The sequence below is a fragment of the Acomys minous genome (genome assembly GCF_964271855.1).
Source record: "Acomys minous genome assembly, chromosome: 12".
NCBI classification, from domain to species: Eukaryota; Metazoa; Chordata; class Mammalia; order Rodentia; family Muridae; genus Acomys; species Acomys minous.
In genome coordinates this window covers 1612971-1670993 of record NC_140493.1, presented here as the reverse complement: position 1 = coordinate 1670993, position 58023 = coordinate 1612971, and the positions used below count along the sequence as shown (strand labels likewise).

At 52.7% G+C, this 58023-nt stretch overlaps 3 protein-coding genes across 4 annotated transcripts in view; all 3 read right to left on the bottom strand.

Annotated features, from left to right (window-relative positions):
• Positions 1-25328: 25328 nt before the first annotated feature.
• Positions 25329-35454, bottom strand: KRT4 (keratin 4). Of its 2 annotated transcripts, XM_084749608.1 has the most exons (11): positions 35439-35454; positions 31867-31974; positions 30833-31351; positions 29486-29700; positions 28524-28584; positions 28036-28131; positions 27299-27463; positions 27043-27168; positions 26272-26492; positions 26040-26074; positions 25329-25943 (listed from the first exon to the last, which is right to left on the bottom strand). In XM_084749608.1, the coding sequence occupies exons 3-11, from the start codon at positions 31328-31330 to the stop codon at positions 25765-25767; spliced, it is 1596 nt and encodes a 531-aa protein (XP_084605734.1). In that variant the 5' UTR covers positions 31331-31351; positions 31867-31974; positions 35439-35454; the 3' UTR covers positions 25329-25764. The 2 variants fall into 2 exon arrangements, with proteins under 2 accessions (XP_084605734.1, XP_084605735.1); XM_084749609.1 differs by lacking the exon at positions 35439-35454 and having other exon boundaries at positions 30833-31332; positions 31867-31968.
• A 641-nt stretch (positions 35455-36095) lies between these two features.
• Positions 36096-45695, bottom strand: KRT79 (keratin 79). The gene is made up of 9 exons (XM_084749628.1): positions 45151-45695; positions 43203-43420; positions 41486-41546; positions 41256-41351; positions 38602-38766; positions 38270-38395; positions 37441-37661; positions 36967-37001; positions 36096-36670 (listed from the first exon to the last, which is right to left on the bottom strand). The coding sequence occupies exons 1-9, from the start codon at positions 45628-45630 to the stop codon at positions 36489-36491; spliced, it is 1584 nt and encodes a 527-aa protein (XP_084605754.1). The 5' UTR covers positions 45631-45695; the 3' UTR covers positions 36096-36488.
• A 10971-nt stretch (positions 45696-56666) lies between these two features.
• Positions 56667-58023, bottom strand: part of LOC311579236 (uncharacterized protein) — a 10475-nt gene continuing 9118 nt past the window's right edge. Inside the window, exon 9 of the mRNA XM_084749593.1 lies at positions 56667-58023. This exon is cut by the window's right edge and continues 246 nt beyond it. Coding sequence (XP_084605719.1) covers positions 56819-58023 — 1205 coding nt within the window. The 3' untranslated portion in view covers positions 56667-56818.

The following is a 58023-nucleotide window of genomic DNA, read 5'->3' as shown; positions in this document are numbered from 1 at the left end:
GTATGAGGCTGAGGAACTTGGAAGGTCTCAGAGCAGGCCCCGCCCCCACCCACCTAGACCAATAGCAGGGCAGGACAGAATGCAGACACTGCTCAGCTGGGTAGTAGAGTCAGCTCCAGGGCCTCGATCATCCTGGGATGTGCACACTACAGTGACAATTTTGGCATTTTGTTTTCCTTAAAAAAAAAAAAAGACACCGAAATAATATTCGTTTTAACACTAGGTGTTGGATATGAGGCTGCCTCAGACCGCCCAACAGCAGCTGACTATGATTTGCCTCATGCTCTAGCAGCGGCGTAATTTTGCCAGAGGCAGATAGTTTCTGCAATTGTATGACACTGAGAATTCTGGAGACTTCTCAAGAGGGTATATAAATGCCAGGGCCCTAAGAGGCGAGTTGTTGGTTAGTTGCTTTTGGTCACTGTTAAGTAGTCGTGCGCAGAGAAACAAGAAGAAATTAGATATCCTGATAGCGAAGATCAAAGTCGCCCCCTAAGAACTTGACGCCCCTAGCCAGGGGGAAATAGTCTAACGATAACGTCGCCCCCCCCCATCCTTCTAGTATTTAGGGGTTGGAGGGGACAGGAAAGGGGTGGAAGAGAAAAGAACCCACACAGTAGCAAGAGACCAGCTACCTCAGTTGCAGGGACGAGCCGGGTGTTGGCATCTCCTGCCCGCTCTGCCGACTGGTCTAGTCAGCATCCCTTCTGCTCCAGTGCCAGCACCCCGGAGGCTCCGGGCTCTTCTGTGGAAGGACTCGGCTGCTGCCGCTCGGCCTGTGCAGCTTCTTGCACACCAGAGTAACACGTCACAAAGGTAACACTGACTTGAATACTTAGACCCACTCCCACAGCAGTCTTCCATTGAAAATGTACAGAGGAAGAGTTTGGGTGTCTGTCTGTATAACAAGCACCCTGGGAACCCTTCAGGTCCGGGTGGTTTAGCCCTAGTCTGGGCTGGAATGTCTTGAACCTCTTCTACTTGGAGGCTCTTTTGTGCTGCAGACATTTTTACATGACCCAATTGTATAAAAGTAGATAAAGCAGAAACACAAATCAAACCTTTACCAATAAATCAGGAAAGCGTTTATTTGCTTGGTTGGTTTGGTTTTATGAGACAGGGTTTCTCTCTGTAGCCTTGGCTGTCGGGACTCACTTTGTAGACCAGGCTGGTCTTGAGCTCACAGCGATCCTCCTGCCTCTGCCTCCTAAGTGCTGGGATTAAAGGGACAAACTCATTTGATATGTGCATACTAAGGAACGGCGGAGGGGAAACATTTAAAGTCTGTTTTCCGTAATTTAACACTTATGTTCCAATAAAGGCGGAAAGCCTTGTTTGTAAAGTAACAGCCTTGAATCTGAACCAAAGTGCTTTGGGCTGCATCCGTTGGAGTTACATGCTGTGACAGCATGCACAGTGCAACACTCTCATGATGTGTGTTCGGAAGTGAGGCTGCAGTGAAGACCACAACACGGGCGAACGCTGCCAGACACAGCTCGGATTCATTCAGCGTTTGGTTTTTAGCTACATTTTTCTGTCTTTGTGCTCCCAGAAAAACTTCTATTGCCAAATTTTCATGACCCTCCCCATATTCAGTCACTGAACCCAGCTTAAAGTCTAGATGCAGGGCCAGGGGTAGGGGACAGCGGACCCCCTGATGGTGGAACAGGCGCATAGATGAATGGCTATTTTAACTTCCCCACACACATCCCAGCCCACCTTCATGCCCAACCACCACACACATGGTGCAGCAAGGCTTTCCAGGAGTTACCCCATACAGGACTTAAAAGGCACAACAGCAGCAGGGGAGTCGGACTCCAGATTCACCACAAAAGAGCTGTCTGGATGACCCGCAGGCACCCAGCTGCCTGCAATGGGATGGCTTGAAAACTAGCAGGAGATCGACAGAAGGACAGAAGGACGGAAGTCAAGGGCCCTGCCAGCGACCCTCTCTCCAGTGTCCGCAAATCACATGCAGCCGTCTTCCTGGTTGGGTCCCAGCTTCACCTCTGGTTGGCTCCTTCATCTAAGGAAACTTACTTTCGTGTGTCCAGTTCCGTTACTTCACAGGGCCGCTGCGAGCGTTAAACAAGTTAAACATAAAGTGCCTGGCGTGAAGACCAGCAAGGTGGCTCAGTAGGTAAAGCCGCTTGCTGCCAAGCTTGATGATCCGAGTTCAAGCCCCAGGCGAACCAGCTTCCACAAGTGCCCCTCCCCCACCCCCCAGACATCCCTACCTGCTTGCATGCACACAAACTCTAAGTGAATACATGTAATAATTTTTAAATGCTTTGTGTAGAGGCAGGATATACATAGTATATATATATACATACATACATACATACAGTATATACATAGTAAATACTGTAGGATTAGCTACTGTCAGTGTCTTCCAGGGGCGCAGAAGGAATTTGTTATGTCCTACCCTGGCTGTTAAGAGAACCCTGTGCCCTAACAAAGCTATCTCAGCAAGGGGTGGTAATGAGGTAGAAGATCAAGAATGGGCAGAAAGCCCACAGGAATGGAGGAAACCCTCCACCCCCGAGGTACAGCTGGCTTGGGTGACCCTGGACTGCCATCCAACACCATAAATGCGTTCTAGTCTGTCAAACGCTTGCCGCCTGCCTCATTGATCAGTGGTGAGTCCCACAGCATGGAACAAAACTGAAATACTCTGGAAATGATAAAATGCCACCCAAGCAGTCCGACAGAAACAGAAGCCTGCCTGATTTCATAGAATTTGGAAGAGTCGGGTTCAAATCCTGTCCTTACCTCTCGCCATGTAATGACCTTGGACAGGATACTTGACATTTCTTTCCTTATTTATAAAAGAAACGTCTACCCCACCTGTGACACTGTTCTACCCTGTCTGGGATGAAAACTGAGCTAGGCTCCCCTGAAGCCACAGGACAGCATCTCAGGAGACACGGTCAGACCTCGATGTCTTCCTGGCGGATCCAGCACTTGAGGGAATGGTGTCAGCCTCCTAAGTGTGGCCATTGCTGCCACCGTGGTGCGTGCAAAGGAGCGATGGCGGAGCCGATGGGCAGATCACAGGAGCCTGGGTTGAACCAGGATCTCCCAGATCGTGCCTCACGAGCTGCCAGCACACCATCGCCTTGCCTGGCAGGTTAGGATTGTTTTTCCAACAGCTCGGTGAAGTTGCCAAGACAATCCAGAGGCGCCAGGCTTGGCACTGCCTTCCTTATTTGCTGTGGGATCTGGTGGGGGAGTGTCCAGATGGCTTGACTACTCCGGCCGGCAGCCTGAGTTCTAATCCCTCACATGCCAGCGTCTTCTGTAAGACGAGATCGTCATGAAACTCAGCACTCTGGAGTCTTTACTCCCCACCCACAAAGCAGGGACAAATAATTCCAGGGTAGTTATTGTCTCTAAGCAAATTGGTCTCTGCTATTCCCCTCCAGTGAGGAGGCTTAAGAGGTGTCAGGATAATTGTGGGTGGAGAAAATGAGCGAAAGACAGTTGTCATCGCCTCCAGGGCAAGGTGAGCAGGCAGACTTCTCTGCGCAGGGCCTGCTGGGCAGGGGTCTGGGGGTTGGGGGGACAGCGTTGTCTTTTTATATGTGTAGAGCCATTGGATCCACTTCAGAAGAGTAGGAGAAGAAAATGGGCTGGGGAAGGGAGGGAGGGAGGGAGGGAGAGAGGGAGGGAGGGAGGGAGGGAGAGAGGGAGGGAGGGAAGGAGGAAAGGAGGGAGGGAGAGAGAGGGAGACAGAAAGGAAGGGAGGGAAGGAACTGCTATTCTGGAAATACTACCTCTGAATAAAAATTTATATATTTTTTCTCCTCAACACCACGTTGAAATAAAAACCTATCCCTACTGAAACTATTTAACCAGTGACTAGAAAAACTATGCTAACACAGAGCAAACTGACGTTACAGCTGGAGCTTAGTGACACACTTGCCAACGCACAATTAATCCCCTTGTTACTAAGTCTAAGCTGGTAGCACTTATAATTTATATCAATTACAGCCTTGTACTTGAACTCACCCGGAATCTTTGTCTCCCGGGACTTATCCAGGACAGAACTGATTCCCTATGAAGGCCTTTGTTAAGAGGTTCTGTGGTCAAACAAATTTGGGAAATGAAAACCACATAGCTTCCTGGACCTACAGTAACACCCATAAGCTCATCCACCTACTGAAACGCCCTTAGACGCCTCCTGACCTTTATTTAATCAGCGCTTCCCAAACAAGCCCAGTCACAAGTCACATCAGTGCGGTATTGGACGGGCTTAGAGAAACACCAGCCGGCCACCCATATGCGATGGATGAGACCGGCAGACCAGTGTCAGGCAAGGGGACGATGTCAGGGACATTGACTGTGTCCCAGGAGAGAAGGGCATGCTTCGAGACAGGGCAGGAAGCTTGAAGAAGCAGACGGAAAGACACTGGGCGTGGAAAATGGACGCCGTCTCTAAGGACTGGCTCTAGTGCTCCTGAACCTCTCCCAGCCATACATCTTGTGGAGTCTTTCCAAAAGCCATCGGCGCACCGAGCTTGCTGGAACTCAGCCGACTGCCTGGCCTCCAACTCTCCTACTGTATCTCAAGGGAATGAGAGACACAGAAGTCTTATGAGTAGAGAAGTCTGGGTTCAGGTCCCAGCCTTGCTCGTCTCAGATTGTACCGCGTATAGCAAGTTGTTTTGCCCTCTGGATCTCAATTTTCCATTTACCAAGTTAGAGTTGGCACAACATCCTCAAAGACTACAGTGCACAAGTCAAAGGCGATGGTAGAAAACCTTTACACGGGGCAGATGCTCAGAACATGGCAGGCCCCTGACTATAATCACAGTAGGAAGCCCTTCCAGAAACTATCAGTTCTCAGCCCAGTGAAGGAGGAAGGAAAAGTTCTGAGGGCAGCCCCGCTTAGGGTCAAGGAAACATTGAAATCTATGAAATGGACATGGTGGAATGTGCCTGTAATCCCAACACTGGAAAGACAGAGGCCCAAGAGTCAGGGGTTCAAAGTCAGCCTGGGCTACAAAGTGCTCTGGGAAAGCCTAGGGCTATACAGCAATGCCTGGATACCTACATACCTGTCTGAGAGAGGGGGGGGGGGCAGAGGGAGGGAGGGAGGGAGGAAGGGAGGGAGGGAGGGGGAGAGACAGACAGACAGGCAGGCAGGCAGGCAGACAGACAGAAACAAACAGACAGCAAAGAGAGAGAGAGAGAGAGCGGGAGAGAGAGAGAGAGAGATTCAACTCCATGATGATTTTTGCAATAAGTTACAAGGAATCGTAGGTTCTTTAGTGGGGGGACATTCCTCCAGCCAGCTGGAAGCTGGATTCCCATCACAACCTCCTGAGTAATCCACTGATCAGGGAAAACTCATTGATCACAGCACACTTCCCAGAGGTAAGAGAATAATGTTTTAGCAAAAGTAATTTTCCATTTCAAACCTTCACTCCTGAAGCTGGTAGGTAGAAACTTGCCTGAGATGAATCCCAGCACTGTCTAAAACCAGTTACACCACCACACGCCTGTGAGCACTCTGCCACACGCCTGTGAGCACTCCGCCACACGCCTGTGAGCACTCTACCACACGCCTGTGAGCACTCCACCACACGCCTGTGAGCACTCCAACACACGCCTGTGAGCACTCCACCACACGCCTGTGAGCACTCCGCCACACGCCTGTGAGCACTCCAACACACGCCTGTGAGCACTCTACCACATGCCTGTGAGCACTCCGCCACACGCCTGTGAGCACTCCAACACACGCCTGTGAGCACTCCACCACACGCCTGAGAGCACTCCGCCACACGCCTATGAGCACTCCACCACACGCCTGTGAGCACTCCACCACACGCCTGTGAGCACTCCGCCACACGCCTGTGAGCACTCCGCCACACGCCTGAGAGCACTCCGCCACACGCCTATGAGCACTCCACCACACGCCTGTGAGCACTCTACCACATGCCTGTGAGCACTCCACCACACGCCTGTGAGCACTCCAACACACTGTGAGCACTCCAACACACGCCTGTGAGCACTCCACCACACGCCTGTGAGCACTCCGCCACACGCCTGTGAGCACTCCGCCACACGCCTGTGAGCACTCCGCCACACGCCTGTGAGCACTCCGCCACACGGCTGAGAGCACTCCGCCACACGCCTGTGAGCACTCCGCCACACGCCTGTGAGCACTCCACCACACGCCTGTGAGCACTCCACCACACGCCTGTGAGCACTCCGCCACACGCCTGTGAGCACTGGGGAGATGGGGAGGCAAAGATGCACAGTTGTAGCCACGCTCAGGTATGTGGTGACTGACACTGTCCCAAAAGGAAAAGGAAAATAAAGTCTTTATACCTATCATGTATCTGTGAGAAAAATATTAAAATGGTGGCTGGAGAGAGGCCTTGCAGTTAAGAGCACTTATTCTCACAGAGGATCCTGGTTTAGTTCCCAGCACCCAGCGCCCACATGGTGGCTCACCACCATCTCTGACTCCACATCCAAGGGATCCAATGGCCTCATCTGGCCTCCAAGAGCTCCAGACGCACATGATGTATTTACATATATGAAGGCAAAAAGAATCACTCATAAACACAAAATAAAAACCATTCAAATACACAAAATAAAAAATACTCAAACACAAAATAAAAAACACTCATACACGCAAAATAAAAATATGCATTCACACAAAATAAAAATAAACCATTTTTTAAATATATATATAAATGGCTAGCATGGATTGAATACCTGCTGTGTATAAATTATTACTTTAGGTTATTTATAAGGATCATTTCTACTTATCACAAAACTCTGCAAGGTCAGAATTTCAATCTCATTATACAGAAAAAGACATGAGGTTAATTAGCTTGCTCAAGCCACTTAGCTTCCTAACCCAAGATATTAATCAAATTATCCAGTTCAAAGGCCAGGCGTAAATTCACGGAACCTTTTTATGTTTTAAGTCCAAATACATCAATTGGGTGAAAAAAAAATCCACGTTGACATCTAAAGAATGCAGCCATAAAATGTGACAGCTAGATTTGTCTAGAAGCATCAACCTGCGTTAATTAAAATGGTTTTAAACCTCATGGATGCCTCTGTGGTAACAAAGAAAGCCGTCCATCATTATCAAGGTAATACGCATGCATGTGCACATGCCTATTTCTCACCCCCAATGCCTGTGTTAATCTCTCCTGCTAGGGATCAGGTCTCTCTGAAGCTGGCGGTACCTGCCTCTTCTATGGACAGATGAACCTCGGGCTTGATTTATGGCTCCTCACTGCTCCAAAGACATGTTAGCCCCACATTCCAGAGTGACAGAATACACCCGGTGACCCCATAAGGATCCAGCCAGCCTGTTTGGCAGCATAGCACAGTGGTTACAAGTGTAGGATTTAAGGCCCAGACCTGCCAATTCTCGTCAGGCATGTTGCTCTGTCTCCCTGAGCCACAGTGTAGAAATGAGGGTGATTATCACCTGCCTCCTACAGCACTTGAAGGATTAAGTGGGGTGACAGACAAAAGGAATGTCCGCTACACACCTACACTACACATTCATTAAATGTCAGGGCAACGCTGCCTTCACGAGTCCACCCAGCCTTTCCGACACCTCACTGGCCAGATGAACCCACAGGGCTTGCTGCCGTGGCAGCCAGTGAAAATCGTCAGGAAAGTCAGGTCCCTTCAGGTACCCTCCACTCTGGTGTGGGGAGCAGACATGGGGGGTCGTGCAGCACAGGACAGGAAGGGGTAACAACCTGCTGAGACAGAGCAGACAGCACTCGGCCCCACGCAGGGTGGACGCGGGGTGGGGCTACGCGAGGGGCTCTCTCCAAGGACACGGAAATGACGGAGGGTAGAGAGAAAATTCCTGGTAATAGGGTGGTGGCATCAAAGTGTGGGTTGTACCAGTGCAAGGCCTCCCAGCTCACTGGGACCAGCCTCAGTGTCCCCAGATAAGGAGGCTGGAGAGTTGGCTCTGGGCTGAGAGTACCAGATTCATAGCCAGCACCCACATCAGCTACCTGTAACCACAGTTACAGGCAACCCCGTCTGTGCCTTCCTCTGGACTCTGTGGGCACACACACACACACACACACACACACACACACACACACACACACACACACATACTCCACACCACATATACACAATATACACAGACACACACACAATGCACACAACACCACATATACACACACATAACACACAACATACACAACACAACACCACTATACACACACCACACAATACACAATATACACACAACACACACATACACAAAACATACACCACACACACATACACATGGCATAAACTCACAGGCACATGTGTGTACATAAATTTAAAAAAAAAATACAACTTTAAAGGGGAAAAGTCCTCACATAAGGCCATGCTGTTGCATAGCTTACTTCATATGGCTTTGTCCAGAATAAAAAAGCAGTCCCTAAGCCTGGAGGAATAGCTCAGCAGTTAAAAAACTTGCTGCTCTTGCAGAGGACCCAGGTGCAGTTCCCAGAACACAAGTCAGGTAACTCACAACCACCTTTACACCCATGTCCAAAGGATCTAACACGCTCTTCTGGCCTGTATGTGTGTGGTACACATGAAAACAGGCAGATGCATATATATAAACTAATAGATAAACAAAAATTTGAATAAGAATTTCCATTCCACAACAAAGTTCTTGTGAGCTAGATGTGGTAGCACACAGCTGTAATCCAGGCAATCAGGTGTCGGAGGCGGGAAGGCTGCCTGCAAATTTGGAGGTCTCTGGGCTCTGTAGTGACTTTGAGGTCAACTTGGGCTACATAGTATGTTTTAAGCCATGTAAGCAAGATTCACTCAAGATAAATCCGTGCATACACAAATAAACAAAAACAAAGTCCCTCCAGCTAACCGCCTTCACCTCGGAGGTGACCGAGGTGAGTTCCCTGTGCGGGCCGTGGACCCATTGGCACTCGTGTTATCTCTACAAGGACAGGCCTGCAAGCTGTGGGATGCTCAGTGACAGGCAAGCCTCTTAGATGACATTCATAGCTGTCAGAATGTCACTAGACACCATCCTTTGCTGGGGAGAGGAATCACATCCCTTGCAAACCACGGCCTTGTTGACATGCGGGGCCATCTTTTCCTGCCCCGTTGATGGGGCTATAACCGTTCAGCTGGGACAAGCTTCCAAGTGTATCAGACAGCCAAGCACCTGGGAGAAGCAACCTGCCTCCAGCCTCCAATCCAACTTCCTGTTAGCCACTGAGTGTGCTGGAAGGGGTATAGAAAAAACACCTACAACACTCGTGACCATGTGTCTTCAGAACTGAGTTTTCTCTGCCACCCCAATATTACCACAAGGTGTCCCCACGTGGGGCCTTTGTCAGCAGCGGCAGAATGCACTGGGCTGAAGCCTTAAGGAGACAGAGAAAAGGAGGGGCCTAAATCCCATCAGATGAGATTTCTGGTGGCCAGCTGACAGAAATCCTACTTAGCTTCAGCTGTCCAGGAATGTGGAGATCTACTCCAAATCACCCCAAAGTTGGCACTCACACCTCAATGGGTGGCCATAGGCTGAGGTAGCGCACTGAAGGCACCACACTGCTCTCTGACCTTTTGGGAAATAGTGCCAGTTTTCTTGCCTGAGTGTGGATGTGTCACCAGAACTGTTTGTGTCTACTCTGGCCTGAGGCCCTGCATGCCAGCAGGAGAGAGAAGGGAATCTACATTCCTCAGTGTCGAGGGGGAGTTAAGCAGTGAGTCACCAGGTTCTAGAACAGAAAGGAACTCTTTGGAGCACCCATCGCCCAGAGTAGGGTGAAGGGGGAGATTTCAGAGTCATGGGGAGAAACTGGTCCCTCTTGTCATCCAAGAGGACACGCCACGCCACAGATAAAGAAGAGAGGCAGGGCACAAAGCAGAGAGCCAAAGAGATTTGTGACCACCGTCTAGTGGCTCCAAGCCCCGCCCCCACACCCAGTGAGAGTCCAATCGTCAAGGTAGCCATGGCCCCCAGGTCGTAAACTCCCGCCTTGGGACCACCTACCTGAAGAATAAACCGTCTGGTCAAGTACAAGCAAGTTGGAGCCTAGCAGCCTGTGAACCCTTGTAAGGTTGGTGTAGAACGGCATCCGTGTGCGTGCTGAGGTAAAGGAAAGGAAGGAACACTGGGGTCTGGCAGGACTTCAGCCTGGGTTAGAAATAGGCAGGGCGAGGCTGACAGTGCACGGACAAGCATGGTGTAGAATCTCAAGGTCTCAGGAATGGGTATCAAAGTCATCGGCCACGGCTGTTCCCCTGGGACAATCACACCTCTAAGAAATAGTCCTATCTGCCACACTCCTGGGCTTCCTACACCACTCCTAAGGGATACCTATAAAATGGGGCTTCCTGTAAATACCCCAAACATGAGAAAGGGCAGGGAGCTTAGTCTAAAGTCCAGGGAGGAGCAACAACGGACAGAGGCCGCTCTCTGGGCATGAGACTCGACATGGGCCGAATCCCAAGGAGGCCTGAGCTGGCTCTGTGTTTTCCTTGGAGCCACTTTAGAGGCCCCTTAACATCTCACGTAGAAGCATTCCAGAAAACCTGGACCACTCTGTAGCCTGGTTGGCTGTCCTCCTTAGCCTAGATCTATTGCTTTTAAAATTAATCTCTATTACCTGTATTATCTGTAGGCCCCGCTAGCAATCAATCAAGACACAGACACTTGTTATATTTTAAGATAGCCTTAGTTAACCTGGGGCAGGGCAGATATCAATCCTCTAAATTTCCTCCCATTGTGGGGTAGGCACGGGATCCCTGCCTAAATCCCATGCCATCTGCTTCCAATAACTTCTATCAAGTTACCCCCCATCCATAATCCCAAATACTTGCTAATGTTCTTCATCTGGGCCGGATTCTCCATCCACGCCGGCCATGTGCTTCTCCTCCAGCTAACCCATGGCGGCCTTCCTCTCTTCCCTTCAGGTCTCTCTCCTCTCTCCTCTCTCCTCATGGTGCTCTCTTTTCTTTTCAGAATTCCTCTCTCTCTCTCTCTCTCTCTCTCTCTCTCTCTCTCTCTCTCTCTCCCTCTCTCTCCCCTAGCCCCACTTATCTCCTGCCCTACCCAGGTGGGATAGCTTTTTATTAAGCAAAAGGTGGGTCAGACAGCAAGCAGTAATCAGCATCAAAATACATCAGATTATCCCAACATGGATATTGCCGGCCTTGTTTGCTTCTTCGCTCGGGTGTCCAGGCACTGCTGAGCACAGATGCAGGGTGGGTGGGTTAGCAGGATCTTGATTCTACAGTGAGTACAGGGGAAGAAAAAGCCTTCTCCAAGACGGTTTGCAGTGAAACAGCTCTCCTTTAGTGTGTGTGTGTGTGTGTGTGTGTGTGTGTGTGTGTATGCGTGCGTGCTTGCGTGTGTGTGTGTGTGTGTGTGTGTGTGTGTGTGTGTGTGTGTGTGTGTGTTAAGGGCTATATAGACCTTGGGGAAGTACATATTTTCCTGTGTATAAGGTGACTGGGCATATAAGAGGAACCCTGGCTTTTCTAGTTAAAATATAAAGTTTGGAATATACTCTTCCAACACACACCCTGTGCAGCAGACTCAGGCATGTGTCTATTTGCAGGCAGGGCACAGACAACCAGGCACTTTATTAAATGCCAGCAGACAACCAGTGTCAGCCTGCACTGCCCCTTTAAAGCACGTGTGCTCCACACTCAACCTGAAGACATTCAGCCCTCCGAGTCGAATGAGCAGGTTCTGGTGGAGAGCCAATCCATGCTCACGGTCTCCTCCTCCTCACGGTACAGGAAGATGAGTACAACTTTCTCCTCTTTGCTTCACACTCCCCACACAGAGCAGCTGTGGCACCCCTACTATATGCTCTGAACATATGATGCAAGGGGAAGCAAGCTGCAGGTAAGTACTGGGCATGTAACACGACCTCCAACTTTGGCACTTTTTTTTTTTTAGGTTAAAAAAAATCATCTTTAGGTTAAAAAAAATTATCTTGCCAGGTGTGGTGGTGCACACCTTTAATCCCAGCACTCGGGAGGCAGAGGCTGGTGGATCACTGTGAGTTTGAGGCCAACCCGGTCTACAAAGTGAGTCCAGGACAGCCAAGGCTACACAGAGAAACCCTGTCTCAAAAAAACAAAAACAAACAAACAAAAAAAATCGTCTTATAGGCTGGGAAATGTGGTAGGTATGCATTTGGGGGTGAGAGTTTATCATTGGCTGGTACTGCTGGAGACGCTTCATTTGCATGGAGAGGAATTCCAGGTACTAGCTGGACATGTCCTTATAAGGAAATAGGAAGTTTTAACCTCAAACCTGATCACCAGGCTGTGTGAGGACCTTAGAGGTGGCAGAGGTGGGGGCCACAGGCCACATGCCCGGAACTAAGAGAGAGCGGTCCTTACTCCTACCAGTCTCAAGATGAGATTTTCGGGGTTTGCACACATCTCAGCCTCACTCTTGCCCCAGGACAGCGCCCCTGGTCCCATGGCTCACTTGTCGTACTGTATATCTTACCTCAGTCTCTTTTCCTTCTCTCTTCATGAACCCACCAGACCCTGTGGCTTTCATAACTACCCTGGTCATCCAAATATCAATGATGCACAAATGAGCCTCCTCAGTCTGGTGGGTCTCCCTCATAACACACATCTCCAACTATTGTCTGAACGCTTCATCGAGCCGTGTCATGAGCAGCTCTAGCTGTCTGTCCAGGAGCTTGCCCTGATACTCACCCCACCCTCCCACCATTGCCTGGGCAACTGTCGTCACCTGACAGCTCACTGCCCTCCAACCCATTCGATCCCCTATCAGTCCTGTCATCTCTTCAACCGGGGCCCCAGCTCCTTTTCTCCTCATACTTATCACAGCCTAAAATTACCTCGCTCATGTATCTGCCTACCTGACCAAAACCCACAGAGGACTATCGCCTGCCAATGCATCTCTAGAATTTCGCCCAGTGCCCGGCAGAATAAACACTTCATGAGTATCAGCTGTAGGAAGCAAAGGATTTGCAGGGAACCTTCTCCACTGTGAGGCTGCGGCCATCACCAACCTGGCATGACCACACAGTGCTGGCCCTCCGTGCTAAGTCAGACGCTGGGGCGTCTCGCCTGTCTCCTGCCCTTTCCACAGAGGAGCACCACCCGGAAAGGTAACGACATTCCTGACTCAAAAGCAAACAGGAGCCAAGAACCCCGCCTTTCTGTCGGTGGAGTGGAGTTGGATCCTTGATCCCTCAGGCCCTCGGTTGCAGTGGGCCTTTGTCCCAACGCCATTTTTTTTTCAGCCTTGAGATACTCTCTAATTCTTCAGCTTAAGGAGGAAATATCAGTCCCCTGGCCTGGCTCCACTGAGTGTTTCTGTTCGTGGTCTCTGTGTGCTCTGAGTGGCCGGATGGAGCCAGTGACATCTCAGAGGCAGTGTGGGAACGTGGGAGCCTGGACGCAGGATACCCAAAGAGCCTAAGTAAGTTGGTTCACCCCTCAACTTAAAGAAAAGGAGCAAAGGCTTTGGAGTCCTTGCTTCCAAGGCCCTTCCAACATGCACATGACCCTCCAGGCAGCACATTAGTGGCCAACTGATATTTGACCAGGGCACCTTGCTACAGGGCAGAGACCTGGGTGATAGAACCTTCATGGATGTGTCTTTCTGGAGCCCTGATCACATGCAGACTATGCTCAGCCGGTGCTCTCTGTGGGCTGTCCTGAGCAGGGTTCCAGGAAGGGGACCATGGGGTAGGTATTTGGCCTGGAGAACGCTAGCAGGTTTTCTTTGCCACAGGACTTCTCTGGATTTCTATCACGTTCTCCTGAGAGATAGCCCTTAATCTCAGAGTGTGCTGATGAACTGTGCTCACGGTGGAAGTTTTAGCTAGGGGAAGGCAGCCCTGGGGATTTGGCTGTTTACTGTACATCCCTGTGCACCTCTATGGGGGACAAACCTTCAGGGTGTCAGTTGCAATGAGGGCCGGCACCCTGTGAAGAAATACCCTTTCTCCTGGTTCCCACAAGTTGAAGCCGCAGCGGAAAGTGGGTGTCTGTGTACTCCAGCCATCCTCCTGGAAGCAAGTGTACTCCAGCCATCCTCCTGGAAGCAAGTGTACTCCAGCCATCCTCCTGGAAGCAAGTGAGGCCACACAACCCCTTCCTCACAGGGCTCCAAGGATAAATCAGCTCCTGCCCTTTTGGTACCACTCAGTGGGTAGCAAGTCAAGGCCTTGGTTCAGAGCTGGAGTTCTGTAGTTGCTCAGAACCACAGGGCCCAAAGGGAGAGATAAAACTGGAGGGCCTAGAGTGAGGACCAGATGGGTCCCCGGGGAGAAAGGTGCAGAGGACGCTTGAGGAGCTGGTGTAAGGCGCGATGCTCCTCATTGGTAACAGGACAGATGGGCTGGGGACGCTGTATTCATCACTTCCACCAAGGGAAGCAGAAGATGGCAGCCGAGGTCACAGCAGAACAATCACAGGCACAGACTGGCACAGGAGGAGGCTGTTGGAATCCTCACACGGGGCTCCACGAGGGATCGATGGAAGAGCCAGGGCTGCCAGTCTCAGGAGGGGAGCAGACTGCTGCAGGGGGTGCAATGCTGATTTTCTGGGAAAGCAGATGAAGAGGGGTACTCTGGAGTGGCCAGGCTGTTTATTTGGAATAGGACTGGAAGAGGTTGTCACTACCACCTCCACTGCTGCCTGAGCTGACGCCTCCACCACGGACTCCACAGCTACCCTCGGAGCCATGGGCAAAGCTATCACCACCACTAAAACCACCACCGCCACACCCACTGCCAAATCTACTTCCACTGCGACACCAAAGCTACTTCAGTAACCACTAGCCAAGGCCAAGGCGCTACTGCCGCTGTTGACGACCGAACAGCAGTTGGCACCTGGCAACCTCCTCACTGAAATACGAGCCACTCTAGTGCTGTCAGCTGTTCCCTCCACACAAGTCGATTCAAATCACCAATGGTTCCTTCTGCGTGCCACAGTTCTATTAGGCAGGATCTCACTATGTCACCCTCACTGGCCTTGAACTCAGAGAGAACCTTCTGTCTCCCCCTCCTGAGTGCTGGATCTGTGTGTGAAGCCCTTGCCGTGCAAAGCGAAGGCTTGAGAGTGGATGCCCAGTAGCTGTATAAAAAGCCGGTGACATGTGTCTGTGGCACCAATGATCTTCTGGTGACTTGGGAGGTGGAGGGGGCAGATCCCTAGGAACTCGTAGGCCGGCTTATCTGCACGGCTGCAGACGAAGGGAGACCCCGTTTCATACAAGGTAGGAAGCAAGGATGGGCCCAGGTTGTCCTCTGACCTCCACAGGTGTTCTGCGGCATACATGCGCCTTCCCCCACAGATTGCACTCCCCCAAAATAAAACAAAACCACCCCCAAGCAAAACAAATATAGAAAGTTCACTTTTATGTTCACAGACAGGAGGATGAACCCAGTGAGAGCACGGCTCCTGAGGACAAGTCTGTGGTGCTGAAGAAAGTACCGATGACTGAGAGATTCCAGGGTCCCAGCTGGAAGGCAGGGTTGGCTTGCCTTACTGCCAAGCACAAACCACTGGGGTAGACCGAGGCAGTCATGCATGTCCTCATTAGAAGGTCTTTAGGACTCGGTCCGTACTGATCTTGAGTCTTTGAGGCCCTCGATTAGCCCCACTCCTGTTTTTTCTCAGAATGTGGACTCTGCACACCTGGCCAAGATGAAGCTTAAGGCCACCGTGGGCACTCTGATAAAAAGAAATCAAGTTGTTCCTGAGGGACCTCTCTGAGGTGAGGATGCAGGACAGAGGATGTGCAGGGTGATGCTTGGGCCCTACAGACTGTCGAGACAAGCCCAGAGATGTAGCAGTTCAGCGGGGTGGGCTGCAGACACGGCGCTCTCTGAGCATCTGGGGCAGGCTGGGACTCTTGCACGCTCAGAGCTAAGGCCAGTGAATGGGACCGTCCGGGAGGCAGCGGCCCTGAAAGTGAGCAGGCCCCTTCTGTCCCAGAAGGAAGCAACAGAGCTGCAGAACCAATGACACATCCATGGTCCTCCCCATGGATGTGAGCTGCAGCCTGGATCTGCATAGCATCCTTTCTGGGATCTAAACTTGGCTTGGAGAGGTTGCCCAGAGGGACAGGGTGGAGGCTGAGTTGCTGTACCAGACCAAGGCGGGCATCAGGTACCTGCTAAGGAATTTCACTGGGAGTCAAGGACACCATGGCCTGAGAGACAGCTGTAGATGGGGCCCTGGATGGATCTGAATTTGTCTGCTTTCTGGGTACACCCATTTGATGGTTGTTTGTCATACAGAGTTTTAACCCTCTGGGAAGGATTTACACCGCCTCCTTCCAGGCTGCATGAGGACCACTTCTAGCTTGCTTAGTGACTGCAAGGTGGAAGGATCTTTCAGTACGATAGCCCAGATGTCTCCTTCCTTGCTGCCTTGGAGATGCCTCTGCTTGGGTCATTAAAACAATATTAAATAGCATTTTAATAAATGCTTTCTGAGGCTGGAGAGATGGCTCGGAGGTTAAGAGCACTGACTGCTCTTCCAGAGGTCCTGAGTTCAATTCCCAGCAACTACATGGTGGCTCCCAACCATCTATACTGTGATCTGATGTCCTCTTCTGGCCTGCAGGTATACATGCAGATAGAGCACTGTATACATAATAAATAAATAAATAAATAAATAAATAAATAAATCTTTAAAAAATAAATAAATGCTTACTGGCTTCTCAATGTTTGGTGGGTGACATGGGGTATAGAGGCCAATTGGTCCCAGTTGCATTTATCATTCCATTTTCCCTCCCGCTGCCTTGTTGGGGGAGCTCCAGACTGTGGCCGGCAGACACAAGGATGCCAGGAGCACCAGGAGCCAGGTGACAGAGTTGAACAGGTTGATCCGGGAGCAGAGACTGAGAATGCCAAGAAGCAGGCAGGGTGGCGTGGATGTTGGTGCCTGGCCTCAATGTTGCTGAGGTGTGCACCTCAGGACTCACGGTGGGGTGGCGTGGATGTTGGTGCCTGGCCTCGATGTTGCTGAGGGGTGCACCTCAGGACTCACGGTGGGGTGGTGTGGGTGTTGGTGCCTGGCCTCGATGTTGCTGAGGGGTGCACCTCAGGACTCATGGTGGGGTGGCATGGATGTTGGTGCCTGGCCTCGATGTTGCTGAGGGGTGCACCTCAGGACTCATGGTGGGGTGGCGTGGATGTTGGTGCCTGGCCTCGATGTTGCTGAGGGATGCACCTCAGGACTCACGGTGGGGTGGCGTGGGTGTTGGTGTCTGGCCTCGCTATTGCTGGGGCAAGCACACCTCAGGACTCATGGTAAGGTGGCGTGGGTGTTGGTGCCTGGCCTCACTGTTGCTGGGGGGAGGCACACCTCAGGACTCACAATGGAGAAGGGACTTTTAACGACAGATGGGTCTCTGAGAAGCTAACAGTGGGAAAATGTCCTGAGGGCCTTGATCACTTCACATTCTTTGGCCTTCATTTCCACAGTCTTGGAGGGTCAGTCTCCACAGTCTGGGGGGGTAGGGGGTGTCAGTCTCCACATTGAAGGGCTGCAGGAGGCTCTGGTTGATGGTCCTGGGTTGCCCTAGAGCCAAAAACTCAGGGCCTGTTAAAGACACCAGCCAATCCAAGGAGACCAGTTTCCCCCAGTGACACCTCCCGTTCCTCTCCCACCACCAAACCCATCCCCAGAGCTGGTGCCGTAGCTTCCTGGAACTCCACCAAAGCTACCGGTCTGGGAGGCAGCAGCTGCCGCAGTGACGGAGATGGGCCTGCTGCTTCCTAGCTGCAGAGGGTTCTACTGCCAAAGGCGCATGCTCCACCCCAGACCCCATAAGCTGGGTCCACCAGCTGCCCCAGAATGGGCTATATAGCTCTTCCTGATGCTGCCGAATTCTATAGTTGACCAGCTGGAGAAGCCCCACCCCCCACTGGCAGGTGTCTTGTAGACTCGTCTGCTCATGGTGAGGAGATGGGTGGCAGAAAAATGAACAAGGCACGCAGAGACCCTGAGAGTCGGCAGAGGACTAAAGCCCTGGGGAGAATGAATCCTTTTTTAATATTTTATTACTTTATTCATATTACATCTCAATTGTTATCCCATCCCTTGTATCCTCACATTCCTCCCACCCGCCCGCTTTCCCCCTACTCCCCTCCCCTATGACTGTGACTGAGAGGGATCTCCTCCCCCTGTATATGCTCATAGGGTATCAAGTCTCTTCTTAGTAGCCTGCTCAAGGGAATGTGGTCAAATATGGGGCACCAGAATTCGTGTGAAAGTCAGACCCCACTCTCCATTCAACTGTGGAGAATGTCCTGTCCATTGGCTAGATCTGGGTAGAGGTTCAAAGTTTACTGCACATATTGTCCTTGGCTGGTGCCATAGTTTGAGCAAGACCCCTGGGCCCAGATCTGCCCTTCATAATGTTCTTCTTTTGTAGGTTTCTAGGACCCTCTGGATCCTTCTATTTCCCCATTCTCCCATGCTTCTCTCACCTAAAGTCCCAATAGGATGTCCTTCCTTCTGACCCACTTTCCTGGTAAGTGAAGACTTTCATGGGACATGCCCCTTAGGCTAGTGTCCTGATATAAGTGAGTACATACCATTACTACTCAGCTATTAAAAAGAAGGAATTCCCGAAATTTGTGGACGAACGGATTGAACTAGAAATGATCATGAGTGAGTTCACCCAGAAGCAGAAAGAGTCAAATGGAATGAATCCTTTTAAAAGCACTTGACCAAGCTCCAGTGCTCAAGGGAAGGACAGATAATTAATCCCAAAAGCTTGTGGGCTGAACTTCCCCATAAAAGCAGTGAATTTGTTGGGAGCCACCAAGCACACCTTGAGGATAAACCGATGTTTAAGTGGTATTCTCTCTTGGCAGTGCCCCGCCCTCATGCCCAATACCTCTCAGTTTAATGAGACAGGAGACAGGAGGCTCTCAACCTGCAACCAGGGAATCAGCTTTGGTCTGTCCACCTGCCAGTAGCCCCGGGCCCTGCAAGAGTGGAGAGCGCTCTGGCGTCCTGAGTGGGAGAGAGGGTAGAGCTCACTCGGGAGAACGGCGTCCATGTACAGTGACACCGTATACTCCAGACAGAACATGGTTGCCGTGTGTGTCCACAGTGTGCCTGGCATTGTGCTGAACACGGAGACAAAATAGTGACCCTCCCACTTCCCCTTCCTGAAGTCAAAGGGGGGAGCCAGCATCATCTGCCTCCAGGCTTCTCCCTCCCTTTCAGCCTCCGTGGAGGAGGCGGTGGCTATGTGGCTTGTGACCAACTTCTAAGGATAAAAATAAAAAAATAAAAATAAATTTAAAAAGCAGTGTGAAGGTCACAGATCTCTGCATTGATCAGACCTTGGCAAAATCCAACACTCCAAATGCTCATCCGTTTTATACTTCCCAAAGAAACCATACGTCACTACAGACATCATCTTGGGGGTTCGCTAAGGCTTCCTCCCTTGTGTCATTCCCCCAACATTAACCCAAGTCCCAGAAGCAGTAAACATCAATTCAACAACAGCAACAAAACCAGAGCTAAACCACAGGAAAATGCTGCTTGTGTGCTTTACACCAGTAGCGGAAAGACGGCAGAGAAATACATGGGACGCTCCCACCGGGAAGCGCAGGACTGTGGAAGCACAAGGCGTGGGGCCCCACAGAGAGGCTGAAACAAGAGGATCCCAGTTCTAGGTCAGCGTGGGCTACGTAGCAAAACCTTGTCTAGGAAGAAGAGGACTAGGAGAGGGAGGAAGAGAAGGAGGAAGACCAGTGAGAGGAAGAAGAAAGGGGAGGAGGAAGAGGAGGAAGGGGTAGAGGAGGAAGAAAGGAGGAGGAGGAAGACCAGTGAAAGGAAGAAAGAAGAAGAAGAAGAAGAAGAAGAAGAAGAAGAAGAAGAAGGAGAAAGAGGAGGAGGAAGAGGAGGAGGAAGAGGAGGAGGAGAATGAGGAGGAATACCAGTGAAAGGAAGAAGAAAGAGGAAGAGGAGCAAGAGGAAGAGGAGGAGGAAGAACAAGAAGAAGAGGAGGAGGAAACAGCAGCAGCAGCAACTACAAAAGAAGTGTAGCAATAAAGGAGGGTGCTGCTGGAGAAATGGCTCCATGGTTAAGAGCACCTGTTGCTCTTGCAGGACTGGGGTTCAGTTTCCAGCACCCACATGGCGGCTCACAGCCGTTCATAACTCCAGTTCGGAGGATCCTACCGCCATCTTCTGATCTTCCTGGGCACCAGGAATGTACATGGTACCCATATATACACGGTACCCATATATACACATGTAGGCAGAACATTCACACACAGAAATAAATCTATAAAGAAAAGAAGATAGACATGGAGCGGCGTTACAGACCCATGCAGTGAACACGGTGAGGAGAGGGCACGGAAGAAAGGGACCCCCGTGCCCCGAAACATAGAAATCCATAAGTGTCCTGAGGCGGGACTGTGGGGAGCGTCTGGGGGAGCCAATGGCTGAAACAATGAGAGTAGCCAGGAGACGGGTCACACGGGCCACATGGGCCACACAGGCCACACGGGCCACACAGGTCACACAGGTCACACGGGGCCACACAGGCCACACAGGCCACACCGGCCACATGGGCCACACGGGTCACACGGGCCACATGAAGCTGGTTTCTCACTGAGGGAGGGCCACCGAGGTTAAACCAAAGAGACACGAGTAAGCCATGAGTTGGCATGGACTCTCTCTGGCTGCTGTGTGAGAGACAAGCAGCGGAGATCAAGGGGGAACAGGTGAGAGTCGCCCCCCCACCCTCCTTCCTTTTGTCTTATCTTTGCAGAACTGCCTTCCTCTGCCTCCCGCAGGGACAAGCTGAGAGAGGTTAATGCCCTGCTGCAGTGAGGATGTGAGCTGCCCTCCCTGGAGGATGGGGGGGTCGGGGTGTGAGAGGAGTTGGGGGTGGGGGATGGGAGGGGTGGGAGGGGGCACTTCCTGTGGTTAAACTTGTGCTGAGTCTGGTATCTCATCACACCTTGCCCCTGAGGAGTTCCTCAACAGCAGAAACTACAGCCTTGCCCTCCCGAGAAGTTCCTGAAAGACCTTAGGAACTTACTAGCTACACTGTTGAAAAATAGTAAGGAAGAGGTGGAAAGCTCTCGAAGCAATCATTCACTTAACCTGGAGAAAAGGAAGTTAAAAGAGAAAAAATGTACATTAATTTTTCCATGAATCACTTGTAAGGCAAGGACCTCTCTCCACTAAAGACCTGGAGGGAATTCAGTTGCACAGGACATGGAGGGTGTGAGTGTGGCGGGAAGGACCGAGGCTGCCATGCTAGTTAGAAGCAGCCACCCCGGCCCCCAGCGTGTAGGTGGTGTTGAGAAAGCTGAAGAGATGCTGTGAAGGACAAGGAACATTGCCGTCAGGAGACGATGAGTGACAACAACCTCGTAAACCCAGAGCAAGAATGGAAAAGGTGGCAGAGTAGTCACAAGGCTCAAGGTGACAGCTGCAGAGAAGGGGTGTGAGGCACTCATGCCCAAAGCAGGACCTGCGCCCCAAGGCTGTCCTCTAGAGCCCCCCCTTCCGAGCTCATTCACTCCGGCACTTTTTCGAGCCTCATCTTAGGGTTAGGATGCAGGCCCAAGCCCCAAACAAACTGGACAATAGGCCAAATGGTGTCCCCACAGCCTGGGCTCCAGCCTGGGCTCATTGTCCTTCCTCTCCCGTAACTCCAAGCTGGAGCTTTGGCTTAGCCACCCTCTGCCCTGAGCCACATTGTGGAAGCCCACACTCTGGTCATCCTGCTGTGGGGGGGGCGGCAGCCCACACTCTGGTCATCCTGCTGGGGGGGGGCAGCCCACACTCTGGTCATCCTGCTGTGGGGGGGGGCGGCAGCCCACACTCTGGTCATCCTGCTGTGGGGGGGGGCGGCAGCCCACACTCTGGTCATCCTGCTGCAGGAGGGGCACGGGGGGGGGGGGGAGGGGAGCACGGGGGAGGGGAGCGCTCCCGCTCCGCATCTGCTCACCTCCAGGGTCTGCTTACCTCTCACCTGGCTCTGCCTCCCTGGCTTCAGTATTCGCACAAGGGCCGCTTCCTTCAGGAGTCTGCCTTGAACCCCTTCTCTGTGGTGCTCCCCATCCTTGGCTGCACCAACCTTCACTCTCACCAACCTCTTACACTCAGGACATCTGCAGGCAATGCATCTGTCCCCAGTGCTCCCAAAGCCATGCTCCACACTCAGGTTTGGCTGTACCCTCCCTCAGGTCAGCCTCATCTTCTCTGTCCCTGCGGCCTCCCACAAAGCCAACACGGAATGGGCATTCCCAGGCCTTGCCAAGGGGAGCCCTGTTCCCTGGGGCCCACAGGCACTGCATTCACATGAGGCAGAAGAACTCCAGGAAATGCTGTCACCTACAGGCACTGCTCAGAGAAAGAGTACACTCAACATTCACCCCGAGAAGCCTCCGGGAGACCCAGCACAGCGCAGCCCAGCCTGACAGACTTCCTCATGGAGAGCAGAGTCCTGCTGTCTGCTGGGAGGGCTCTTACCAGCCTCTGACACTCAGGCCCTTAAATACCATTTCCTATGGGAAGTTTTCCAGACTTGCCGAACCCTCTCCCAACACTGGAAGTCAGTTCACCTTTCCCTGGACGGCCATTGCTTTGGCTTGTCGCTCCCAGTGGCATTCAATTGTCTATTTGGCCACCAAATCATTGAGACATAGACATGACCATCTATGCCAAAATCTCCCTGAGTCCTTCTGTATTGGGGCCCCTATTGCTTAGCATGGCATCCAGCCCAGGGCAGTTTGTTGGTTCATTCCACCAACATTGTGTTTTGTTTAGGTTTTTAGTTGACTGTTTTTGTTTGTTTGTTTGTTTGTTTGTTTGTTTGTGACAAGGTTTCTCTGTATAACAGCTCTGGCTGTCCTGAAACTCACCCTGTAGACCAGGCTGGCCTCGAACTCACAGAGATCCACCTGCCTTTGCCTCCCAAGTGCTGGGATTAAAGGCGTGCGCCACCAAAGCACGGCTCCTTCAACATTTATTAAACAGCCACTAAAAGGCAACTATGCCGTCATGGACATCAGCATGAGCCCAGGCTGAAAGGATTCACAATTTGGGACTTTGTTGAGATGATGAATGGATGGGTGGGTTGATGGGTGACTGACGGGTAACTTGGTAGGTGACAGTCAAGTATGCACCTTTAGCCCCAACACTCAGGAGGCAGAAGCAGGCAGATCTCTGAGTTCAAGGCCAGCCTGGCCTACAGAGAGAGTTCCAGGACAGGCAGGGCTACACAGAGAAAGCCTGTGCTGAAAATCTTTTTTTTTTTTTTTTTTTTTTTTTTTTTTTTTTTTTTTAGAGAGCTTCTGTCTATTGTAACTATCTTTATCCGACTTTCCCTTTGAATCAGGAAGCAGTGAGCCTGGGTCCCCTGTGCTTTCAGGCCCGACAGAGGCTTCCTGGCCACGCTCCTGTCTTTCCCTTCATGCCTAGAGTCCACGCCCAACCTTAATGTGCCAAAGGCTCTGGTTAGCCAATGGGGCTTCTCCCTTGGCATCCACTTCCCTGGCTAAGCTACCAGACTGCTCAGAAACAGACAGAAGCAACACTTCTCCTCCTCCCTCTCCTTCCTCTTTTTCTGGTTCACTGTTGCTGCTTGTTTGTTGTTGACTGGGTTTGTTGGCTGCTTGGTTTTTTGATACCAGGTCTTTTCACGTCACCCAGATGGGCCTGGAGCTTTCAGCAACGCTTCTGCCTCAGTTCCCTCAGCACAGAGACTCCAGTGTGTGCCACCTCTCCAGACAGGAGTCTTAGAGAAAATGCTCACAGCCAGTTGCCTCTTTGTGTAGCCACACGGACACTAAGGCACACACGCACACACCTCCGCTGCAGCTGCCTCTGCGGACTAGCGCATTATCTACTCCTGCAGAGGCCAGGCAGACCCTCGCGCCCCACAGACTGGCCACTGCCACACTCCTCCTGAGCAAAAGCGTGAAAAGAGACTAGAGCTGCTGCAGTCTTCCGGCAGGAGAGCTGGCGGGTGCTGTGCCCTCACTCTCAACCCTTCACTCCTCTTCCCCACCCCAGAAAAAAAAAAAGCTGAGTGGGTATTTTCCCAGGGTCAGGGTACAATGCAGGAAGAAATGGTTTGACAGGCTCACAAGCTACAAATGTTTCCTGCTCACACATGATACACAGGGCAGCAAGCCCAGGACAGACAATGGAGAGATCAGGGCTGGGCCCCAGAAAGACAGATCTCTCAGAGCCAAGAGCCTCTCCCAAGAACACAGGCCCAGAATAATGCTCTCTGTTCCATCCCAGAGGGGGGGAGGGAGAGACCCCATATGGCCTTAGGCTCAGCTTGAGGGTCCCACAAGTTCCCATAGAACCTTTCCACTTCTCCCAACTGGCACCAACCAGCCAGAGTTCAAGGGAAAGGTTGTCATCTGCTGTGGGAAGATTGGGTCAGGCTGCAGATGGGGGTGTGCAGCTCATCTGGTTTTAGGAAGGGAAGGTAGCAGTGTTTGAGATCCAGGACTGAAACAGGGTGTTCTCAATGGCTGCAACAAGCTCTCTCCTCAAGATGACCTCTCCCCCTGCAGCACTACACCAAGCAGAATCTCCAGGGACACTTGAGATCAGGACGTGTCCCCCCTTTCCCTGCTCAGGAACGCCTGCCTGTGGGCCACCACCTTCCCCCGGACCTTGGTTAGCCCAAGGAGGTGGAAAGGTGAGCAAAGCCTTCCAGCTCTCAAAGAACTCTCCTCCATCCAGCACCATAACTTTGTTGGTCCTCGGGACAGGTTCCTGAAAGCCTCAGGTCCACTGGGACCTGGCCCCAAGCATGGACCCGCATAAAACAGAACAGCCTCTGACTGGGATGTAGCTCAAAGAACACAGCTGACACGTGAGGGCCTTGGGTCAGGCCCAACTCCCGGCAAATAAGAACTAAGGAGTTCTTGCTGGACACCGAGGCCACGCCCTTCTATAGGCTCCGTGTCCTGTATACAGTAAAGACGCTGGGCCATCCTGTGCCGCGTATACTCCAGACTCAGCCTCTTCTTCCAGGCTGATCCCAGATTTGGCCCTGAAATGTCCTGCCCCAGGTTGTCCTATAACAAGCATCCTTTGTCCAGCTGGGATTTTTGTGAGTCTGCTCCCCTGACCTCTGGGCAGCCTTTGAGTCCCTGTCCCTCATCTCCAGCAGCAGTTCGCTCTGTGCCTTGGGAGCAGGAACCCGAGGAAAGGGTAGGTTGCCTTCATCTGTACAGACAGATTCTCAGACTTTTACCTAAATCATCTGAGTTGGGGGTGGGCTTCCAGAGCCCTTCTCCCCAGGAAACAAAGCCAAGAACCCAGGATGAATGACAAAAAGCATTTTATTGGGGGTGAGTAGAGAGAGGAGCAGTCTTTATCTTAACCCGGCAAAGCCCGTAGCTGCCAGGAGGTGAAGGATGACCGTGGGTCTAACAGGAGGATGGCCAGGATCTGGTGGAGGCTGGTGTGACCCTGACAGTTCTGAAGAAGGAGCTCCCAGTCTTCATCCCCTCTGTCCATTGGGGTGAGCTCAGACGCCCCTCCCAATGCAGGAGGGTCACCTGGCCCAAGGTGAGAAGAAGCGACCGTGCTCCAAGAAGGCAGAGGCCACACCGCAGCCAAGAAGATCATCCTGGGACGGAGGAACCAAGGCAGGGGGAGAAGACTAACAAGATGAGCACCGGGAATGAGGAGTGGAGGTAAAGGGAAGAAAGCTCAGAGACATCATGAATGGCCGGCCCTGCTGGGCTCGGGGCCGTCAGGACCCCATCTCTTCTATCGCTGGGACCTCTTGGTTATGGAGGTGGTAGAGGTGATCTTGGTACCAGAACTGCCATAGATACCACCACCAAACCCAAAGCCACTTCCAGAACCGGAACCAGAGCAAAAACCGCTTCCCAGGCCAAGGCCGATGCCAGCACCGCCGCCGATGTTGGCGCTGCCGCCAACCACCGCTGGAAGGAGAGAGAAAGCACAGAGTTATTCTCAGTGCCCGGGAGTCCAAATCCAGACCCGGAGGAATAGACGGCATAGTGGGGGGAGGGACTTACAGATGCTCACGGCACTCTGGCATTCTCCGGACATCCTGTGGGGGAGAAAGAGCCCATGAGCCTTGCAGAGCAGAACCCCACCTCCTTCAATGTGCAGATAATATATGCTTATCTCAGCCTTGAGCTGCCACACAACAAACAGCTGAGTGCCACCCTATGCTCTGCTGGTCCTGGCCAGGATGCACCGGCACAGCACTGAAGCAAGAGTCCCCAGAACCCAGGCCGCCCTCACCTGCACTCCTCCCCTTCCAGCAGCTTCCTGTAGGTGGCGATCTCCACGTCCAGGGCCAGCTTGACGTTCATGAGCTCCTGGTAGTCTCTCAGCAGCCGGGCCAGATCCTCCTTGGCCTTCTGCAGGGCAGTCTCCAGCTCTGCGCGTTTGCTGTAGGCATCTTTGAGGGCCAGCTCCCCACGCTGCTCTGCATCAGCCACAGATGCCTGCAGAGTCTGGCACTGGGGACAGGGAGGTCAATGGGCAACCTCAGTGCCCTGCTTTAGAGAGCGTCACACCCGTTACTTCTCCTGGACAAGCTCCCCTTGTTTTAAGATGTTAGAACTCTGTTCTTCTCCCCATCTTTCCTAAGTCGAGAGTCCCATTCCTAGCTTGATGGTGGCACATGCCTTTAACCCCAGCCCTTGGGAGGCAGAGGCAGGTGGACCTCTGTGAGCTCCAGGCCACCCTGGTCTACAGAAAATTCCAGGACAGCCAGGGCTACACAGAGAAACCCTGTCCTTCGAGACAGAACACATCCATGGTCCCTGCAAGACTGCAGAGCCCACCCACAACCTCGCCAGGTCAACAAGATAAAGATGTGCAAAGAGCCAGGGAAGGCTAGGCAGGAGCGCCGTGTTTGGGATGCCACAATGGCATTCAAACAAGGCACGCTGAGGAGATCTGTGTGGTTGGTGTCATGAGGTATGAAGGCCCTACAGCCAGGCCTAGCGTCTTCCAGGCCAGTGCTCCGTCCGTGTGTCGGTCCTCACTCAGGGCGCCTGCACCCACCTGTTTCTTGACGTTCTCGATCTCTGCCCGCAGCCTCTGGATCATCCTGTTGAGCTCTGAAATCTCATTCTTGGTGCTCTTCAGGTTGTCTCCATGTTGGTCAGCTGACATCTGGAGCTGCTGGACCTGGTAGCCAAAGGAACAGGGCTCTGAGGTGGTATGGCAGGCCCGGTGACAGCAACCACCGATGGGAGGGTAGTGCCAGACGCCATGGCCTCCCAGGTCAAACCAGGACCCGCTCGTCCCACACACGCACCTTGATCTGGTACCAGGACTCGACCTCGGCCTTGCTCTTCCGAGCGATCTCCTCGTACTGGGCGCGCACCTCAGCGATGATGCTGTCCAGGTCCAGGTTCCGGTTGTTGTCCATGGACAGCACCACGGATGTGTCTGAGACGTGTGTCTGCATCTGGGACAGCTCCTACAAGGCCGGTGTCTCTCATCAGACCCGAGGAGGGTCCGTCTCCCCTGACCTCTGACCCCAGCCTCCCACTTCCGTGGAAGTGACTGTGAAACAGGCCTGATGGAGGCAGAGTTGATATTCCCAGTGTGTGTAGAAAGGGGAGAGAGAGGTGAAAGGTTGGTGGTGACATCACTGGTTTAAGAAGCAAAATGGCTCCAGTCTCTACCGGTCCCCAAGAACATAAGTGTCCAGTGTATAGTGAGGCAGGTGCTCTGTGTGTTTCATGGAAGGCAATAAATGGAAACATTTAGGGCAGTGATGACTTCACACACACACACACACACACACACACACACACACACACACACACACACACCCTCCAGCTGTAAGCCCCTCTTCTAGGACGACTGGCTCTGAGAAATTCTCTGCTGAGTCTCTCAATTCGCTCTAGTCCTTTCTCTCCGTGACTTTGCCAAGAACCCACTGCCTTGAGCTAAGTTGCTGGAATCTATTCAGAACCATGACTTCCAATCCACAGCCTCGTAAATGGGGGGAGTTTCCTTCCTCTACACAAAGGATGGAGGCCTCACCGCTTCGTAGAGGACCTTCAGGAAGTTGATCTCATCCTTAAGGCTGTCCAGCTTGGCCTCCAGCTCCACCTTGATCATGTAGGCAGCGTCCACGTCCTACAGAGAAATGGGGGGGGGAGCACGGATGGAGAGGGGAGGGGGAGAAATAAGGGGCAGGAATTACCACGTGGGCGAGGGTGTCAATCAACACATCAAGGTTCCCTTGAAGCATTTTCAAAGACTATGCAAAAGTGGTGAGGGAATCATCCGATGTGCTCTGCCGCTAAAGCGCTAAAGCCGGCAGAGCACATGGAAATTCACAGTGCAGATGGGTTTTCCCCACACGCTTACTGCCTTTTTAGGTCTCATCCCGTTACCCACTTCCTTCGGTGCCACAGTTCCAGAGAGAGCCAAGGTAGACAGACATAGGCAGAGAGAGAACAGACAGACAACTGGAGCCAAGGGCCGCCCCCAACAGGGAGGGATGCTGCAAGCTCTTCCCAGCTTACTTTCTTGAGGACCACAAAGTCGTTCTCTGCAGCTGTGCGTTTGTTAATCTCATCTTCATACCTGTGGGGGGGGAGGCACAGGGAGTCTTAAGACCGCCAGAAGCTGTTCACCCCAGGTCCTCTGCTCCTCTCAGGCGCTCACAGATAACCATCTAACACACCACGCATGAGGCTAAGAGCTTCGGCACTGGTTCATTCAGAGACGAAAGCAAGCGCCACAAAGACTATCTTTAGGGGACAAGATGTAAGGCAGTGAGTGTCATTACATCTTGATCAGTGTGGTAATCAGATTAGATCCTTGGAAAGACTGTTTGTCCTCCGGGCTGTGTGGCAGAGCGAGTGTTCTGTTTAGGTTCTGGGCAGACACTACAGTTTCCTTTTCCTGGTGTGCGGCTGTGTTCATTTTCTCAGCCCCACCCTATAGAGGGCAAAAGTAAAGCTGCTGCATATTGTGTGTCCACTGGGTATGTCCACTGTGTGTGTCCACTGTGTGTCTACTATGTGTCTGTGTCCACTGTGTGTGTCCACTGTGTGTGTGTCCACTATGTGTCCACTGTGTGATCACTGTGTGTGTGTGTCCACTATGTGTCCACTGTGCATCCTACCTGCTCTTTATTCAGTTCTCACAAACCATAAGGTAAGAGCACTACCCCTATTAAAGATTTTAAAAGCCACACTAACCGAGATTCAGTTGGCTCTTTCCAATCTGTATTACAATCTATGACCAGGTTAATGTTGTTATTGATCCATTATGTTTCTGAACCTCTTTGTACACAGGAAGCCCAGGAACCTAAAGTTACCACTGATTAAGGCAAGTAGTGCTTACTTGTCCCCCAACTATGACAATATGGCCATCTGAATATGGCAGTCGGCTTGGAGGGGCTTTCTGCCCTGCCTTGGGATTTCTCGGAGCTGCTGGGAAGGAGCCTAGCTGAGGGCCAGCCCTCCATCCCTCCACGTACTTGCTCTTGAAGTCCTCCACGCTGTCCTGCATGAGCTTCAGCTCCGACTGCAGGCGTCCTTTGTCGTTGACCAAAGCGTCCAGGTTCTTCCTCAAGGCACTGATGTAAGTCTCAAAGAAAGAGTCCAGGTTTCTGGGGGATGTGATGGTCGTCTGCTGCTGGAGAAGGTTCCACTTGGTCTCCAGGACCTTGTTCTGTTGCTCTAGGAACCGCACCTGTGAAAAAGGACACAGGCCACCAGTAAGAACCAGACTGCTCAGCAGGAGCTAGCACCGGCCTAGGTGGTCAGGCGGCCAGGCCACCTGAGAGCCACCAGCCATGACAAGCATACTACTGGGCCCACAGTTGCCTATGCCTGTAGGCTTGATGGCACAGCAGGAACAGCTTCCTAACCACAGCCGACCAAGGGCCCACGTGCAGGGCCAGAGAACGCAGCACCTGTGAAATGACCAAATCAAATGGGACCAGGAGGTTGGACCACAGTCAACAAGTGCTTGTATTCAAGGGGACAGGGCCCACCGTGAAGAACACACATTCACGGGGGGGGGGGGGGGGGATGAGATCAGCTAACATTGTGGTGCTCATGTGTGGACCCTCCTTCCCCCCCACACACACACACTCACACACACACACACACACACACACACTCAGGCGGGAGGACAATGAGTGCGAAGCCAACAAGAGCGACACAGGAAAACCTGGTCTCCTGAGTGTGTGCAGTTAAGTCGAAGCACTTCTGGCCCAAACATGTTCCGAGCCTCAGCTGGAGCCCAACCTGACAAGCACTTCCCGGAGCCCTCGCTCTCAAAAGCACCTAGAACCAGGCCAGCCAAAGGAGGAACCCCAGCCGACCATCCATGTTGTCTCCAGCCAACTTCTGAACCCAAGGGGCTAGGTGAAATGAAATGTGCAATGAGCAAGCAGGAAGTCTCTCAGGCTGGCGCTCGAGTCTGAATCCCCGAGGTCACAGTAACGCCTCCACCAGCTACTACAGGCTTGAGCCAGTGTGGAAGAGCGAGTGTACCCACTCTTGCCTCAAACACCTTAAAAGAACTGAAGCCATGGTGCACAGCATCCCAGAACAGCCTGGGCTGGAGCTCCACGCTGGCCCCTAGCCATAGATCTCTGAGTAACTAGACTCCATGGTGCACGGCTACAACTGAGCTGAGACGAGGCAGGATCTCCAAACTTGCATTTTTAAAAATATGGAAGCTGGTCTAGAAAAAGCTAAGATCGTGTCCTCCGTTCTCCAAGCAGCCTTAGAAACAGAGATTTCACCAGGACCCAGGGGCCCAGACTTCAGAAACCTTCACCCCACCACCCTCTGCTCAGGCCAGGTTCACTCGCCTTGTCGATGAAGGAAGCAAATTTGTTGTTGAGAGTCTTGATCTGCTCCCGCTCAGCGGTGCGGACTTTCTGGATCTCGGGGTCAATCTCCAGATGAATAGGCGTCAGCAGGCTCTGGTTGATGGTGACCTCCTGAATGCCTCCAGCAGGACAGACGAAGCCAGGGCCACCTCGACCATTGAAGGAGCCTCCAAAGCCACCGCCAAAGCCACCGGAACCGAAGCCAGAACCAAAGCCGGAACCGAAGCCTCCAACACCGAAGCCTCCAGCACCCCCGTAGCCACCGCCTTGACAGGACCCAGCCACGCTCATGGAGATGCTCTTGTGGCCCCCGAGGCTGTAAAGGCTCCTGCTGCCGAAGCCTCCAGAAGAGCAACGGCCTGCACCCCCAGACATGGAGGCCGAGCTGAAGGCCACCCGCTTGACTCCACCGGCAATGGCTGAGCCACTGCTAAAGCCCCTGGAAGCTCTGTGGCCACTTTGCTGTCTGGCGATCATGGCTGAGAGAGGAGGCAGCTGCTACGAACAAGCGCAGGACAGAAGGCAAGCGAGGGCCAGGCTGTGAGTGCCGGAGCCTTGGCCCTTGTGGCTTATATGGGCTGGAGGAGTAGGGCTTGGTTACAGGGGCATAAAGGGAAAAATCCGAAGCATCTCTGGGCTGGGCCTTTGGCACAGACCCATCTTTCTTGCACCTGCTGAGCAATGTCACTAAACACACCTAGGGGAGTCACTGGGAGGGCACGGCTTACGGTCTTTTCACTCCCTGAGCCAGTGCCCCGGGGCCTCCTGTATCACGCCCACCTAGCTCAGCCCTGCAAGGCCCCTTCCACCTTTCTGGTCAGACTCATGGGGCTCCTGCTCCAGACACAAAGCCCTGTCACCCCTACTTTCATGCCGCAGATGCTGGGGCCTAAGAACCTGGGGTTCCGGGGAGCAGCCTGCCACTGCCAGGCTACACACCCTTACCTGAGCAAGCCGCTCTCTGAGCTCAGCCTCAGTACTCATCAATTGAGGGGTAAAATGCAAATATTTACCTTTCCTCTCAAGACAAGTAAGACCGTGGTCACGGACGGGTGCTCAGCAAGCACTCGGAGGCAGCTCGTACACTTTGCATCCTCCGTTCGCCTTGGCCCTGTGTCCGCCTGTGAAGCAAGGCTCTTGTCTCACACATCCAGCCTGGGAGCTTTTCCAATCAAGACCCGAAGGAGCGCATGGCTTCAGCACGTGGCCTGCAGGCTTACTAGGCTCCCCCAGAACACGGCATGTCTGGTTTTTCCAATGTGGCCCCCCTCCCCCAGAATTCTGCAAAGAAGTTCCTAACGCTCTTGATGCAGAGTGGTGATAACTCGGGGCCACGCGTGAGATGCAAAATCCTAGTTTTCCTCCTCTAACTCCAGTTCCTCCTAACTGGCCTAGACCGGAGTCTACCCGACGCTCACTAACTAGCTATGCCACCTGGGGTGGGTCACCTGACCCCTCTGAGACCGGCCAACTCATCTTCTATATAAAATAAGACACGTGCCTATGTATAGTTGATAAGACAGCGTGCCCAGGGCGCACAGTCCATGGGAAGACAGCAGGCGTTCACTCTTGTCCTGCCCAGGCACTAGGAAATCCAGTGTGTTGTGTCCCTTCCTCTACCCATCACTGAGGATGTGACCCAGACGTGAGAAAGAGCAGCCACCAGCACCTGGGTAGCTCTACTGGCCTGAGCCACCCCAAGATCAATGAGACCTGGCCCCCAAATCTTCCCTGATGCTCAGAGAACTCAGCGTGGGAGTCGGGGGTAAGCACAGGTCAGGCCCTAGGGATGGAGCTACAGGGAAGACACCAGGAGCTCAACCATCGGCTCTCCCAGCTCTTCCTTCCACCTCTGGCCTGCCACTGGCCAGCTGGCCACTGTAAACCACTGAGGCTGGGGAAGGTTGGCGTCCAGACCAGTGACATATGCAGAGAAAGCTGAGGCGGGTGAGCACGGCTTGGTCGGGAGGTAGCAACGACTCTGGATCTCAAGGACTGCCTGCTGGGGCCGTTCCGACAGCCATCCTCTTTCTGCCCCTCTCTCTGTGCGCGCGTGCACACACACACACACACACACACACACACACACACACTCACACACACACACTCACACACATACACACACACACATATACACACTCACACACACATACACACACACACATATACACACTCACACACACATACTCACACACACACTCACACACACACATATACACACTCACACACACATACTCACACACACATACACACACACTCACACACACTCACACACACACTCACACACACACATATACACACTCACACACACATACACACACACTCACACACACTCACACACACACTCACACACACACACACACACACACACACACACACAATCTCATCTCTGTCCTCCACAGGCGCTAAGGCTTTGGCAGGGACTTCCTGGACGAAGCCTGAGGGGACTCACGGCATGTCCCTGAGTCTTGTATCTGGGACTATATTAAACTTGGGAGAAAATGACACAGGTGCATGGCCGTGTCAAGTTCTGAACAAGAAAGAAGCCAGGACCAGAGGGTGGGAAATGACACACGACGCACACAGTCACCCGCCATTTTGTGCCTGTGGTCACCCAATCCACAAAGCCATGGCTGAAGACTTCCCCAACGTCTACCTGAAGCCCATGCCCACCCCTACACACAAAAAGTAGGAGCGGGAAGCCCAGTGCGTTCTGGGTAGAAGCAACCCTCCTAGAATGTCTGTCATCTGCAGGTCAGGGGGAGCTTTTCTTGGGCCACTTTTATTTTTATCAGCCACTCTAGCAAAGAGATGTTGAGGCTCTGAAAGGCTGTGCTACTCACCTGAGAGCAAACAGCCCAAAAATCATGGGTATAGGAAGCCAGTGCTGTAGGCTTGACCTCACAGGTCGTGACCTCGGCCTTTGGGTCTAGGGGAAGCACTGCACACTCCAGCTCGGTTCCCCTCTGTCCCTATTCTGTGTGATCGGTGACGTGGTCTGTCCTAACAGGTACTCAATAGCCCACAACATGGTCCCCAGTGGCCAGCCTCGTGTCCTCCAATCAACTAAATCCAAACTAATGTGATCAGAAATATCAAGACAAACCCAAACCAAACAAGCCTAGCCCTGTATCCTGTGAGTTTATTAAATCAGAATTGCCAGTACTTCCCAGAATCCTCAACCTGTAGATAAGAAACTGCAGGAGGACACAAGCAGGAACTTCCCCCAAGTAAGACCGGGTTAGTTCCTGTGGCTAGAGAGGCACAGAACAGATGCTTCATTTCTCTACCCGGGGCCCGGGCAAAGACAACCGTCCACCAGGAGGTGACAACCGAAAGGCAGTCCCACACACAGTCCCGCCGCAGCCCTCTGCTACTGCCCTTGGTGACCCTGCTTCCTTTGGCCACCTGCCCAAGCCTGGCTCTGAGGAGTAAGCCGAGCGCTGTCAGGCATGGAGCAGGAGTGGGAGGGTGTGTTCGCTCGGAGCTTACTGTGTGCAGGAGGCGAAGCTTTCCCATTCAGCTGGGGATTACCGTCCCTGGGGCCTCTGTCACTGTCAGCCCTAACCTGCGGAACAGTGTGGGAAAGGTGGGTGTCCTGGCTCTGCTGGGTCACCTAGCCTCAATTGCCCCATGGCCTGAGTCACTCTGAGGGAGCCAGAGCCAACAGAGGGTTCAGCGATGCTTCTGGAGGCGGAGGGCTCTGGGAGGGAGGTAGGGCCAGAAAAGGCCATGGCTCAGCCAGCTCAGTCTCCTGCCTCCGGCCTGTGCCAGCAGGGGCTTTCAACCCTTCGCGCTGCCAAAGCACTCCTGCTGAAGCGGTCAGACAACCGGGACAGGAACCAGGCCACAGCTCAGCAGCCCTGCCCTTGGGGGTGGCCTTCCGTGCCCTCACCCCTAAAGCCCTGAGTGGGAGTGCCTTGTGGGAAGGCTCCAGGTCCATAAAGTCACTTCTGAGCTTGATGACAAGCTGGGTCGAACAATATTGCTCAGCTTCTAGGCCCCACATTTACCTTCACAGGAGCTGATTTTGACTCTGCTGTTAACTTACTGTTGTTTCAGGCACACGTGTTCCCTTCAGTCACACACATACACACACACACACACACACATATACACAAACACACACACATACACACACACACACACACACACACACACACACACATTACCAGCAGCCTGATTTCTCTCCTATGAAACAACAGTTTAGACTGACTGCCTACCCATCTCTTTTCCTCTGTGGGTGTCATACCTAGTGACAGGCTAGGACTTTGGAGCAACATTTTTTTTTTACTCTATATGCAGCTCTGTGGCCCTAAAAAGGTTGCTTAACCACTCTGCACTTTGTTTTCCTCATCTGGAAATGGGGTTGTCAACAGTGCTGAAATCATGGGCTGTTTAAGAGACTGTTGGCCTCTCAGAGAACCCTGGTGCCTACGGTCTCATCCCCAGAAGTCTACAGGTACACATAGACGTCCTGGGGAAAAGGCAGGGTGGTGTCTCAGGAGCAGGGGATACTCTTTGCCAAGTCAGAGCAGACTTGTCCCCAGAATCTCTGCCCGTATCCTCAGACCTTGGCGCCCACCTTCCTGAGTCCTCCGGGGAGCACGGCTGAGAGCATAGGTTCCTGTCAGGAGTATTCCACCACCGTCAGGCAGGAGGGGGGGCTCTGATTGAGTACATCTCAGGGCAAGATGGAACAGAGAAGAAATAGCTAGGCCTTTCCGCAGGGAGCTGAGGAGGAAAGGAAGTGACCTAGGAGACAGGAAGAAGAACAGGCTTAGCCACAGGGAGTATGCAAGCTAACTCCCGGCAGCCTCCGTTGCCTAAGCTGGAGAATGGAGAGCCCTGCTGGATCCTGGAGCAAATTAACGTGTTTTTGTATTGGTGACTGGATGGGGCAGGGGTGGGGCGTTGTGGGTACAGAGAATCCAGAGGTCCAGGGGACCTGGGGGAGGGCTCCCTAAGTCACACGCTTTCCACATCCCTTTCAACAAGGCAAGAAGCCACTCTTTCTACCTGGGAGGAAGAAGCTAGGCTCAGAGCTTAGGACTCTGCTGCCCAAGTTCACACGGCCGATAAGGGCAAAAGGTGAGATCTACCCGAAGCCCACCTGGTCCTGAAGGCAGGAATGAGGGAGTCTTGACAGCACGAGGTCAGCACCCTGCATGAGAGTGCTACCTGGGGTGGGGGGGGGGGCACGTTCCTGTTCCCCAGGGAGACAGACTGGAGCCACAGGCAGTTTGCTGTAGTCACTGTTTATTGAGAGACATCACAGGCACAGAGAAGGCCTAGGACATGAGGTGACAAGGCTAGCCCGGAGAGAGGCTGAAGGGGTCTCAGGGAACCACTGCGGCCTCTTCCAGCTTGCCCTGAACTCAGAGTGGATCTGCTGAGGTAGGTGGGGTGGACATCCTACCTCCTCTAAATGCCTAGGTCACCCCCAAGTCAGCCAGCTGGCGAGCCTAACCTCCCTCCCATTCCACTGCGTAACCAAGGAGAAACCCTGCGTAAACTTGAGCCCTTTCCCAAATGCGAAACATATGTAAATTGGGCACCACGAGGACACTCAGCCTCTGTGGTCCTGAGAAGGCGTGGTCGGCAGGACCACCGCCCAGCCCACAAAGCCTTGCTGCTAGTATCTCCGGCTAGAGGTCTTGACCGTGGTGGTCTTCCTCAGGATTGAGGTCCCCCCAGAGACCTGCCCACCCTTGGCAGTGCCGTAGCCCACACCGGCACTGAAACCGCCCTTGCTGGCACCGCTCCCGAAGCCAGCTGCACCGCCTGCACACACCGAGGTAGAGTTGCCAGTCACCGCTGCAAAACAAAGGCTTGGGCTTAGCAGAACTGTCGAGCCAGGAAGGGTCAGGGGGAACCCAGAACACCCCACCCCCACCCCACGAAGGACTTGGGGGAGGGTAATGCAACAAGTTGCTGAAAGCTCACACTGCCAGACCCTTTGACCCTGATTCTAAAAAAGGGACCCCTTAGGACTTGGACCCGAGGGATTGGATGGGCAGGGTGGGGAAGAGACAGCAGGGGGTGGGGGGGGATGGGATGGGATGGGCAGGGTGGGAGAGAGACAGGGAGGGAGGGAGGAGGTGGATACTTACAGATGCTGACCGCACTAGGACATTCTCCAGACATCCTAGAAGAAACAAAGGCCCAGAGAGGTCAGAGGTCTGGAAACCCACATGCAAGCCTTGCCTCCCTCTGCCCCGACGCCCTCGCCCCTGCCTCTTTGTACAACCAGCTAGGTGCCAGGGCCTGAGCACAAGACCCTGAGACACAAAGCAGTAGGAGTGTGGACAACCCAGGACTCAAGCAAGGCCTTCCAGCTGAGCCTGAGGGCCTTTCTACAGGACGCTTCGAAGCCTCCCCTCTCTCTCCCTGCTTCCTGTGGGGACAACTGACTCCCAAAGGACCAGGTCTGACCTCGCCAAGAAAACCTTGCTGCTGAGCCGGGACACCCCGAGAGTTACGGACGGTCAATTCGCCCAGGGAGGGAAGAGCAGAAGCCAGGACAGCTGGAGGAGACACCACCCACAGACCCCAGGTCTCCCCGCGGTGTACAGAGGGGCTGCCACCTGCTCTCCTCGCTCTCCAGCAGTTTGCGGTAGGTGGCGATCTCCACATCCAGGGCCAGCTTGACGTTCATGAGAGCCTGGTAGTCCCGCAGCAGCCGGGCCATGTCCTCCTTGGCCTGGTGCAGGGCTAGGTCTAGATCGGCAAGCTTCTTCTTAGCATCCTTGAGCGCCATCTCCCCACGCTGCTCCGCTTCCGCGATGGCCGTCTGCAGCTGCTGGCACTGCCCATGGGAATAAAAGTATTGGGAATATTTTCCAGGGTTCCCACCCCCCTACCCACCCCCCACCCCCCCCACCCCCGCTCACCCCTTTGCTCTCAAGCTGGGAGCTCCACACCCTGCCCAACCCATTTGGAGAAAAAAAAAAAGAAGAAGGAAACATCGTAACTAAGAGGGAATTTAATAGAGGCGCTAAGGAAACGCGGACACCCCACCCCCACCCCTGGGGGTTGGGAGAAGTATAGTAAGTAATGGAGCCTTCCTGCCAGGCAAGCGCCTTGTTCCATCTGTGGAAGAAGGCACACGGTTTGGCCACACCTACACAGCCTGAGCATCCTAGAACCCTCTGGCCCGAGCGCACGCGCTCACTCTCTCTCTCTCTCTCTCTCTCTCTCTCTCTCTCTCTCTCTCTCTCTCTCTCTCTCTCTGACATCCTGGAGACGGACGGCACAGAGTTGTCCCTTTGAAGGAGGTCGTGCCACATGCTCCAGCACTTGGTACCCTGTGTGACCTACATCAAGTCCCTTCCCCTCTCTGAACCCAGGTCGCTTCTCCCAGGAACCCCTTCCCAGAAGGATCAGGTGACTCTGCAGGCTGACCCCACAGCCCACCTGCTTCTTGGCAGCGTCCACCTCGCCCTGCAGTCTCTGGATGGTGCGAGTGAGCTCTGCAATCTCATTCTTGGTGTCTCGGAGGCTGTCCCCGTGCTTCCCGGCTGTCACCTGCAGCTCTTCGTACTGGGGTCCGAAAAGGTGTCAGTGACTATCAAGAGTCCTAACGTGCCGGGTAACCATTGGCCTCAGAGCCCACCCTGGGCCGGGAGTCCCCTGAGAACTGGGTATTCCGAGTCCCAGAGCTCTGAGGGCCCAGTGGGCCAGGCCTCTCCAGCAGGGAGAGGTCCACCCCCAGCCTGCACAGCCAAGATGGTCGGTCATCTGCTCACCTTGGTCTGGTACCAGGACTCGGCCTCGGCCCGGCTCTTCTGGGCGATCAGCTCGTACTGGGCCTTGACCTCAGCGATGATGCTGTCCAGGTCCAGGCAGCGGTTGTTGTCCATGGAGAGGACCACGTTGGTGTCAGATACATTGATCTGCACTTGGCTCAGCTCCTGGAGAAACAGGAGCAGCTGCCATCAGAGCCCTGCCTTACGCCTTGGGCAGAGGCAAAGGATGGAGAACAGGCCCCTTGTGGCCCCAGAGGGACTCTCCAGAGGGACTCCCTAGGAAGAATCGACCACCAGGAAAACAACGGCATCTCCCCACTGTGGCGTGGGCATGCATCTTCACTGTTGATGCACGGACCTTCTGCTGAGAGACGGGGCGGGAGTGTGATGAGGGGAGCGTGCCACCCTGGGTCTGTGGTGTCTGTGACCCTCACATCCCCTGAGAGACAGGCAGCCCCCAGGTGGCCTGTGCCCCAGGTGGCCTGTGCCCCAGATGGCAGGTGCATGCTCAGAGCGGCCTACCTGCTCAACCATCCACGGTTGATAAGGGAGGGGAGAGGCTTGGAAGGAAAGGGATTCCTACCAGAGTACCAGGTACAAGAGGAAGGGAGGCAGTGACAAAGCCCTGGCGGCTCCCAGAAGTCACTGCAGCGGACTACAACGTTCTCAGGACTTCCTTGCATTTCTAGGGCCTCCGCCTTTTAAAAGCTTGTGTTAGTGACCAGGAAGGTGATGTGAAGTTGAGGGTCTGTGATCTGCTCACTGGGTCACAAGGACTCTGGCTCCTGGAGGGCCCTGCCCCTGTCATCCCTTGCATCCCTGAGCCATGCTGCCCTCTTGATTTCCCTCCAAGGACAACACCCGTTGAACATGGCAGCTCCTGCCTGCACTCTGCGCTCTGCGCTCTGGACTCTGAAGCCAAGAGGTGGCTTTAATCTGAAAGCAGCCTGGACTGCAGTGTGAGTGTCTGTCTTGACAAAAGGGGGAAAGGGTGCCTTCCATGATCTCTCTAAGCCTAGCATTTCCCTCGCACACATGGCCCAGGGTACTGTGGCAGACAGAGAGAGCGGTGGCAGCACCCTTCACTTTCTGAGTAGCTATTGTGGTTCAAGCACCAGCTTGGCCGCTCAGCAAACACAATGAGTTAGAATTCAAGAGGAAAAAAAATTCTAGTTCTGCAGAGAGATTAAGTCACTTGTCCCAAATTTAAAAAAGAGAAAAAAAGAAAAAGAAAAAAAAAGCAGAAAAGAGAGACCTTTTTAAACCCTTGGTAACCTGAAGTGACTCAGACCAGAGATGGAGGCCGTGTCTGACAGCTTGGGGTGCTGGCTATGCTCTTAGCACAAGGGTGGGGGAAACGGATCATTGAAACTGTTGGAAAGGGAAGCGGCAGAAGTTGAGAGACAAGAGTTCTAAGGTCACCACACAGAGGTGTCATGGCCAAAGCCAGAGCATGGACTTGAATCCCGAGTGCCGGCTTGGCTACCGCGACTGGCTAACGAACCGTTCGTCTGGCCCTCCTCTTGCCCCAGAGGAGACCCTGGTGGCCGAGGAAGCCCTTGGTCAGGAGGGCACGGTCCTCCAGCACAGTCCACAGCTACCTTCCCTTTCTATGTCTTCATCTGCTCCGTGCCCAGCTTACCAACTTCCCGCCACCCTAGACGCTGTGCCGTTTGACGCCAAGGCCCTGCCCAGCTGGGCCCTTCCTGTGCCTGCTTCTGCAGTCCGGCTCTTCCTTAAGATCCATTGCAAGTGCTGTCTCTTCACAAGGTTCCCACCTCCTGCCCTCCTGAAGCGCCCCCACCACAGCCGCCCTGTGAGCCTCAGCACCTTGAGCCTGTCCCAACAGGGCTTCCCTTACTTAAGATCCCAGCCCCAAGGGCAGGAACTTTGTCTTACTTGAATGTGGGAGGAACCCTATAAATGCTTAAGTGAGCGGAGGTAAAGCAAACGAAAGGGATGCTGGGAGAGCCAGCCCTGTGCTCTGGATACAGCAAAGCCAAACCCAAAACCCTGAGACCAGACAATTGCGCCTAAGGGTGGGTAGGGAAGGCCTAACTCCTGAGAGAATACCAGTGAATCCCAGCAAAGGGAAATGGGGGGCACCAAGAATCCCTGAGGGTGAGCTCCACCTGGCAAGGCAGATGGAACAGAGCAGAAGAGCCCAGCAGAGCAGGGGATGAGAAAAGAGGGAAGCTGCTCCAACCCCTGCCCCATCACAAACAGAGCAAGCCAAGGGCCCTGCCTCTGATGGCGCCATTGGTTCTCAGATGGACACAACAGCAGCACCTACATTAGGGAGCTGCTGAGCAGAAAATACACAAAGCTGACCCAGGTCGTGGCCCTGTTGAGAGCATCTAGTATATGAGAGGTAGATGCTCATCATAGGGGTGGGGTCCCAACTTTTTTTTCTTTTTTTAAGTATCCCACTATGTCACTCTGGCTGGCCTAGAAAGTCTACCTAGACCAGGCCGGCCTCAAATCCACACCACCAGCCCCTGCCTCCAACTGTTAGGATTAAAGGCATGTGCTACCACACCCTGCCCCGTCCTGTAGGCTCCAAATGTTTGCCAGCAAAGTGACACTGGTGAGTTCAGCCTCCATGGGAGAGTCTCCAGTGACACATAAATGTGTGCAGATCACGCCCCCCTCACCATCTCATAAAGATGCTTCAAGAAGTCAATCTCCTGGATCAAGGTGTCCACTTTGCCATGCAGATCCACTTCTCCCATGTACGCAGCATCCACATCCTGAGGAAAGAAGACAGGACACGCAGGATGCTCAGGCACGGGGGGGGGGGGGGGGGGGGCAGCTCGCTCCAGATCCGCCCAGACGACCCCTGACCGCCGAAGGACCACCTCCCCCAGCTCAGCCACCCACGCACCTTCTTGAGCACCACAAATTCATTCTCCAAGGCAGTGCGCTTGTTGATTTCATCTTCATACCTGCGATACAGGAAAGGCTCAGGCCAGCTCTGTCTTTCAGGCAGGGGCCTCACCTGGCTCCCAGAATGCCTTGCTGGGCTCCCACCACCACCTTAGGGGAACAGTTCTTAACACAATCTACCCGTTGAAGAAGCTTGGGGTGGTGCCAGGGTTTAAACACTTTCAACCCAATTTGGAAGAGATGGGTATAAAATTCACACACTATCATGACACTGTGGGAGGCTGCCTCTTTGGATCAGGGCCTGAAAAGTCTCTTCCAGCTTGAACAATTGTGCCAACAATGATTAACCTCCGCCTCCACTTTTCACCGACATTCTGTCATTTGAAACAACCAGTTCCTCCCCAACCGCTCCTGATAAGACTAAGGTTTAGAAATTGCCAGTGTCAAGTTATAGAAAAAGTTATTTTAAAATTACATTTTATTAGGGTTTTTTTGCTTGCTTGCTTGCTTGCTTTTTTTTTTTTTTTTAAGTGTCTCATTATGTCACCCTGGCTGGCCTGGAACATCTACAAAGACCAGCCTGGCCTCAAAATCATCACATATCATCAGCCATGTCCTGGGAAGGCCGTTTGGATCTCAATTCAAGCACTCACTTCTCCAAATTTGTGATACTTATGGAGCAGTTGAAAATTCCAAACTGGATATTCCACAAGGCTGAGGGTCTCACTATCCTGAACATTTAAAATACCACGCTGGTGTTCTGTTTAGGTTTTACCAGGTCAAATTAGGCAAATGAACTATATAGATAGAGACTTGTTGGGATTTGAACTAAGATTATATGAAAACACAAGAAATTTGTGGCACGGACTTGAGAACATCCGATGCTGACATTTCTCAAGAAGGGAACTTGGGGTGCCACCACATATGAACACAAGAATGTCCTCGGGTTCTGGCGAAGGGTGAGGCAGCTACGTGACATTCCTGTACCTCAGACGTTTTTCTGAAGAAAAGCAACATCGTTGTGCTTAATCTAACCTCAAACATGCTGGGCTGTGCAGCAACCTTTTCTATTGAACTGTAAACTCATCAGAGGAGCAATAATAATTTAAAAAAACGAGCCTTGTGCTCGGCTGCCCTAGTCCCCTCGTTTCCGTGTCAGTTGGAGAGCTACTCAGGAAGGGCAATTTACATTTGCCTAGTAAAAATATTTGTGAATAAAGTGACAAGAGGACTAGATTTTCTTGGAGGCAGGAAGGGAGGAGGTAAAGAGAGAGACGAAGTGAGACTCTCTGACCATGGATAACATGAGCATGGGGCTCAACACACAATTCTCCCTACCTTATGAAACTACGTGAGGTGGCTCACAAATTTGATCCCTGAGACGGAGGCAAGAGGATTGCTGAGAGTTCAAGACCAGCGGGGCTAAGAGTGAGACTGTGTCTCAAAAAGACTAATTAAGATAAAGAAGAAGAAGGAGAAGAAGAGGAGGAGGAGGAAGACAAGGAAGAGGAGGAGAAGGAAGAGAGGAGGAGAAGAGGAAGAGGAGGAGGAAGAGGGAAGAGGAGGAGGAAGAAAATAAATAAGTGAATGAAAAAAAAAACAAATATGCTGATGCCCCAGGCCCCAGCAGTGGCACCTCTGGGGGGGGGGGGCAGTAGTGGCCATTTTCACAACGTCATGTCCTGTCCCGTAGGGCAGCACGTGTGTTCTCTCACTTCTTCCTGAAGTCCTCCACGCTGTCCTGCATGCTCCTCAGCTCCGCCTCCAGCCGCCCCTGCTCGCTCTGCTTGGCGTCCAGCTGCCTCCTCAGAGTGCTCATGTAACTCTCAAAGTAAGGCTCCAGGCTCCTGGCGACCCCCGTGTTCTGGCTCTGCTCCTGCAGCAAGGCCCACTTCATCTCCAGCACCTTGTTCTGCTGCTCCAGGAAACGCACCTGGCCACGGAAAGACGGGCGGACATCACCTGGGGAGCAGGTGCATGGCACAACACAGGCCAGCAGCACTGAGGTGGCATCCTACACCTCACTGCCGGGAGTACTGCTCAGTGCTGCTCAAAGGACAGTTTAAACATATGGAATAGGCCCTAAGGAGTTAAGAAGCACACAGGGCCCCTGCACCCGTGTTGTGTGTGCTGGTCCCCGGGAGCCTACTCACTCTGTTTTCTGTCTTACTATCCCATTAGTCCTGAGTACAACTGAATGAGGCTGATGTTTATGAGACCAGTCTTGCACTAAAGCCAACTGTTTAAAACAGTTATTAGAGAGGCCAGGCAGTGGTGGCGCACGCCTTTAATCCCAGCACTCAGGAGGCAGAGGCAGGTGAATCTCTGGAGTTCGAGGCCAGCCTGGTCTACAGAACAAGTTCCAGGACAGCCAAGGCTACACAGAGAGACCTTGCCTCTAAAAAACATATATATGGTTCAATTCCCAGCACCCACATGGCAGTTCACAATTGTCTGTAACTCTAACTACAGGGCATCCAACACTCTCACACAGACATACATGCATATGTAAATAAAATAAAAGTAAATAAAGAGCTGGAAAGATGGATCACTAAGAGCATCCAGCTGCTCCTCTGAGACCCTGATTCCGTTTCCAGCACCCACATGGCAGCTCAATAAAGAACCAGAAGTCACCAGGGGAGAGGTGAAAAGCATGGGTCACAACTTGCCTTACCCTCTGTTACCTAGTGCCTCCGGGTCCCACCTCCACAGCACCCCCAGGCCCAGCCACTTGGCCAGGAGCCACCGCAGCAGGTGCCTTCATGTACCTGTGTGGTCCTAAGCTTTCTTATCTAAAAAACGGGCAAAGCGTCACCAAGCCTGACTGACTCCTCATGGAGCCTCGGAGATGACACGTGAGAAGAGGGACAGGGTCTTCTGTGTTGAAAGTTCAAATCGAGGGCTTGAGGGTGACCCTCAGCCTGACCCCGCTGCCTAGGCTCAGGGCCAAGGTACACAGTGCTAATGGAACGGAGCAAGAAATGCTAGACAGTGCCACCACAGTCATTGCAGTCACCCTGGAGGTGACTCGAGGATCCGGGTCCCCCCTACAGTGTACTATTCAGACTGTACAGTGGCCGCACTCCTCACTGTCCATCCCAAACTGAACTTCACCAGAGAAGGAGAATCAGCAAAGCCTTCCTCCTGTCCTCCTGTCCTCCTGTCCTCCTGTCCTCCTGTCCTCCTGTCCTCCTGTCCTCCTGGTTCTGATTGTATCTGACCCCGAGGCTTCTCCCGCTGAGAGGACAGACAGATTCCAAGACTCCAACCTTGGATAATGTGTAGGAGTCCTAAGCCACCTAAGCAACCTAGGATGGTTGCCCACAGCTATAATATGACACAAGTCGTCCAAGGCCACCTCCCTTAACAGGAACCCTGAGTTCCACACATGTTTTAATAATGAGGTAAGGCTGCTGCTTAACGGTATGAATTGGCACCTTAGGAAAGGCTGCAACGCAGTCAGGTGGGCTGGGCCCCTCGTGGCCTGAGGGACGCTCACAGAAGAAACCCCAGCCATCGAGCAGACAGAAACCACAGTCACCCGACCCCACCTGTCTAGCGCACATTGCCAAAACTGCCTGTGCCCATACTAACCCCCAGTGGAGGTCCAGCTTCCGGTCCCGTGACCCCTAATCCCCCGCACCTGGGTTTTACCCAACCCACCTTGTCGATGAAGGAGGCAAACTTGTTGTTGAGGGTCTTGATCTGCTCCCGCTCCTCAGTCCTCACCCGCTGGATGTCAGGGTCTATCTCCACATTGAGAGGCGTCAACAGGCTCTGGTTGACAGTGACTTCCTGGATCCCCCCGGGAGGACAGACTGGCCCAAATGTCTGCCGGCCAGCCCCTAGGCCCACATAGGCCCCACTGCCAAAGCCTCCTAGTGCACGACCAGAGGAGGCCCCACCAGCCACACTGACGGAGATGCTCTTGCTTCCTCCCAAGTTATAGAGGCTCCGGCTGCCAAAGCCCCCAGAGCTGGGGCCACAGCGGACCCCAGCGCCGCCACTGCCGCAGCCACTGGTCCTGGACATGGTCACGGAGCTGTAGCTGGTTTGCGTCCGACTCCCGCCCCCTCCACTGGCTGAGTTAGAGCTGAAGCCTCCCTTCGTGGAGTAAGTCTGCCTGGACAAAGAGGACCGCATGACTGTGGGCGAGTGAAGGAGCAGGCGAGTGAAGGAGCAGCCAAGAGCAGCAGGCAGCGAGCTGCAGTAAGCTGTTGAGCCACCGAGGGCCCTTTTTATCTTTTCCCAGCTGGGCTGGACCCGGGTTCCACGCGCTCCCGCTGTGATTGCCACAGGTGAGAGGGAGGGGCCATGTGACCCTGGGGAGAGCCCCCTCTCCCCCAGGATGTGGGAGGGCCTCACCCAGCCATCACTGAGAGGAGAGACGCACCCCACCCCCGTCCCCCCCACCCCACCCCACCCACAAGCTCTCCTCTCTTGGAACAAGATGATAGGGCTCCCTCAGCTACCCTCACCACCCAGTGTCTGACTTGGTCTCCTCCGACCCAGCCCTGATGGCCTGCTGTCAATGGGGCTCTGTGTTGTGGGGTTTGTCCCAGGGCCTTGTGGTAAGCCAAGGCCCCAGGGCCCAGCACTGTGCAGGTGGCAAGGGAAGTGCATTGGGCAATGGATTGTAGAGAGAGTGCCCAGGCCTGCTCCAGTCCCACCCTCCCAGCCCACGGCCTCCTGTCTCTTGGCAAGTCCAGCGTGGGGGGCACAGGTGAGAGCGTAGGGGTGGGGCGGCTGCTCTTCTGTCTATACTGGCAGGTGTCTGCTGGGTAGAAATCCTGCGTGGATCCAGGGACAAAAGGAGGGTCCCTGCCCGCCCAGCCATGGGTCTGGCTGGACACACAGTGTGGGGTTGAAAGGCTTTGCCTCAAACCAGGCATGGTGGTATACACCACAATCCCGGCACTCCAGAGGTGAAGGCAAGAAGATCAGAAGTTCAAGGCCAACCTGGGTTCTCTGAGACCCTGTCTCAAAACGAAGAAGAAGAAGAAGAAGAAGAAGAAGAAGAAGAAGAAGAAGAAGAAGAAGAAGAAGAAGAAGAAATAAAGAAATAAACGCCTGGTCCCCACAGGCAGGGTGTTGGTGCTTAGGACCCTAGCTGTCTTTCTGAGGCTGGAGCGAGGCAGGGACGTCCGCCACTAAGCTCTTCCTTGGTGGAACCTTCTCAACAGGGCTGGAATAACTGAAGATGTATACGCACCCGAGAAGCCCCAAATACCTCATGCTGCACCCCCATCTTCCTCCCCCTTCCCTATCCACCAGGAGCCCACATGCGAAGTTCAGAACAGGGGCACCCCTTGTCACCTTGCACACACACACACACACACACATTCTCTCTCTCTCTCTCTCTCTCTCTCTCTCTCTCTCTCTCTCTCTCTCTCTCTCTCTCTCTCCCCCCAGTCGGGCTTATAGAACCAAGGACAGCCCGACCATCACTGGAGAGACTTCAGACCCGGGATCGCCAGCAGTGGGGCAGGACCTTGAGGATGGCCCTCCTCACCTTTCCATCCTTCAGCAAGAGGAGGCAGGAAGGACACAGACTCGCTTAAGGCAAGGACAGGGCAGCGTTTACTCTGCCAGGCCAGAGCTGGGATGAGCAACCTGCTTGAGGCTGGTGGTGGCCTCTCGGGCCCCAAAGGAAGCTACCAGATCGTTCCCCAGGGCCCCTGGGGAGTTCAAGTGGCTCCCGCTGACCTGAAGCTTTCCAGCCTAGCTCCTATCAGGAGTGAGGACGCACGGAGCTAGCTCCTTAGCGCTGCCAGAAAGACTGCCTCCCCTGCTTGAGGACACCAGGCAGGTCTGAAAGACAAATTCCCAGAGCTGTTGGCCTTTGGGCAGCACTTAACCTCCCTGAGCTTCATCCATCCTGCCTCTCAGCGTTGCCCACTGCAGAAGTCCTTAGGGACAACAGTGGCCTTAGACTGAGCCACCATCGTCTCCCACCAGCCAACCTTCGGCTCCTCTCCCCAGGCTGAGAGCGCTTTCTCAGGCTCCCTTATCTCCTCCTGGCGGCGTGGGAGTGGAGATACTTGTGAGTGGGCCCCCCCGCCCCCCCCCCCCGGGCTGCTGCTGTGGTCCTCAGGGCAGGAAGATGCCGTCACTCAGCCGTGACTCACTGTGTGGCTGGAGTGGGAGTCAAGCTGTAAACACAAACATACACCAGCCCAAGCCCTAGCACTCAGGCGTGCAACTCACTGTGTGCTTACTGAGCACGCTCTCTGTGCCAGGCTTTGCATGGGGAGCTAGTGAGCTAGTGACAGATGCCTGTGAGGCCCAGGCCCATCTTGGGAGCCACAGACAAGCCTTCCCTCCCAGTCAGCCAGTTCACTGCAGGCCCAGACAGGGCGCCGTAAGGTCACTTTGCCTCTTAGGCCATTACTCTAACCTTGTAGCTCTATTGCTATTTTCAGACAGCAAACTTTTTTTGGAAGTCTTTTTTCAGAACACACACACACACACACACACACACACACACACACACACACATTGATTTTATGTAGCCCAAGCTAGCCTTAAACTCAAGCGCCGAGATGGCAAGCCTGCCCCACCACACCTGGCTTTTTCAGTCTTTTCAGGGGAGGCCCCATATCTTTAAAACCAGTGCCGGCTTATATGAGTACCTGTAAACAGAACAGAAGTAAAGAATAAAAAGACCCATCACACAAGCAAGCAGCCCTCCGGAGGACTCCTGCTGATACCAGGACCCCGCAGCAGCTCTGGGAAACAGGGGAACGGTGGAGAGGTGACTTGATGACCACGGCGTATTAATTAACTGCCTGGTAAGCCTCCTCCCAAGGTTTGGTCCGTTGGCAGTGAGCGCCTAAGCTTGATCCAAATCTGTGGCCTCCCACAAATATTATGGAGGAAGTCCAGGGAGGGGGTTCCCCAAAGGAAGGAAGAACTACAGCCTAGCGCTCCTACTGCCTACATCTCTGGGGACTCTCACTTGCCAGCGCCCTCCCCAGCTAGCGTAGACAAGAGCGCGGGGGACTGAAAGCCACTGCCACCAAAAGTGTGGGTCAGAATAGCTGGTGATGGCAACTTGTAACCCTAATACCAAACTGCGCTGCCCCCCCCCCCCCCCCCCCCGTACAGCAGGGAACACACAGGGCCAGGCGCTTCCCAGGAGAAGTAGAATATTCCAGCCTCGATAAGAATCGGTGTTATCATCGGCATGCGCCGAGTGCTAGCTGTGGGACCCGGTGTGTCCTGGGCACCTTATACATCTTATGGCACGCCTTTCCCCTCTGGCTTGTGCTTCCCTTATGTCCATCCTACCTCGGAGCCACGCCCACCCGACCTCTGGGCCACGCCCACCTTCCTCACACCTGGCACTGCTCACCTGTTTCCTTCTCTCCACAAGGTGGTTTTGGGTTTGGGTTTGTGTTTTCGTGCCAGGGTTTCCCTGTGTAGCCTTGTCTGTCCTGGACTCGCTTTGTAGACCAAGCTGGCCTCGGACTCACAACGATCCGCCTGCCTCTGCATCCCGAGCGCTGGGATTAAAGGCTTCTCAACAAGGTTGATCAGGAGGGAAACAATGTGTCTTCTTTGTAGCTCAGCGGTGTTCTCCCAGAGGTCCCACTCACCCCACTGTTCCAAAAGCTACATTTCACTGGGGCCTCCACACGGGGCGGCCGGCACCTGCTCCTCCTTGGCCCTGTCCTAGCTCAACACCCAGGTAAACTGAAACAGCCCACTCACTAGAGGGGCGGGGGCTGCTTCCTGGCTTCTTGATGCTGCTACTCCCTGGCTTCCTGGTCCTTGTGACTCCTTGGCAAGCAAACCTTCCTTTAAGGTCAGCCCGGCTCTCACCGGTCCTCACTTCCAGGGAGGTAAACAAATAAGAGAATCAGGGTTGTAAGAAGTGATGGCACCGGGCGGTGGTGACGCACGCCTTTAATCCCAGCACTGGGGAGGCAGAGGCAGGCGGATCGATGTGAGTTCGAGGCCAGCCTGGTCTACAAAGCTAGTCCAGGACAGCCAAGGCTACACAGAGAAACCCTGTCTTGAAAAACCAAAAGAAGAAGAAGAAGAAGAAGAAGAAGAAGAAGAAGAAGAAGAAGAAGAAGAAGAAGAAGAAGAAGAAGAAGAAAGGAGAAGTGATGGCTGAGTACAGTTCACTTCGTGGACTGGACCCGGTATGGGCTCCAAGACAAGGCTTTTAAGATGGTCCTCATTTGGGGCCAGGGAGACAGCTCAGTGAAAAGCACTTTACTGCATAAACTTAGAGATCGAAGTTCCCAACCCCATCCCCCACACCTAGGGAGGAGAAAATCAACTTTTTAAAGTTAGCACCTGACCTAACATATGCACACATGCACATGCACGCACGCACGCACGCACGCACGCACGCATACTCTCGAACACACAAGCATGTGCACAAGCACCGGTACATACACATACATGAGCACACACACACACCATAGCACATGGGTGCACACATCCTATATATACACACAGCAACGATGATGATGATGATGATGATGATAGATTTAGAAAAAAATTCCTCGATTGGTCCAGTGGCTCACGTCTGTAGCCACAGGATTGGGGGGCTAAGGTAGGCTGGTAATGAGTTTGAGAACAAACTGGTTTACGTCGTTCCAAGGCAGCCTCAGACCGAGACCCCGTAGGCTCAAATTTAATTATTTGATTAAATAGTGTTTAAAGCCACACTCACACACTGGAAGCACAATGGAGGCCCCAGCAGTCAGGACTGGCAAGGCAGCGTCTGTGCTATCTAGTCTTCTCATGGGGCACTCAAGAACCCACCTCCCAGAAAAACACCCCAGCCTATTTCGCCTGTGGGTGCCCCGCCCCAGGCCCCAGCTGAAGCACACAGAAGAAGCTGAGTTCCTCAGTGGTAAAGAAAATCATCTTCAAGTGTAGTAGGAATATTGATGTCTTTAAAAGCCCGGTTATGTTGTGTGTGTTTGTTTTAATCCCAGGGGCAGGCGGCCACAGGGCTGCGTCAGGTAGTCCACAGCCGCTGACTATAACGTGTGGTGTGCTCAGCAGGGGCGTGAGTTTGCCAGCTGAGGAGAGTTTACATTTAGAATTCTGAGGACTCTTGCAAATGCTCCTGAGAGGAACCAGGGGCGCTCTGAAGAGGCGGCTGCTGCTCCCCCTGCTACTATGGTTGGAGGCCAGTTGTCAAGTGGTTGTGCACAGAGATGAATAGAAGAAACTGGGTATCCTGTCAGGGAAGATCAAATCTGCCCCCAAGGAACTCGACGCCCCTAATCAGCAGGACGTATTCTAAAGAGGTCTAGGTCCCCTTCCCCCTAAGCTTCTTTCTCACCTACCTAATGGAAGGCATTGCGGTGGAGACCAGTGGTAGATATAAGGACCCAATAAAGTAGCCAAAAAACCCCGGTTACAGACGGGGAATGCATTTCACAATGACTCAGTTGAATTGCCCTACCTGGGTTTGTGCTTTGCAGTGACAGATGGTGATGAAGGTGGTGGGGGCGGGGGTGACATTGGTGATTGATAGTGGCAGTGATGGTGGGGGGCGGGTGGTTGTGGTGGATGTACACATGTTTTTGCTTTGATCCCAAGTATGAGATATGTCATGGATGTAAACATGTTTTTTTATCTTGATCCCAAGTGTGGGATGAAGAGCAGCCCTGTGAGAGAACAGGTGATGTTTATCCACTAGAAGATGAATCACCTCGTACCAGGGCTTGGTTTTTTGCCAGCTGAAACACATCTTAGTACAGACTCTGAGAGGAGATATATATATGAGCCCAAAACAGGAGGCTGGGGCTTTTTTTGGGTCTTGGTATTGTTTGGTTGTTCATCACTCCACTTCAGGACGCTCCTAGAGAGAACCACTCCAGAGAACACTTCGGAGCTCCTGGTTCTGGCTGGCTCCTGTTCCAGGTTCCAGCAACAATTTTGGTTAGATTGCTGGTCTGCTGAAATCCTGCCAACTACGTCAGGGGAATCACTCCAAGGAACTGAGTCCAAAAAGGTCTACTTCTCCTGTTCCCAATAATCTCTTTTCTCTCCTATGGAGGGTAGGTGGGTTGGAAGGGAAGTATAAGCATTAAAGAACCACAAATAAAGTAGGTTTGGGAAAAGTCAAAACCTACAGGTGGCGCCCAGTGTGCTCTGGGCATAATGGGTAACTTAACTTCTAATGTTGTGAAGGAAGATATGGGTTTTTAAGATACAGAGATGATGTTTCAGGGTGTCAGCGAAATCACAGCTGCTGCTGCAAAGTTCTTTCCTTCTTTATACCCAGAGGGAATTTTCTGTTTTTTCTTTGTCTTTTTAACTGTATTACATTGTTTAAAAGATTGGAAGAAAGACCAATAAGATAGGAAAACCAGAAGGGTCAGTAAATTCTATCATTCTGGAAAGGATTGCAGAGTTGGCTGTACAACAAGAGAATTTTCGGGTAGAGGTTGAAGCATTTGGAAAGCAAAAAGCACCATTGATAAAGGGAAAACACCTGATAACTGAGAGCCAGTGTTTCCCACAATTGCCGCCCCATCCTGCTCCATGCACCCAGGTGTCCAGAGCACCAGCGTGCAGAAGGGGGCAGAGAAAAATAGGAAGCCAGAGAGGCTGTAAAGACTCTAGAGGAACAGGAAAGCAGACAGGCCAAAAGGGTTTTGGAGACAAGTGCCATGATAGAGGAATTCTCTAGGGCTACACAGACACCATCAGCTTTCCCAGTCTTTGTGCAACCTGTCCCTGCTAGTGATGGTGGTGAGGCTTATGATAAGATGGCATGGGGCCGGTACATCTGCTAGATTTAAAGCATTTTAAAGAGGCTATTGTATGGTATGAGATGCATTCAACTTTTGTTAAACAAATGTTAAGTAACTGGGCTACGCAGCATAGACTTATTCCCCAAGATCGGAAGGGATTGGTGTCAGCTGTGTTAGAAGCTGCTCAACAGTTACAGTGGTTATCGTGGCGGAGAAATGAAGCTACAGGAATAGAACAACAAAATATAACAAGGGGACAAATGTTGTTAAAGATCAATTGCTTGGTGAAGGGTTTTATGCTGGCTTAAGAGAACAAACCCGATCTGAAGATGTAGTAATTGAGCAATGTCGTGTTGCAGACCTAAGAACTTCGGACATGGTTGAGGAGGCTGGTAAAACAACCACTTCATTTACTAAGGTACTTCAAGGCCCTGGAGAAGCCTTCACAGAATTCTTACAGATATTTGGTTTGGCTCTAGGTAGAGCAATACCGGATCCTGAAACCAGACAGATGTTGAAACAGATCACAGCATATGAGAATGCAAACAGTGAATGTAAGAGAGCAATTAGACCATTAAAATCACGAGGAGCCCGATTAGATGAATGGGTAAGAGAGACAGCTAATACTGGCTCTCCGGAGCATCAAACAATATCATAGGACAAGCTATAGCTAGAGGTCTCAGATATCAAAACACTTTAATTGTGGTAAATTGGGCCATTTACAAAGAAACTGTAAAGTTAAAAGTTCCAGACCTCAAAATAACAGGGGCACTAACTTTGGAGTAAATGGTCCTTGTAGAAGAGTACAAGGAGCTTCTGGCTGTGATGGTGATGCTGTGCCAAGACTTCCAGGGTATAGTAGCCACTGTGGGAAGGGAAAACATTGGCCTAGGGATTGTCAATCCAAGAGAGACATAGGAGGTAATCTCTTGCCATTGGGAAAAAAAAGGAGGGGCCCGTTAGCTCGAGGCCCCACAGCAAACAGTAGGAACTGTCTTTCTTTGGTCAGCCAGGAGGTAACAAACTTGCAGGAAAAGGAAAACTAGTAATTGATGATTTTATGCATGCTCCTGAAGGCAGTGCAGCTTTGGATCTGGCCTCAGGCAAATGTGTTACTCTACCCCACAGGTTGAATGTTCCAAAATAACCATTAGTATTTACAGTCCTTTACCTTCAGGGACAGTAGGAATAATCTTGAGATGACATGGATTAACTTCTCAAGGCTTTATTATACATGAGGATTGTAAGGGAAAAATTAAAATCATGGCATGTTAAAGAAGGAGATGCAAATTAATGTAGAGGATAGAATTGCTCAGCTATTACTGCTTCCTTAATCAATGGCAAGGCTAATCCAGTAGTAAAAACAGGTGCATTTGGGAATACTGGAAGACATGTGTCCCGGGAAACAATGGTTAATGATCAGAGACCTAAATAAATGGTGTTGAAATAGAAGGTTTGGTGGATATAGGAGCAGATGTCACTATCCTTTCTCAAAAGTATTGGAAGCTGGATTGGCCACTTCAGAAGGTTTATACACAACTTATAGGAATTGGTAAATTATCTCAAATAAGACAAAGTGTACAGTGAATTAAATGTGTGAAGGGCCTTGGTATTGTTTGGTTGTTCATCACACCACTTCAAGATGCTCCTAGAGAGAACCACTCCGGAGAATGCTTCAGGGCTCTGGGTTCCAGCTGCTGTTGCAGGTTTCAGAAACAACTTTGGATAAATTGCTGGTCTTCTGAAATCCTGCCAGCTATACCAGGGGAATCGCTCCCAGGAACTGAGTCTATAAAGGTCTACTTCTCCTGTTCCCATTAACCTCAGAGGTGTGTTGGAAGGGAGGTTATAAGCATTAAAGAACCTCAAATAAATCAGGTTTGGAAAAGGTCAAAGCCGACAGGTAGTGGTGGTGGTTGTGGTGGTGGTGGTGGTGGTGGTGGTGGTGATGGTGGTGGTGGTCGTGGTGGTGGTGGTGGTGGTGGTCGTGGTGGTGGTGGTCATAGTGGTGGTGGTGATGGTGGTGGTCGTGGTGATGGTGGTGGTCCTGGTGGTGGTGGTGGTCGTGGTGATGGTGGTGGTCCTGGTGGTGGTGGTGGTCGTGGTGGTGGTGGTGGTCATGGTGGTGGTCATGGTGGTAGTGGTGATGGTGGTGGTCGTGGTGGTGGTGGTGGTCATGGTGGTGAGAGTAGTGGTTATGGTAGTGATGGTAGTGATGGTGGCAGTTGATGCTGCTGCTGTGTTTGTCTGTTTGTTCTGAAATGGGGGTCTCACTCTGCAGCTCAGGCTGTCTCGAACTCACGTATGTAGCCTAGGCTGTCCTTGAACTTGTGACAACCCTCCTTCCTCTGCTTCCTAAATCTGAGATTACAGACCCAGCTACCACTCTGGGTTGTTAGCGTCCTCTTATGGGTGAGAACACTGAAATGTGGAATGTTAGCACTTGGACAGACAGAAACGCCCTCCCATGTCTCCTGCATATGGGTGGGTGTGGCTTCTTCCCAGGTAAGTGATGAAGAGCACCTGGCTGCCCTCTCTGTGATGCAGCAGCAGAACTTCCCTCAGCCCAGGCCACAGAGCTGGTGGTGTGGACGAGCTCTTTTTCTCCAGGCCCCAGGACTGGAAAAGGAGCAAGGGAGAAACACCACAGCAACTGACAGAGTGGATGGAAGAGTAAATCCTCGCAGAACCTCCCAACCCAGCCCTGGCTTTCCTCAGAGCTCCCTGAAAGAGAAGGAAAGCATTTCTAGGCTCCCATGCAGTCAGGTCCAGGGATCAGCTGGGCTAAGGACGCGACTGCAGATTCCCACTAGATCCCTTTTCTGTGTGCAGGGGGGAAACAGCCAAGAGGTCCCAGGCTATTAGAGAGACAGGTCTCCCCAACCAGAAACGAATGTGTAGTGGGGACAACAACAGGGCAGCCAGGATGTACAAGTGTTGGGGTGGTCTGATGTATTTTGATGCTAATTAATAAAAAGCCATCCCACCTGGGCAGGGCAGAGGAGCTAGAGGTGTGGCTAAGGTTCCAGAAAGAGGAGAGAGAGGAATCCGGAGGAGGAGGAGGAGGAGGAGGAGGAGGAGGAGGAGGAGAAGAGACCACCACAAGGAGAAAGGAGAAAGGCCTGAGGAGAGAGAAGAGAGGAAAGCCACCATGGGTTAGGTGGAGGAGAAGCACACGGCCAGTGTGGATGGAAGATTCGGCCCAGATGAAGAACATTAGCAAGTATTTAGGATTATGGATGGGAGGTAGCTGGATAGAAGTTAATGGAAGCAGATGGCATGGGATTGAGGCAGGGATCCCACACCTGCCCCACTATGGGAGGTAGTTTAGAGGATTGATATCTGCCCTGTCCCAGGTTAACTAAGGCTATTTTAAAATATAACAAGTGTCAGTGTCTTAATTGATTGCTAGCCGGGCATACTGATAATACATACAAGGTTCAGGAAGGGTCTGGCAGCTCAGTTTCTAGAAGAAAAATGTGGTGCAGACTTGGGAAGGCACAGGGGACCACCAGAGCATACAGCCTTAATGGGGAACAAGCAAGCCACAGCAACATCTGGGACGTGGGAGAGGGAGCAGTGTGTCCAGGGGGCCCTAAAGCCTTCCTTCATAAGGTGGTCATGATGCCCAGGTAGATGCCACAGGACACACGTGACACTGTAGATAGTCCCTGGATTTCCTTCCAAGGAGAGTGGGCTGGAGAGACGCATAGCTTATGTTTTTCTGGTAAGATGTGCAAGCTGGGGGCAGAGTTGAATCTCTGGTAAGCGTGGCATAGAAGCAACACTTGCCATAGGGCACCTTGGTCCCTGCCTTTCGGCCTCTGCTCTAAATGCCCTCAGAACCCACTCCAAGGCCATTGCTGAGCATCTGGGGTGGACTGGGCACCTGCTAATATATTCCTAGCCAGGAGCACCAAGGCCAGGTCAAGGCCCTGAGGTGGTAATGAAAGGGTAACAGGAGCCAGGCCTCCCACAACCCCTACCCCCAACACTGGGTCAGGAGGCCTGTTCTCAGGCTCACAGGTGTTGGGGGGGGGACTGTGGGGGGGGGTGCAGAAGTGGACAGGGCAAAGAGATGTTGTACTCAGAGCCTGTCAGAGGAATCCCATTGCTGGTTCATAGCATCAAAGGCAGCTTGACTCTGAACACAGTCTTCGAAGAGGTGGGAGGACTGGGTGCTGTGACACTTCACAGAGACAGAGGAGCACAAGGGACGGGACTGAGTGGCGCTCCTGGTTTCCAGGCCCCACTCCTGCCACTGAAGGATATATGAACGAGGGATAGACTCTCACCAAAGCCCAACCAGAAGATCTTCCAGCCTGAAGACCACGGTCAAGGGAGTGGAAACTGCTGCCCGTGGGAGGACAGAGCCTGTGCACCACGTGGGACATGGACACACACACACACACACACACACATCACACACACAAATGAGATTCAAGTGAGTATGCAGGGCAAGGCCAGCTGAGCATTTGGAACAGCAGGCCAGACTTTATTGATTTTTCTCTGTTGCTCGTTGGGCTTCCTTGGGCTGTGGACACTGGGCATGGGGGATGGGTGGGAACAGGGTTGCTGGGCTGACAAGACTGCCTGGCCACTCAATAAATGACAGATGTCTTCCGACTTGACTCCACTGTCTTCTTCAAAATGGTGCGGCAGCTAGAGCCAGAGCCAGAACTGAAGCCAGAGCCAGACACAGAGCAGAAACCCACGCTGGGGCTGAACCCAGATCCTTGGGGGATATCAAAGCCGCCCGTTACAATACTAGAACAGCCTCCAGGCCCAAAGCTGCCTTTCCAGCAAGTGCCCATGTGGCTATCACCAACTCTTCCAGGCATGACCACTTGGCCTCCACAATCGCCTCTAGGCATGACCACTTGGCCTCCACAATCGCCTCTAGGCATGACCACTTGGCCTCCACAATCGCCTCTAGGCTTGACCACTTGGCCTCCACAATCGCCTCTAGGCATGACCACTTGGCCTCCACAATCTCTTCCAGGCATGACCACTTGGCCTCCACAATCGCCTCTAGGCTTGACCACTTGGCCTCCACAATCTCTTCCAGGCATGACCACTTGGCCTCCACAATCGCCTCTAGGCTTGACCACTTGGCCTCCACAATCGCCTCTAGGCTTGACCACTTGGCCTCCACAATCGCCTCTAGGCATGACCACTTGGCCTCCACAATCTCCTCTAGGCTTGACCACTTGGCCTCCACAATCTCCTCTAGGCATGACCACTTGGCCTCCACAATCTCTTCCAGGCATGACCACTTGGCCTCCACAATCTCCTCTAGGCACGACCACTTGGCCTCCACAATCGCCTCTAGGCTTGACCACTTGGCCTCCACAATCTCCTCTAGGCATGACCACTTGGCCTTCATTAATTCTTCCGGGCACAACCACTTGGCCTTCATTAATTCTTCCAGGCACAACCACTTGGCCTTCATTAATTCTTCCAGGCACAACCACTTGGCCTTCATTAATTCTTCCAGGCACAACCACTTGGCCTTCATTAATTCTTCCAGGCACAACCACTTGGCCTTCATTAATTCTTCCAGGCACAACCACTTGGCCTTCATTAATTCTTCCAGGCACAACCACTTGGCCTTCATTAATTCTTCCAGGCACAACCACTTGGCCTTCATTAATTCTTCCAGGCACAACTACTTGGCCTTCATTAATTCTTCCAGGCACAGCCACTTGGCCTTCATTAATTCTTCCGGGCACAGCCACTTGGCCTTCATCAATTCTTCTGGGCACAACCACTTGGCCTCTGTCAACTCCTCCAGGCTTGACCACTT

Excerpts from the sequence above, each read along its gene's own strand:
- KRT4 (XM_084749608.1), bottom strand. The coding sequence starts at position 31,330 with ATGATCGCCAGACAGCAAAGTGGCCACAGAGCTTCCAGGGGCTTTAGC. Across the intron at positions 27,464-28,035 it reads TGAAGGTCCTCTACGAAGCG|GAGCTGTCCCAGATGCAGAC; the intron begins GTGAGGCCTCCA and ends CCGGCCTTGTAG. Across the intron at positions 26,493-27,042 it reads TCGAGAACGTCAAGAAACAG|TGCCAGACTCTGCAGGCATC; the intron begins GTGGGTGCAGGC and ends CCCTGTCCCCAG.
- KRT79 (XM_084749628.1), bottom strand. The coding sequence starts at position 45,630 with ATGCGGTCCTCTTTGTCCAGGCAGACTTACTCCACGAAGGGAGGCTTC. Across the intron at positions 43,421-45,150 it reads TTGCCTCCTTCATCGACAAG|GTGCGTTTCCTGGAGCAGCA; the intron begins GTGGGTTGGGTA and ends TTCCGTGGCCAG. Across the intron at positions 37,002-37,440 it reads CTGGAGAGCGAGGAGAGCAG|GATGTCTGGAGAATGTCCTA; the intron begins GTGGCAGCCCCT and ends TGTTTCTTCTAG.